Below are 72,089 nucleotides of genomic sequence, written 5' to 3'. Positions count from 1 at the left end.
ACGCTTTCTAAAACCCACACAGTGCTATTTATTCATGTATTTTATATAAATGATGCATTTGGTTTCAAAGTATGTTTTCATTGCAAGTCCATGGTTTTCTAAAGAAGGATGGTTTTTAGTTAAGGGCTATGGAATCTAAGAGATAATCATGGAGGAATTGACGGATACGAGAGGATGGCCACGCAGGATGAGCTCTGGTGGTCCGATGCTCTCAAAATGGCTGGAGGAATTGACGAAGGGATGCCCACCCTGGAGATTCAGCCTCTCCGGGCTAAGGACCCGAATATGTGCTCAGTATGCAACTATACATGATTGGCTAATGAGATACCCTTAAAAACCCTCATGGATGCAATGTCTTAAATGGTTTTCTTATAAATGCTTGCTGGGTTCGTAGACTCATTATGCTTGTGTGGTGTAGGAATCCAGCCAGCGGATTTTATGACGGGTGAAGGAAGAGTTGGAGCGGAAGCGTGGTGTTGGAGATGTGTGTGGAAGGAGGGACCGAGACCGTAGGACCGTATTTTCTATCAACCTTTTCAATGATTGGGTCAGATAGGCACCCTAGCGTTTCTGCATTTATGTTTGAAATCAGGCTGATTTAGGTGCATGAAAGTAGGAATTTAGAGCGTAACAACTTGGTATCAGAGCAACGGTTCCGAACCTTTGTACTTTCACACATATGCTCCTACGGATGCACCTCCAAGGCCTTCATGTCTGTAAATTGTTTTAAATGATGTTTTTGCATGACATTAAATCGTTTTTCATAATGGTTGGAAATAATGTTTTTCATGAAACCATTTTTCACAAACACACTATTTGTACTGCCTTTTATGATCGAATTTCGGGGACGAAATTCATTATAAGGGTGATAGTTTGTCACGTCCTAAAATCACGCGTTTCTTGACCGAGGAATCTACGGTCGTGACGGAGAGCTACGACTGTGGATGCTGGCACCCAGGGCCGAGTGGTCCGACCGATGATTCCGCAAACAAGGAATTATCAGGAAAGTACTTTTCTATACGCTTTTTTGAAAACCCACACAGTGTTATTTATTCATGTATTTTATATAAACGATGCAATTGGTTTCAAAGCATGTTTTCATTGCAAGTCCATGGTTTTCTAAAGAATGATGGTTTTGAGTTAAGGGCTATGGAATCTAAGAGATAATCATGGAGGAATTGACGGATACGAGAGGATGGCCACACAGGATGAGCTCTGGTGGTCCGATGCTCTCAAAATGGCTGGAGGAATTGACGAAGGGATGCCCACCCTGGAGATTCAGCCTCTCCGGGCTAAGGACCCGAATATGTGTTTAGTATGCAACTATACATGATTGGCTAATGAGATACCCTTAAAAACCCTCATGGATGCAATGGCTTAAATGGTTTTCTTATAAATGTTTGTTGGGTCCGTAGACTCACTATGCTTGTGTGGTGTAGGAATCCAGCCAGCGGATTTTATGACAGATGAAGGAAGCGTGGTGTTGGAGATGTGTGTGGAAGGAGGGACCGAGATCGTAGGACCGTATTTTCTATCAACCTTTTTAATGATTGGGTCAGATAAGCACCCTAGCGTTTTCGCATTTATGTTCGAAATCAGGCTGATTTAGGTGCATGAAAGTAGGAATTTAGGGCGTAACAGATAGGGGTGAGCATAATATGGGTTTACCCAAACCCAACCCTAACCCAAACCCAAAATATTAATTTGGGTTGGTTAATATGGGTTGGGTTTAGTATGGGTTGAGTTTAATTTGGGTTGGGTTAGGGTTACCCAAATTACCCAAATTATATAAATTTAGTTTAATTCTCTATTATTAATCCAATATAAATTAATCATCTTCCAACTTTAAGTCGAACACGTTTTTAACATGTTTAACATATTTTCCATACGTTTAACACGTTTTGCACACATCTAACACGTTTTTAATATTTTTAACACGTTTCACTTATAACATGTTTTTCACACGTTTAACACGTTTTTCACACGTTTAACACGTTTTTCACACCTTAACACGTTTTTATACGTTTAACTTGTTTTTCACACGTTTTCACATTTTTGACACGTTTTTACGTTTTTCACACGTTTAACAAGTTTTCACGTTTTTGACACGTTTAACACGTTTTTAACATGTTTAACACATTTTCACACTAATAACACGTTTTTCACGTTTTTGTCACGTTGAACACGTTTTTGACATGTTTAATACGTTTAACGCGTTTTTGACAAGTTCAACACGTTTTTTACGTTCTTGGCACGTTTAACACGTTTTAAACATATTTAACACGTTTTTGATAAGTTTAACACGATTTTCACGTTTTTGGCACGTTTAACACGCTTTTGACATTTCAACACGTTTTTGATATGTTTAACACGTTTTCACACGTTTAACACGTTTAACACGTTTTTAATATTTTTTATCACGTTTTCACACTTAAAACATGTTTTTCACACGTTTTTACGTTTTTGGCACGTTTAACAAGTTTTTGACATGTTTAACACGTTTTTGTCACGTTTAACACGTTTTGACATGTTTAATACGTTTAACGCGTTTTTTACAAATTTAACACGTTTTTTACGTTTTTGGCACGTTTAACACGTTTTTAACATAACTAACACGTTAACACGTTTTTGATAAGTTTAACACGGTTTTCACGTTTTTGGCACGTCTAACACATTTTTAACATTTTAACACGTTTTTGATATGTTTAACACGTTTTCACACGTTTTTCACACGTTTAACACGTGTTTCACACATTTAATATGTTTTTCACGTTTTTTGCATGTTAAACATGTTTTTGACATATTTGACACGTTTTTCACACATTAACACATTTTTCACATTTTGGTACGTTTAATACGTTTTTGACATGTTTAATACGTTTAACGCGTTTTTTACAAATTTAACACGTTTTTTACGTTTTTGGCACGTTTAACACGTTTCTTACGTTTTTGGCACATTTTTCACGTTTTTGGCACGTTTAACACGTTTTGACATTTTAACACGTTTTACACATTTAATATATTTTTCACATGTTTAACATATGTTTTTGCACGTTAACACGTTTTGATAAGTTTTAACACGTTCTTGTCACGTTCAACACGTTTTTGGCATTTTGACACGTTTAATATGTTTTTCACACGTTTGACATTAAACGTGTGAAAACTTATTAAACGTGTCAAAACTGTGAAAAACATGTTAAACGTGTTAAACGTATCAAAATGTGCCAATAATAAGAAAAACGTGTTAAACGTGCCAAAAACGTGGAATATTTGTCAAAACGTGTTAAAAGTGCCAAAAACGTGAAAAACGTGTTAAACATGTCAAAACGTGTTCAACGTGCCAAAAACGTGAAAAATGTGTCAAAATGTGTTTAATCTGTCGTAATCGTGAAAAATGTGTCAAACGTGTTAAAAACGTGTTAAACATGTCAAAACATGAAAATAGTGTTCAACGTGTCAAATGTGTTAAATGTGTTGAATGTGTGAAAAACGTATTTAATGTGTCGAAAACGTATTAAACGTGTCGAAAACGTGAAAAACGTGTCAAAATATGTTAAACATCTCAAAACGTGAAAAACGTGTTAAACATGTCAAAACGTGTTAAACGTGTCAAAACGTGTTAAACGTGCCAAAAATGTGAAAAACGTGTGAAACGTGTCAATAATGTGAAAAACGTATTAAACGTGTCGAAAACGTGTTAAACGTGTCAAAACATGTCAAAAACGTGTTAAACGTGAAAAACGTGTGAAACGTGTCAAAAATGTGAAAAATATGTTAAACGTGTCAAAACGTGTTAAACGTGTTAAAACGTGTTAAACGTGCCAAAAATGTGTCAAAATGTGTTAAATGTGTCAAAAACGTGAAAAAATGTGTCAAAACGTGTAAAAAACGTGTTAAACGTGTTAAACATGCCAAAAACATGAAAAACGTGTTTAACGTGTCAAAAATGTGTTAACTGTGCCAAAAACGTGTTAAACGTGTCAAAAACGTGTTAAACGTGTGAAAAACGTATTAAAAATGTCAAAAACGTGAAAACGTGTTAAATGAATAAAAATGTGTTAAATTAGTCAAATACATGTTAAATAAAAAAATAAAAATAAAAATAATTTGGGTTACCCAACCCATACCCAACCCATATTAATAAATAATATGGGTTGAATTATGGGTTGGGTAAATTTAATTTGAGTTGAATATGCGTTGGGTAATACGGGTTGAGTTTACCCGTTTGCTCACCCCTAGTAACAGAAGGTGCTGCAAAGAAGCATGGAAAAGGTTCAAACATATGGGATAATTTTACACATAAGTTTCCAGGTCTCTTTACATTTACATGTACTTTCTATAATTAATTTTTAATAAGTCATGATTATTTGTTGAAAATAATTGATTATATATAATTTATAATAATGAAGAAAAAATTCTGGATAGAAGCACCGGAGACATCGCTAATGATTTTTATCATCGCTAGAAGGTATATATCATCCATATATATATATTTGAAAATAAATTTTGGAGTTGGATATGAAGATTAGTATGAATTTAGATAAAAAAATATATATATTTCAATTTCTTTGTAAATATACTTTAAGGACTTGTTTGAAATACTGTCACTTGTAATATGTAAAATGGAATAGTCTAATGAATTTTTATTAAAACTTCATCTTCTTTAGAATAAAGACAGTTTTAAAGAAACCAAACACTAGTGTTTTTGTTTATTAAGCAAGACTATTGTAAAAATTAAAATAATTTGTAAATGTAATATGAATGTGATTGAATTCATTAATGAAGGGAGATGTGAGACTCATGAAGATCATTGGAATGGATGCTTTCAGATTTTCTATCTCATGGGCTAGAATATTACCTAGTAAGCTTAATTAAATTCATCAAATATCATATTTAATATATTTGATTAAACTATTAAAGCCTTTAAACAATATATTAATTTTATGACTAATAAAAATGTAAAAGATCGTAATTATTTAGAACATAATTTGAATAAAAATCTAAAAATAAATCAATAATGTTAATTTGGTCCAATTATTGTGGGTTTTAAAGAAAATTAAACATTTTTAATTGAACTAGCATTTAGTCTCTGCATTTGCACGATTAATAATATAAAAAATCGTGAAAAAAAATAATGGATAATATTGTTAATTTTATTTTTAACCGTTTTAAGTTTATGGGTGGGTCAACCCACAATCCGACCCAAGTATCCATTTATTCAACATCATTATATATATATATATATATATTAGTTAGTTAAAAAGTTGAACTTATATTAATATTAAAACGTCTCGCGTTTATCAAACTTGGTGTTTAACATAATTATATAAAGTCTTTGTAGTCTAGTTGGTTAAAGAGTTGTATTTGTTTTGTTAGGTTGCAAGTTCGAAACATACCTTTAGCATTTTTAATTTTATTTTTAACCGTTTTAAATTTAAAGGCGGGTCAACCCACAATCCGACCCAAGTATCCAAATTAACCACAGCTCTCGACTCGGCAATCCGGACACTTTAAAAATTAAGCAACATTATATATATATATATATATTAGTTAGTTAAAAAGTTGAACTTATATTAATATTAAAACGTCTCGCGTTTATCAAATTTGGCATTGATCTTCGAATACATCGTGTAGCTTCATCTTGCTTAGACAGTTTGATTCTCTCATGAATCTGAATTACCGCTTCCCATGTTTCCTTTGCGGTCTTGTAATCTCTGACCTTACAGAACGTGTTCCTGTCCAAGCCGTTAGTAATGCGGTTTCTGGCATGGTTATCCAGATTATTTCTTCTCCTATCTTCAGCTGTCCAATCTTTTTTATCTTTATCGATCTTTATCGGTCCTTCAGTCAGAATGAACTGTACCTCATCGTCCATGGTGATTAAGTGCAGGTACATACGTGTCTTCCAGTTGGCAAAGTCGTCACCTTCTAGCATTGGGGGCCGATCAAAAGACATGCTTGCTTGAGTATTGAAACTAACTGCTCTGATACCAATTGTTAGGATCTAGGTCGCGGCTGGCGGACCGGAGTCTGGCCGGTTAGCGCGTTTTACTCAAAGGTTTGTGATTAATCCGGGTTAGAGATTAACACTGGGGTTTCAATACTACACAAATTGTCACAAACCCTTGAACCGAGTTCAAGTGCGGAAGTGGTTTGTTTCAGGTTAAAGCAGCACGCACACACAAGATGGACAGAACCGGATTTGGATAGGATAGGTTTGGAGTATGGTGAGTCGGTTTGGAGTTCAGTAAGTCAGGTTAGATTGATATAGGTCGGTTAGAGTGGTATGAATCGGTTAAAGTATAAGGCAGGCAGAAAGTAAATAACAACACAAGTTTTTTATGGATGTTCGGAGATAAACTCCTACGTCACCCCTTCCTCTCAAAACCGTGAGAAGGATATTCACTAAGGAATACACAAACACAATCCGATCGAGACTTATTTTCTGCTCGATAACACTCGTACAATTTTAACCGAAATTGTAATCACTCTTCAAATGAAGACTTAAGCTCTAAAACTTGTGGAGAAATATACTTGCAATAAATCTTAAAGCTTGTAGGGGTAGTAACCACTTATGACTTGTAACTTCAGAACTGGTAACTGCATTTACTTCTCTTCAACTCCTTCTTTTATAGGTGAAATGTGCCAACGGTTACATTTCATTTCCTTGAATCTGGTTGGTTGAGCATAGGTTCATTGATTCAGACCTGGCGGTCTAGGCTTCAGTGTATAGGTCAAACCGGCTAGGTTTGTCTTTTACTCAATATGGCAACTGTCGGTTGGACAGTTGCCTATACCTGAAGGATTGCGCCTCTGATTTATCCCAGAATGGAAAGATCTTCTTCAGACGGTTTTCTGCAGCTTGCAGAGTATCCTCAAACTTGTATGGATAGGGCAATGTTAGAGTCTGTCTCTTTGGTATCATCTTCCACAGATACTCAAAGTGTTTGTTTACACCGATTTGTAGATTGTACTTAGTTTGATGTTCTTGGCTTCTTTCTCTAAATAGCTTCATCGGTTTTCTGGATTGATGTATTTCGGTTTAGAGTGTCTACCAGTTGTTTGGTTTAACCGGATGGCTTCAGATTTTTCATAGCTTCAGGTTAACCGGATGTTCAATGATTTTGGCATTCTGATTTGACCGGTCTAGTCTTCTTATTCGGTCAGGTTTTTGGTCGGTTGGGTTGCTTGACCGGTTGAGTTTCTTAACCGGTTGATTAACTTGACCGGTCAAATACTTTAACTGTTCCTGCACAAAAGTGTTTTTGTTAAGTTTTATTTAACCGATCTAATTTTATCTAACAATTTCTCCCTTTTTAATTATTTTATTTAAAATATTTAAAATCATATAAGAAATGCAAATGTAGACCGGTTGTTTTTAAGAGTTTATTTGGCCGGATTTTCTGAAACTGACTTAGGAGAATTTTTCGAAAAATTTTGGAAAAATTTTATATTTTATCTTTTTTATTTTATCTTATCAATTTCTCCCTTTTTGATTATTTTATTTAAAATATTCAAAACAATGTAAGAGTGCAAATGTAAGCCGGTTTCAAAAATATTTGATATATATAGGAAATATACTAAGGTAAAAATACTTTATATATAAAGTTAAACTAAAGTAAACATAAGAAATATAAGGAAAGAAAACTCCTGTAAGGCAAGGTTCGCATCTTTCTCCGTCGATATCTCCTGGTGCTCGGGCTATGTTTCTAGCTGTGCCATCTCCTCGGTCAGTTCCCTTTCCTTGACCGCTAGCAACTCCAACACCAGGGGCTTAAGTTGAGAGTACACTGTCCCTGGGAAATGCTTTTTGTTAGAATCTAGGTCGCGGTTAGAGGATCGGGGTTGGGCCGGTTAGCGCGTCTCACTCAAAGGGTGGTGATTAATCCGGTTAGAGATTAACACTGGGGTTTCAATACTACACAAACTGTCACAAACCCTTGAACTAGGTTCAAGCGCGGAAGAGGTTTGCTTTCAGGTTGAAGCAGCACACTTGTATGATAGGCAGAACCGGATTCGGATAATGAAGGTTTAAAAATTGATGGGTCGGTTTCGTTAACCTGGTGATTCGGCTTGGATAGAGTTAAGTAGGTTAGAGCGGTACGGATCGGTTAGATAATGAAACCGGAAGAAAGTAAATGACAAGACAAATTTTATGGATGTTCGGAGATAAAACTCCTACGTCACCCCTTCCTCTCAAAACCGCGAGAAGGATATTCACTAAGGTATACAAGTACAATCCGATCGAGACTTATTTTCTGCTCGATAACACTCTTACAATTTACACCGAAATTGTAAAATACACACTTCAACTTTAGCACTTAGTCTTTCTCTAGAGATAGAACACACTGTTTGTAAATTAAATGCTCTTAGAATTTTTTGTTGTCCCGCATTTACTCTTCTTCAACTGCCCCTTTTATATGTGAAATATGCCAACGGTCATATTTGACTTCCTTGAATCTGATTGGCTGAGCTGATGTTCAGTGATTCAGTGATTCAGTGATTCAGACCCTGCGATCATCTTTTCAGACTTGGCAGTCTGTTCTTCCGGTGTATAAGACTAGGGATGGCAACGGGTACCCTACCCGTCGGGTAGTGAAGTACCCATCCCCGAACCCGATTTTCATTTTACTACCCGACCCCAAACCCGACCCCGACGGGTATATGTAATGTTATCCCCATCCCCGATTCAACGGATACCCGATCCCCGACGGGTACCCCATTACCCGATTAAAAACTTAAAAAATGTAGAAGTTGAAGAAAGAGAAACATAATAACTGTAATAAATAATAAAATTATTAATAACGAAATGTTAAAAATATAAACAAAAACATTACTTAACTAAGTATTTATGTTATAGATCTTGAAAAAAAATAAAAACTTTGTTTGTTATTGTTAAAGCGAAGAAAAGTTAGAATAAATGTAAAAAAAAATATTGACTTATGTTGAAGATCTTGAAAGAAATAATAACTTTGTTGTTGCTAAAGTGAAGAAAAGTTAGAATGAATGTTAAAAAAATAAACAAAAACATTACTTACCTATGTATTTATGCTGAAGATCTTGAAAAAATAAGAACTTGGTTGTGTTAGAGTGAAGAAAATATAATGAATATTAAAAAAAAAGTTAAAGATTGAATATGAAGAGTGTTGAGATTGAAATACATCTTATTATTAAAAGAAAATTTGAAGATGATGAGAGAAATAACTTTTTTGGGGAATATAAAGAAATAATGTCTTGTTGGGGAATATAAAAAAATAATGTTTGAGTGGAGTATGGATAAGAGCAAAATATTAATGATGATATTTGTAATAATGAGATATTTGAAATGTCACATTAAACTATAATAAAAAATATATTTTATTTTTCATATTAATATAATCGGGTATCGGGTATCGGGTTTGGGTATCACACACTCCCCATCCCCGACCCCGTACCCGATCGGGTATCTTCTCTCATACCCCATGCCCGACCCCGACCCCATACCCGATTTAAAATACCCGAACCCGACTATCGGGTACCCACGGGTATCGGGCATACGGGTACCCATTGCCATCCCTATATAAGACAAATCTGCTAGGTTTGTCTTTTACTCGATGTGGTGACTGTCTGTTAGACAATTGTCTGTACTTGGAAGATTTCCTTTCTGACTTATCCCGAAGTAGAAAGATCTTATAAGACTGTCTTCTGCAGCCTGCAGACTTTCTCAGACTTGTATGGATATGGAAGTGTTTAGTCTGTTCCTTTGGTATCATTCTCAATAGATACCCGAATTGTCTTTTTGTACTGGTCGATCATTCGACTTAACCGGATGGCTTCCGGTGTGAGTAGTTTAACCGGACATCTTCCGGTTATTCCTCTGCCTTGTGGCTGATCGGCTGTTTGATGTTTCCGGTTTTAAGCTTTGGTCGATCCTTTCTTTGTGCGGTCATGTTCCTAGTGTTCTGTTCGGTACAATAGCTTGACCGGCTAGTCTTCTTAGCCGGTTTAATTGTTTGACCGGTCCGGTTCCTTGTTCCTGCATAGAAGGTTTATTTATGTTAAGTTCTGTGAACCGGTCTAATTTTATCTAACAATTTCTCCCTTTTTAATTATTTTATTTAAAATTATCAAAACAATGTAAGTTTGCAAACGTAGGCCGGTTCTTTCTTTGACCGGATTTTTGAAACTGATTTGGAAGAATTTTTGAAAAATTTTGAGAAAATTTTTGGAAAAGTCTTATTTTTATCTTATCAATTTCTTCCTTTTTGATTATTTTATTTAAAATTATCAAAACCATGTAAAAATGCAAGTATAGGCCGGTTTCAAAAATAACTTTGTATGTATAGAAAAATAACCGAAAAGGGGAAAATGTTATATATAAACACTAAGATAAACATAGTTAAAAGAAAAGGAACCCCTCGTCTAAGTCGGAGAAGTTGTAGCTGGCCATTATATCCTTGGTCCGCTTTTTCTTAACCGGTTGCGGTTGTCTGGCCGATTCGGAGACTCGGTGTCTTGTGGGCCGCCGCTCTAGGTGCTCTTCATCTTCTTCTTCTGTGTGAGTAGCCTAATCCGGTTGACTTTCTATAACCGTGTCAGTGACCACGTTCAGCAGCCCGGCTACTTGGTCCTTCTTAGATGGTTTTCTTTTCCGTTTTGCCAGTATCGAAGAGGAAGGGGCCGCCTTTTGCTTCTTCTTGTGGGCGGTCGCAAATTCTTCGAACCCTTGTTTTTGTGCATTTAGCCACTCTGCATCTTCCCGTTGCTGAGCCCGTTGCTGAGCGGCTACGGACTCTTCAAGTCCCGGAAACTTAGCCTTTGACCTTCGTTCGCGCTCGGCTCTTTCTTCCTCGGTAAGTTGCGGAAGCTCCTTCTCTCTTCTCGCTTCTTCGTCCATCGCATCATGGACTTCCTGAGCCGCTCGGGCATTCGCTTCTACAACCGCACTCATCTTTGCCTTGAGTAATTCATCTACTTGTGCGGTCAGCGCCTTGTGGTCGGCCTCGAGTTTGTCGTTGCGGTCTTCAAGACCCGCATTTTTCTTTTCCAGTTCCGAGACCTTGCTGAGTGTCGTGCCGACTAGATCCTCAGTGACCTCTCTTAATCTTTGTTCGGTCTCTCTTTTAAACCGATCGAAGTCATTCTTTATTCCTGAGTTGTCTTCTTCCAAGGCCTCAGTTCGCTTAAGATGGTTGTCGCGCAAAACCGCTTCTTCCCGATAGTCAGCGTCGATTTGTGAGAACCGGTTATCTGTCATTACGAGTTTATTCCTCGTATTGTTGGCAAACCGGAGTGCCATGTTCAGGGTTCTCTGCATCTTCTCCTTTAGCGGGTGAACCGTTGAGTCTGCAAACTCTTGGAGGAGGCTCTTAACTCATTCTTTTGTAATGCCCAGTTCGGAGACTCCCGATTGTTCATGTTGAAGTTGCCCGGTGAGAAGAGGCTCCGCCCTTTCATCGGTTTCGTTTATCACCGGGTTCCCCCGAGGAGGTGTAGCACCATGAATTTGACCCTTGTCGATCTGAGGAGCTGGAGAGTGCGGTATTTCGCGTTGTTTGCACATCACTTCCAGCCGATCAATTTCTTCAACGAGTTCCCATCTCGCTTTCTCAAGTCTTTCTAACACTAAAGGCGCTAAGGTATCCTCCGGTGTTTCCTCTTCGTACCTTTCCTTAATCTTCCGGATATGTACGGTTAGCTTCTGTAGCCGGGCTCGCGGTCTGATGATGGAGGTTCAGCCCAAGGCGTCGTGAATGGTTTCCGCGTTTGTGAGGCTCATGACCGTGTCCTCAATCTCCTTCATTCTTTTGAAGCATTCTTCGTCGGTGAAGCTCGGTAAAATATGTTTAAAAAGTTTGCTGAACCGGTACTCGTGCCATTCCCGGTATATATCGACAACCTTTTCAGCTCGCCGTGTAATGACTTCCAGGATTCGGCGCGTTATAGTATCGGCCTTCGTCTGGTCGTCCTCCTCCTCCTCCTCACCGGTGGACTCACCGGTGGACTTAATCAACCTTGTGATGTTTTCACCCTTTCTTTTAACTTATCACACAGTACTAGACTTTCATCAACGCCCTTTCTAGCCAAATGATCTACATAAAAAGAAAAGATACTCTGAATTTGAAATTATAATCTAGAAACTTGTTTAAGATTATTGAAAAGAATTACAAAACTTTTAGGATAAAAGACATTATTACCCTCTTGCCATTTTATAATCTTATTGAAAAATGAATCATTTTCAAATAACTAAACATTACAGAAACATACACCACCAACCTTGAGTCTTTATTTGACATTCATCACATTTCCATTCCTTTGGTACTTCCATTATGACTTTCTCCATGCAATACCTAAAAGAAATGCAAGAACAATGATTTTGTAATGTATAACTAACCAAGTAGAAATTTTCATTCAACTCTAGTCTTTATCTTACATATGTTCATAAACACCACAGGAAGGGCAATGAACTAGCAATTCCTTATAGCCTTCAACCCCACACATCTGACATACATTATCCTGCAAATTAATCAGGAAGAAAATAAGTCTAACATCTTCAATCATCTAACATGCATGTCCTTATAGTTACAGATAATGTAGGCACTTCTAATGGCAGCTGCATAATACTTAGATAAATCAGAATGATGAAAGTCTGATTTCGTTTTGTTAATAACGATTCAATCAACAGATATAGATAATCTTTAATCGGGGCTAATCATGCATATATATGAATCGCAAAGAAAGAACCATTACAATGTAAATAGGCTTGCATATGCGAAGGATTTTAGAGCTTTTTGTGAAGAAGGTTTAGAGGGTTTAGGGTTTAATCTATGAAATCTTGAATGAAACCAACAAACCCTAAGTAATAGGCTTGCAAATGCGAAGGATTTTAGAGTTTTTTGTGGAGAAGGTTTAGAGGGTTTTACCTGGTTGATACTCTGCGCCATTTGCGGGTGGATTGTCGTCGATTCGTTGATGGAAAAAGAGCAGAAAACGAGAAGAGAAAGAAAGAAGAAAAGGAGACCTGGTCTGGGACTACTGCATTGTTGGGATGTACTCAAAATCAGGTTTTTTGTTTTTGTTTTTCAATCCTCCACTGTCATGATCATAAGGATATTTATCTCAAGCTGAAAGCTCCCCATGAATATCTATAGACAAAATCTCATATCTGCTATATCTTTTTTCTATTCCTTTGAAAAAGAAAAAAGAAATTATCCATCTTACAAATTTGATTGACAAGTGACCACCGACTACACGAATTAAAATACTTATTACATTTTCTCTCTCTACTGTATTATATTTCTTTCTCTCTCCCATTTATCTAAACAAAACTATAAATATCAGGGTAAGGATCTGCTGTCCCAAAATATGTTGCACTTGCTGTCTCATTCATCAAAACAACATAATTTTGATAAATTTGACAAATAAAAAATTATATATAAAAAATAAACCTTAAATCCTAAACTTTAAATCCTAAATTCTAAACCCTAAACCCTAAATCTTAAATCCTAAATTTTAAACCCTAAAAAATTATATACATATGACATTTTATTTTAATATTTAATTTTCTTTTTCCTCTTTCCACACTCTTCTCTCTCCTATGAGACAGCAAGTGGAACATTATTTTGGGACAGCAGATCCGAAGCCTAAATATCAATATACCCAAACAAAAATAAAATAAAAAATAAGTGTACTGTTTAGTTACTAATATTAGGTCTTGTTTTCTTTTGAATTTTTTAAAAATTCATCTAAAATTAATTTTTTGATTAATCATTCCTTAACAATATATTATTAATTTTATTAATTAAAATATTAAAATATTCTTTATTTTAAATTATTAATTTTTATTTTATTCATATATATTTGGTAACATACTTTTTTACCAAATATAATTATCACATTCTCAAAATCATCACCAATCATTACTTTTTTTCATCTCTAAATTTTTTAAAAACTCCAAACAAGATCTTAATTAATTTTAGGTTTTAATTTATAAAAAAAAATTATAAATATTATTTTATAATTAAAACTAGTAATGATATGTTACTTGTATTTTGTATTATATTTTTAAAATATTTAAATGTGTCATAATTTTATAAAATATAACATATTTATTAATAATATATATAAATATTATAAAATTAAATAATATTTTTAATAATAAATTTTAATAAAATTAATATTTAGTGCAATTATTTATAATGAAAATAAAAAATTACTAAAAAAATATGACACAAAATAACAAATTTGATAAACATACATTCATTTAGTTCACTATTTTACCTTCAAGAAATCTTCGATCAACTAAAATTATATTTTCTTCCAGAATACACATCTCATAATACTAATCTAGTAACCTCATTTTTGCACTCTATCATTTTTTAAATAATAAACATCTCATATTACTAATCTCGTAACTCATTTTTACACTCAACTAGCTCAATATTATCAATTATTTATTATCAGTCACTTATCCCTTGATAAATCAACCATCAATCTCTCTCGATCCGGCAATCCGGACATTTTTCAAAAATTAAGCATCATATTATATATATATATATATATATCACGCGTTTATCAAATTTGGTGTTGGTTAAAATTTGTACTTGTTTGATTATGTTGAAAGTTAGAAAAATACATATAGTATTTTTTATTATTTTTAACCGTTTAAAGTTTATGGGCGGATCAATCCACAATCCGACCCAATTATCCATTTGATCTCACATATATATTCAAATTAACCTCAACTCGGCAATCCAGACACTTTAAAAATTAAGGATATATATATATATATATATATATATATATATATATATATATATATATATATATATATATATATATATATATTAGTTAAAAATTTGAATTTATATTTTTAAAATGTCTCGCGTTTATAAAATTTGATGTTAAATTTAAAATATAAAGATTTATTAGTTTAGTTGGTTAGAAAGTTATACTTTTTTGTTTTTACTCGGTTGTAAATTCGAAACATTCGTATAACATTTTTTATTTTATTTTTAACCATTTATTTTTATTTTATTTTTATTCATATATATATATATAGATATTTCATATTTATTTTATTTAATATTTTTGAATAATTATTTTTATATAAAATTATTTATTTATTTTTATAATAAAAATATATATATTTATAAAGAAATGATTATAAGAGAATTTAAGAGATACAATGATACGGTACAAATTAAAAACAAAATAATAATAATAATAATAATAACAAAATTTTTATTTTCTCTCTTTAATTTATTATGGGAGGTGCTTTTCCCACCCCTCCCATATTCTCACTCCCCTCTCTCACTCCTTAATTAACTCCAAAATGACATATTTATCCCTACCACCTTTATATATTTACATTTCTTATTTTATTTATTTATTTTATTTATTTTATTTTATTTAATTATTAAGTTTTTTTATTAAATATAATTAATTAATTAATTTTTAATATTTTTTTTAACTTTATTTATTTAATTAAAAATACAAAATATTATTATTTTTATATTATAATTATTTAAAATATATTAAATATAATATTATTAAGTAAATATTATGATTAGATTAATTATTAATTATTATTTAATAGATAATTTTATTTATAAAAATATTAATAATTATTAATATTATGTTTGAATAATTATTAATATATAATATTATTAATTAAAATTAAAAATAATTATTAATATATAATATTATTAATTAAAATTAAAAATATTATGTTTGACTAATTATTAATATATAATATTATTAATTAAAGTATTATGATTAGACTAATTATTAATTATTATTTAATAAATAATTTCTTTCTTTTCTCTCTTTCCTCCTACTTTTACCTTTTTCAACCAATGAAGGTGATGCCATGTCATTCCCTCACCAAATTCCCTTATTAAATTCCCTTACTCTATCACTCCTCTTTTAAAATAAATGATATAAATATATTAATTTTTATAAATATATAATTTTAAATATATTTAATATAAATATAATATAAATATAATATAAAATATATATAAATATTTAATAATATTAAAATTAATTTCTTCATTCATATTATAAATTAATTAAATTAAAAATTAGTTTATTTTAAAATAAATAATATAAATATATTATTTTTTATAAATTTTTATTAATATATATTTTTAAAATTTAATTAAATGTGAGTGTTTTGTCAATATTCATAAACACATTATATTTTTTTGTCTTTATTTTTATTTTTTGTTTTTTTAAAATATTTAGATGGTTCATTATAATTATTATTAGATGATCATAGTTAATAAAAAAAATTAATTTATTATTATAATTATATATATTTTTACATTTCTACCTACACTCTACCCTACACTGACATAATTTTTTAATTATTCATTTTTACTCTTAATTGATTATCTTAATTGTAATTTGGTATTTTTAGTTAGATAATTAATTAAATCTAGTTTAATTTTCAAAACTATAATTATAAATTAAATAAATTAAAATTTATTTATATTTTAAGTTTTACTTAATCATTTTATATATTAAGATATATATTATAGATAAAAAAAATTGAATGTATGTTTGATTATTAAAATATTTTTTTATAAAAATATTAAAATAAATAAAATAGATGAGAAAAATAAAATAATTAGAAAGAGATTAAATAGATTAGAAAATAAATAAAATAATTAAAAAATAATGATATAGAAAAACGCTGAGATTATAAATTTTAAATGCTAAGAAAAAAAGTAGAGAGAAAATTGAGTTTAAACACAAAAATATGTTTGATTATAATTTTTATGAGTTTATTACACAAGATTACTGTATCAACTTATTAAGCTATAAAAGCCAAATCAAACTAGGCTCGTATCTTTTGTATTATAAGGCCTCTTTCTCTTTCTGCTTGGGTTATTTAAAAAATTCAAACCAAATCAATTTTTCAATTTATCACTTCTCAACAATCACATTATTCATTTCATTAACCAAAATATTAAAATACTCTTTATTTTATATTTTATTTATATATATTAATACTTTTTAAGTCTTTTTACCAAAATTAATTATTACATTTTCAACATCATCACTATCAATTAATTTTTATTGTCTTACTTTTTAAAATAACCCATAACCTATAAGACCTAACTATTTGAGGTTTACAAATTGTGTATATATATTTATATATATTAAAAATATAGATATAAATAAATAATATTTGAAAAGAAATGAAAGATATGTCAGTTGATATTAACCACGCTGGTCAATTTCCAATTTTCCACTTACCCACGCCAACTGACAAGTTTACTTACCTTGCACACAGTCTATAACCTATCTCTGAATCCTGGTAGACCATCTAATCAATTTATTCTCAGTTTTTCACTTAACGCCTTGTTTGAATTTTTTTAAATATAAATGAGAAAAAAATAATAATTGATAATTTTACGGAAGTGATAATTATTTTTGGTAAAAAGATTTAATATATATATATATAATATATATATATATATAATAAAAAATAATAATTTAAAATAAAGAGTATTTTAGTTAATGAAATGAGTGATTGATGGTTGAAGAGTGATTGATTAAAAAATTGATTTGAATTCGATTTTTTTAAAATTTGAAGGAGAAGAAGTCTAAGTTTAGGTATATTTATGCAGTTTATTTATTTTTTAAATTTATAATATTATTTATTAACTAATATTATATATATTTATTAATTTAATTTTAAATATTAATAAATGATTTAAATTAAAAAATAATATATTTGAAAATAAATTATATTAATATAATATTTTTATAAATTTTTATTAATATATAATTTTAAATATTAATAAATAACTTAAATTAAAAAATAATATAATTTAAAATAAATAATATAAATATATTAATTTATATAATAATTTTAAATATATTTAATATAAATATGATATAAAAATATTTCATAATATTTAAAAAAAAATGTCTCTCCTCTCTCATTTAAAAACCACCCTTTTATTTTCATTTTTATTTTCAATTTTTTAAAAAATATTTAGATGATTAAATAAATAAAAGTAATTTATTATTAATATTATTATATATTTTTCATCTTTCACGTTTCTTCGACCCAATCTTTTCGTTGTTAATTCATTTTTTAGATCCCTTTTTATTTATCTTAATTATAATAGATATTTTTAAATAATAATTAAGGCTAGTGTATTTATATTTTATTTAATTATTTTATATATTAATATATATATTATAAATAATAAATAAAAATATATTTAAATATATATTTTGTTATTATAATAATTTTATATAAATTAAATAAATGAGAGAAAATAAATAAAATAATTAAAAAATTTAAATATATGAGAGATAATAAATAAAATAATTATAAATAAAAATAAGAAAGAACCGAAGGAATAAAAATGTATTTAAAAGTGATGAAAGAGAAATATACAGTGATATTATTAACTTAAACCTTAAGGAATATGGTGAAGAGTTTAAACACAAAATGTGTTTGATTATAATTTTTTTTGAGATTATTAACTTAAACTTGGAATGGGGTGAAGAGTTTAAACGCAAAATGTGTTTGATTATAATTTTTTTTTTAACTTATTACACACAAAATTATTTTAACAAATTATTACACAAAATTATTTTAGTAACTTATTACCCAACACATAAAAGCAATTTATAAACGCCCATCAAAAGAGGCCAATATATATTTTGGGCTAGTTTGATCAGCTTATTCTTAATTTATTGAAATTATTTAGTAATTAAGTTTGAATAGGTTTTTTTGATTTAGCTTATAATCCACTTTATTTGTTTTTTATATTTATAATATTATTTAATAATTAATAATATATATAATGTTATATATATTTTTAATTTAATTTTAAATATTAATAAACAATATAAATTAAAAAAATATTATATTTGAAAATAAATTATAATAATATATTAATTTATATATTTTTTATGTTAATATATTATTTAAATATTAATAAATAACTTAGATTAAAAAAATAATATATTTAAAAATAAATGATATAAATATATTAATTTTAAATACATTTAATATAAATATACAATATTTATATATATATATATATATATATATTAATAATATTTTAAAATTCTTAATCATCTCCCTCCCTTCAAAATCCTCTTTTTCTTTATTTTTATTTTCAATTTTTTCAAAAATATTTAAATATTCATGATCATATAAGTTGATTATAGTTAAAGAAAAATAATTTTTTATTATATATATTTTTATCATTTTCACATTTCTCCTCTCTTTAATCCAATCTTTCAATTATCAATTATTTTTGGGTTCTCTAACCATCTTCATATCATCATTCATTTTGGTTGGTCACGTTTGATTCGAGTTGGTAAATACGAATCGACGCGATCCAACACGATATTTGTACGAAACGACATGATACGATATAATATTATCTCACTTGAGTCTTGAGTTGATACGATACAAGCACGAGACGACACGGTCATCACACGATTATGAGTTTATACGATCGAAACACAGTTACGAGTCAACACGCAACACAAACAGTGACAGACCCAAAAATGTTTTCTCGGGGACCAAATATACATAGTAACGTAGCATTTTTTGGCGATCAAATAAATGCATTTTCTAATTAAAATTTTACTCGGTAATTACATAAAAATACTAACAAGCACAATTACTAAATTATTCTTTTCCATGAGTCGATACAAAAACAAAACAAATTTATTCTACGAGATTCCATTTGTTGAAAATATTGCAATATTGACTCATTTTCAATTGTTAAGAAAATATCTTTATCAACATATATAACTAAACTATCATTCATCCATTCATCTCCCATTCGATTACGCAAATCAGTCTTCACGGTCTTCATTACAGAAAAAATTCTTTCAACGGATGCAGTTACAACTAGTAAAACTAAAGACAATTTTATCAATCGATAAACCAATGAAAATACTATATGTTTTTCTGTTGCAACCAATTTATGAGCAAGAATTTCCAAGTCTTCAATGGAAGACTATTGAGGATCATCTCGCAAATAAAATAAGTAAGCCCGAAATTGTTGTTCAAAAATAAATAATCACAACCTGTGAAATCTTCAGGATAAAGTTTGGCAATAAAGTTTGGCAAGACGAATGAGTTTACGAATATCAAATTGGGAGAATGAATTTTTAGGATGAAGACATGTTATAATTACCATTACTATTACCATTGATAGTGTTTGGTTTGGGTGGAGGAATCACGATAATATTATTTGTAATAATTAATAAATTTTATATATTTATAAACTTTATTAATTTTTTTATTTTTTTTCTATTATTACTCATTTAAAAACATATAAATAAATCAATTAATTCAATATATATATATATATATTATATATAAATAAATAATTAAATAAAAAGAAATAATTAATCAAAATAAAAAATATTAATAAGTTTTATATTTAATACTATATTCTCTGTAATTTAATATAGTTCTAAACTTTATTATTTTTTTTTTATTCTTTTTCTATTATTACTCATTTAAAAAAATTAATATATAAATAAATCAATTAATTCAATATATATATATATAAATAAATAAAAAGAAATAATTAGTCAAAATAAATAAAATATTAATAAATTTTTTATTTAATTTTTTATTCTCTTTATATATATATATATTTATTAATTATTATCTAATGAAGAGGGCTTGTCACCTGGTCATAAGCATGAGTTTGATAAAAAAAGGTTGGTCACCTGCTTGTCATAGCATGAGATTAATAAAAGGTGATGAAGAGGGCTGGTCACCTAATGGTGTTATTCTAGCGGGAACGCTAATGGTCTTGAACAACTCATGTCTATCTTCTATCATGAGTAAAAGGGGATTCCCTTAATCCTTTACATTAGGCTTCTTGACAAGTTTAAGCGCTCACTGTCTATTATGCCTGATAACATCATGTCCTCTTCTATCCAATATCGAAGAATGAAGGAAGCCTGGCTTGGACCTCCGATACAAAGCAATGACAAAATCTAGGACATTCTCCCATGGTATCCCATCAAGAAAATGACTTTAATGATGGATGACAAACCGTTAATCATGTTTATGGGTCTAGAATGGGTTACTTACTATTATACCCACCACATTTACTTTGTTGATGGGTTGTTTTATTAGAAAAAACATCGGCACTAAACACACAATCATCACCCACCAAGTATCCATTCGAAGAATCATTAAAGACTTCAAGTTCAACAAATCTCGTGATACCCCATTCCAGTTTTACAATAGAAAAGCGCACTACCGAATAATCTATAATGAAATAAGTACTCAAATCAATTCAACAAAAATGTTAATAAAGTTAAATTAATGTATCATTGATCATAAGGGGTTAGGTTATATGTACCTAGGATAGTATAATACTTATCACGAATTTGATCAAACACAAACAAATTGACAAAAGGTTACTGTCCAATTGGTGGGGAGGGATGAGGTATCCATCAACTCTATATAAATGGAAATATAACCCTCCACTCCTTTCTTCGTGCTTCCATTAGGATAGATGTGCAATTTCCTAAACCGCCCAAATAAAACTATGAATAATTTGTATCATAATGAATAATTTTTTATAAAAGTAATAATAATCTAGCTCATAAAAATGAAACTAACCATCAGATATTTTCAAATAATTATAGTATCAATGTATATTAAAAAATTACATAACGTTATTCACACATGAATTGAGACAAAAGGGCAACAATCTACATCAAAAGGATTGGATAAATGTTTTAGTGAATCGTGACTCGGATCGTAATCAAAGACAATAGAAACATTACCCAACCAAATAAATAACCAGGGAAATATATCTATAACTATAAAGTGCATATAATCAAAGACAATTGAACAACCATCCTACCCAATACAAACATGCAATAAAAATGTACACATATTGTTAGTATCAAATTTCCAACATGAGGTGAACTTAGCTTCCTTTAATTGTGTAATTACCTTAATTATAGCCACATATGAAATCGTTTGTTTCTTTGAGTTAGGGTTTAGAATCAAAGATAAAGAAAAGAGGATCTTGAAGATTGAGAGTAAAAATCACCGACTCTTTCATTAGAAAACTTCCAATTTATAAAGGGGATAAAGTTACAATAGTCCTTGAACTTTTATTAATACATAAAAAACACATCAAACTTTCTAAGCACTTATTTTATAATTCTTACATCCCATCCTTAAGATGAATGTCTCTAAGATTCATCTTGTCTCTAAGAGTATAAAATGTTGTACAATCCAATGGCTTTGTAAAAATATCAGCTTGCTGAATTTTTGTAGAGACATATTTTGGTATGATAAAACCTTGATTGAAATTATCTCGAACAAGGTGGCAGTCGATGTCTAGGTGTTTTGTCCTTTCGTGAAAGACGGGGTTCTCCGTGATATGGATAGCAGCTTGATTATCGCACTTTAAAAAATAGGCAATTTAACATCAATATGTAGATCTTTGAGCAAATAGCTGATCCACTTTAGTTCACAAACTGTTGTCGCCATACTGCGATATTCAGCTTCCGCTGAAGAACGAGATATCGTCGTTTGCTTCTTCGTTTTCCATGATACAAGTGCATCTCCAATTTTGACACAATAACCAGTTACTGATCTGCGTGTATCTGTACAGGTTGCCCAGTCTGCGTCTGAAAAACTCTCAAGCAATAAATCAGATTTACAAGGATAAAATAACCCCAAAGAAGTTGTGCCTTTCAGATATCTAACGATCTGTAAAGCTGCTTCCCAATGATCATTTAGGGGGTTATGCATAAACTGACTTAATTGTTGTACACTAAAGCTAATATCAGGTCGAGAAAAATTCAAATATAATAATCTGCCTATTAGCCTTCTGAATTTTTCAGGATCTGTAAAAACAGGTCTATTGGAATTATTTAACTTTGTCCCTTTAGTCATAGGAACTTGAACTGGTTTAAAGCCGGATAAACCTGTGTCATTTAAAATATCTAACACATATTTTCGTTGATTCATATATATGCCTTCACAGTTTTGATACACTTCTAATCCTAGAAAGTATCTAGCTTTTCCTAAATCTTTTATGGAAAAACAATTATGTAAATAATCCTTAGTGGATTTAATCATATCCATATCATTACCACTTATTAGTATGTCGTCCATATACACTAATAAAGCAGTAAAAGAATCATCTTTTTTTAAAATAAAAAGACAATTGTCATTTACAGATTAAAAAAATCAAATTCAACCATTTTTTTAAATTCTTTGTTCCACTGCCGAGAATATTGTTTTAAACCATACAATGTTTTATTTAAACGACATACCTTGTTATCAGCTTTTTCATTATACCCCTCAGGTACTTTCATATAAACATCTTCCTCCAATTCACCATGAAGGAAGGCATTGTTTATGTCAACCTGCTCTAAAAACCAATTATTAGCAGCAGTCAATGCAATTAAAACTCTTACCGTTACAGTTTTAGCGACCGGCGAGAAACTGTCGTGGAAGTCGATACCATCTTTTTGATTGTACCCTTTAGCTACCAGTCTCGCCTTATACTTTGTTATTGAACCGTTTGGGTTAAGTTTGGTCTTGTAGATCCACCTGCAACCGATTGGTTTCTTCCCATTTGGGAGTGCAACTAAATTCCAAGTATTATTAGTTTTAAGAGCTGTTAACTCTTCATTCATAGCCTTCTTCCAGTGTTCAATCTGTGAGGCTTCAAAAAAACTTTTTGGTTTTTTAATTGTAGAGATGTTCCCCAAAAAATCTAAGTGTTTAACATCTCTACATTTTGTAACATAAGGAAAAGTGTTGGGCGTATAAGAGTTTTTATTTTTTAAAATAGTGTTTGTGTTGACAATGTAATTGTCATGCCAAGCAAGTGTCTTTCTTTCCCTTACACTTTTTCTTTGTTCTGTTTCTTGAAAAATTTGATGTTGAGTTTCTGAAAAATCCGACTGTGATGAAAAATTTTGTTCAACATTTTGATTTAACTGATCATCAGAAATATTAGTTTCATTTATGTCAAAAGAAGATGAATCATCATCAGAATCTGAAAATAAGTAATCTGTATCTACAAAAATATTTTGTTTGTTTATTTGGTCATGTTCCTTTTGACATGGAAACTTATTTTCATAAAAAATTAGATCTCTAGAGACAAAAATGCTTTCATTTAAAATGTCAAATACTATAAAAAAAAAATTTCCCTGCTAAAAAGAAATTTATAAATTTAAAAATATAGTTGAAAAAAAAATATGTTAAGCGAACGTGAGAAGTTAAATTATTTAGACTTTAAATTAAAAAAACTAACTATATAAATAAATAAATATAAAAGTCTAATTGAGTGAATTTTAGCCTAGTTTGGTGAGAATATAGAAAATAAAAAACAAAACATGAAAATAAGAACAAAAATACAAAATTGTGACAAAAAGAGATTATCAAGTAAAATACCCATTGGAGAGGACGATAATATAATATTAATGTCTATAAATTGTTTTAGAAGAATAAATAATATCTCAATTTATTTATTTAAATAACTAACCAAATCAATATAACTGTTTAATATTAATTTATATTTTTTTACAAAATTTTGAAATAATTTAATATTGATTTAAAATTAAGAAATATAAAAAACTATTTTAATTTTATATTAAATTATTATTTTAATCTTTATCTTATAATAAGTTGTATTATTAATTATATTAAAATTAATAATAAAAATATAATATATAATTATTATATAATATAGTTTTAAATAAATAATATTATTATATATAATGATTTACATGTAATTCTTGTAATTCTTTTGTACTTCAACATATATAAATAAATTTCATTACATATAAAATTTCAGTTTTAAATTAATTATTTTTTATTATAGAATAATTAGTTTTTATATAAATACTTTCAAAATAATTTTAAATAACTCTAAATTATTTAAAAATTATATTTTGAAGGATAAAAAATAAACGATGGTAAATAATTTATCTATATTACTCTTAACTTTTTCTTACTTTATTTTAAAGAATATATATATATATTAACTTGATTGTTTGTCATTGTACACCTCATAACCTTATTAAGAGATATTTTGCCGACCACCTCTTCCGCTTATTGTATTCTGAAACTCTAGAAATGTCTTTAGAGTTTGTAGAGCTTCTCAATATTACGTAAATTCAAGAACTTTATTCTAAAACAAGTGAATAATTTTCTCTCTCAAATGTTAGTTTTCGTAATTGTTAATTGATCGGTCATTGTCCCTGTTCATTTGCTCTTTGAACATACATATGATCCTATATTAATAATATCATACCAATCCCAAATATTAACTGTAAATAGAATTTTAAGTATTTCTTTTTATTTTGTAAGTAAATGAGAAAATTTAAGTATTTGAATGAATAGTGATGAGTATTCCCATTTTTGAAAGAATAAATGATAATATTTTATAATTTAAATTATGAGTTATAACATATAACAGTTGTTTATTTTGTTGTAACATATAATATGCCATATTTGATAATTTAAATTATGAGTTATAACATATAATTTAGATATTTATAAGTTATAATTTTAATATTTTTTATTTATTTTGTTGGCAAATAAATATTTCCTAAACTGTACAAATTCGGGGTAGTATTCATACTCTTATAGTTCAAGGGTGAATATTTGAATAAATTTCATAAGTTGGAGGATATATGTGGAAATAATCTCACCCCTACTAATCTGTAGAAAATAGGAAGCCCCGATCTCTCTCTCTCTATTATCATTTTGCCTCTCTACAGCAATTAGGGTTCCTGAGCCACCTTTGATTTTACAAGGTTACGTTTCTCATTTCTCATATTCCTTCGATTTTCAGCTTCTCTTGGCGCTTTGTAATTTTGTATTACTACTAGATTATGATTTCGATTCAATGTCTTTTTGAGATCCTAACTGAACCCTATGTGTCATTTTGAGATCTCAGAACAACAGTACAAGAGGATCGTGCAAATCTTGCAATGGCAACGGCTTTATTGAGACGTGAAGGAAGGCGTTTCGCCACTCTTATGGCTCCTAATCCTATGAATACTCTCCGATCGTCTCTCATCGCTTCATCTGAGTATGTCATATATCCGTCCTTCTAAAGCATGTGTGATTTTTATTTTTTGATGGTGTGAATGAATCAATTTGTTAGATTATGTCTTAATAGAGTTTATGGATTTTGTTCGTAAATTGGATCTTACTTCTAGATGTCTGGTTTCAGAGCGATGATTTGCGGAAGCAATTGTGTTGGTTTATAGAACCTGCTGATTAGATGAATACATTCAAATATGTTGTTTATGTACATATAGATGAAGTCATTACTTGCAATCTCTTGCAATATTTGAAGTTCTTTTTCTTTAAAGATCTATGTATGGTGTTGACTTTTTCTTTCATGAGCTGATTAATGAAGTGGTGTGATAGTCAATGCTATAAGTGCAATATTTTTTCATTGAATTTTCGCGTTTCTTCTTTCCTGTGGAAAAACATAAATGACCTATCTTTTATATGAGATTGTGAAATGAACTAGAAAATAACATTCTGTTGGCCAAAGAAAACTAGAAAGGTTTTCGTTAATCTTAAGAAATTTTCACAAGGTAATGGAAGCAATAAATTTGTATCAGCAGTCCCTGTATTGGAAGGAATCTAGTGTAAGATGTACAAGCCTTCTAACTTACCTATACCATTCTAAGTTGTATATAATGCCTTTCTCCATAGGGTCAATTATTACATGTTTCAATTTGGTAATTATTGTGTAATTTGAGTTCTAAAAGATTTGTCATTCTAGTTGCAAGTTTTGTAATCTTGTAACAAATTCGCTTGGATATGTAGGGATCAGACTGCTTTTGGTGTTCGTTCAATCTCAACTCAAATTGGTAGGCATTTGCAATTGACTATATTTTGTACTTCTATTGTTGGATTTATTTATTATTTAAGGTTGTAATTGCTAAAAATAATGCTAATGCAGTGAGAACCCGCATGAAGAGTGTGAAGAACATCCAGAAAATCACAAAGGCAATGAAGATGGTTGCTGCTTCTAAGCTGCGAGCTATTCAAGTTAGGGCTGAGAATTCTCGTGGCCTGTGGCAGCCATTTACTGCACTTCTTGGCGACATTCCAAGTATATTAACTACTCAACTATAACCACTGTTGTCTAATTGTCTATTTATTTGAGTTACCTCTAATGGTGCTATAGGATCTAACTGATTTTAAGTTCAATCACTTTCAACTTGAATTTCATTATGGGGTACTTTTTATAATCGATATAACTACTAATTGATTTGATTTTGCTTATTGAATATGAATATCAGATGGCCTATCAACCTGTTTTCAGTTGGTTTTGAATAACATTAAAACCTGCAACATCCCTATCCTGCTAATTTAGAAGTGATTTTTATATTTTATTTGATACAGTTTTTTCTAGCAATAATTTGTGCATGATGTTCCCTTTGAGTTGTCTTTCATCAGTTCAACCTTGTTATTGGCAAATGGCAATCCAGCACACAGTGAATGAGATCTCTTATGTTAATGTAGTCATTGAAGATATTTAGTTTTTTCATAGCTTCTCATATGTAATTTTTCCTTACACAAATCTTTGCTTTTCTGTGTTTTTTGGTAGGTATTGATGTCAAGAGAAACATCATCGTCACTGTTTCTTCAGACAAAGGTCTTTGTGGTGGTATTAACTCAACATCAGTCAAGATAAGCAGAGCTGTTGCCAAGTTGAACCAAGGTATTCTTCTTAGTAATGGCTAGGTGGTCTCCTCCTTTTTTGTATGCTACACATTTACTTATTTTGGAACCATTTCTGTTTGGATTCTGCTCTTTTGTAGGTCCTGAAAAAGAAACTAAATTTGTAATCTTGGGAGAGAAGGGAAAAGCTCAACTTGTTCGGGACTCTAAGAAGAAAATCGAACTATCTGCAACCGAGCTTCAGAAATTTCCTCTGAATTACACTCAGGTTAGTCACATTTTGGTAAATTCACGCCAAAATATGATGTTTTTTTTTGTTCTTAGTATTTATTGCTTTATTAGATCTAAGAATGTCATCATTAGGAGATTTTTCCAATCAGACTCTGAATCACCTCATCTATGAATATGTTCTTATAAATAGTGTCCTTGATGGTTGTTGGGTAATAGACTCATATCAATGTCTAGATTGTTGATAATTGGCTACTTTCTTTTCTTCTTTCGAGTCGGTCATTCTACAGCATAATACGAATCCTATCCACCTCTGGCTAGCGTGATTCCGTGCCGACAAAAATATCCGATGAGTACAACAAATTCATCATTCAAATTGGGGATTCTATTAATTTTTTAATACTTCGAAGTACTCCCCCACCTTCCTGCTATTTTATCTCAAGTTTTGTCATCAAACTCAAACTTGTTTTTTTTTTTCCTTAGTCAATCAAGTGAATAATATTAGTAGATTGGATATTAGTTTATTCTCACTCTTTTCCTATATGCTCAGTTTATCACACAATTTATCACTTAATAAGCATTAATTATGTAAGCTATCAGTGATTTATCACTTAGATATTTTCATTTGGTTTATTGATCTATTTATTTTGACTTAACTCACTTGACAATTAAAAACACTTGTTTATCTTGACTCGTTTGTTGCCTTTTCAGGTGTCTGTTCTTGCAGATGACATCTTAAAGAACGTGGAGTTTGATGCGCTGAGAATTGTATTTAACAAATTCCAGTCGGTTGTGTCCTTCTTACCTACAGTTGCAACTGTACTATCTCCAGAGGTGAATACTCTTCGTAAGTTAAAGATTTGATGGTTATCTCATCTCTATTAATAAAGATATTCTTCTGATTTATAGATTATCGAAAAGGAAGCTGAAGCAGGTGGAAAGCTTAGTGAGCTAGACTTTTATGAAATTGAAGGTGGCGAGACCAAATCTGAAATACTTCAGAATCTGTCTGAGTTTCAGTTCTCCTGTGTAAGTTAACCGAGTCTTTTTTCAGTTCTTGGCGCGTATTGAAGGATAAATCTGTGTTATATTTGATTTTTAATTGTATTATGTCAGCTTTTGTTCAATGCGGTTTTGGAGAATGCTTGTAGTGAACAAGGTGCAAGAATGTCTGCTATGGACAGTTCCAGCAAAAATGCTGGAGAGATGCTTGATCGTCTCACAATTACTTACAACAGGTAGAATGTTATTACTTGTAATAGGAAAAAAGAACGTTGTTTTGGTGTGGATAGTTTATGTAATACGAATATTTGTTTGTTTTTGCAGAACCCGTCAAGCAGCTATCACCACAGAGCTTAGCGAGATTATTTCTGGAGCAGCAGCACTCGAAAAGTAGTTTACTCTTGTTGGGATAAACAATAATAACTGCTGTTGAGAAAGCACAAATTGTGTGCTTTTACTACTCCACTTTTTTCATTTGGTTTTGGGAGTGGATTTTTTAATTATGTATTTGAAACTCATCTGTAATAATCTACATGATTGTTCAACCCTTTTCCTTTTGCTGCTCGAAATATAATCTACATTGTTTCTGGGCAAAGATAAGTGAATAATTCTTGCTCATATTATAACATTGTTACAATTTATTTTTAAAATCAGAGTTTTGTTCAAAATTCAGAGTTTATTTAATTTTTTTTATAAACAGTTATTTTTTTATTAATTCAAAGAGTACAAATGTAAAATTATCTATGTAAAAATTAAAATTACATAATTCAATAAGTGGGGTGGTAAGTAATACTTGAAAATGTCTAATTAAGTATAAATTTAATAATAAGTGAATCATTATTAATAAATTATATTTACATAATTAATTACATTTTTTAATTTATGAACATAATTACTTTATCTATATAAAATAGTAAAATCCAAATTTTTTATAAATTCTTAAATTTTATTAATGTAAACTTTATATGATATATATGCTTAATTTTTAAAGTGTCCGGATTGCCGGGTCGAGAGCTGTGGTTAATTTGGATACTTGGGTCGGATTGTGGGTTGACCCGCCTTTAAATTTAAAACGGTTAAAAATAAAATTAAAAATGCTAGAGATATGTTTCGAACTTGCAACCTAACAAAACAAGTACAACTCTTTAACCAACTAGGCTACAAAGACTTTATATTTTAAATTCAACACCAAATTTGATAAACACGGGACGTTTTAATATTAATATAAGTTCAACTTTTTAACTAACTAATCTATATATATATATATATATATATAATGATGCTTAATTTTTAAAGTGTCCGAATTGTCGGATCGAGAGCTGTGATTAATTTGGATACTTGGGTCGGATTGTGGGTTGACCCACCCATAAACTTAAAACGATTAAAAATAAAATTAAAAATGTTATCCGTAATTTTTTTCAAGGTTTTTTATATTATTAATAAAGGTTAAAGGTTAGTTGTAAGAGTAACACCTAAATTATTTTTTTTTTAAAATAAATTTAAAATTTATAGCTAATATATATAATCAGAATGTAGAAATGAATAGACTTAGAGATTTACTCTAAAAATTATTGGCTGTATATTGTTCAAGGTTTTCAGCATATCATAGCTAGTACATTCTTGACACAAAATATCAAAATCTCCCTTTACTCTTCATGTAGATTTTGCAATTATTTATTTATTATCATTATGCAATTTCAAGTACTCGCAAACAATAACAATAAAATCGTTAATGAAGAAAGATTTGTCGACGAAATCTACCAGCAACAACAGCTTCTTCACCGCGCACAATTTCATCAACCAAATCTTTGAACAACATTCTTTCAACATCCAAAACCGCATCCGAAATCTCACTCGAAAAATCCATCCATGTCCCCTTTCCATCTAACACATCCTCCCAAACAATACTTTTCAAACTATCATCCTCTTCTTCAATCTGCTTGTGCTGTTTATCAATCTCACAACACAATTCTTTCAAAAGCTTTTGCCCATTCAAACAACTCTTCGCGGGCCTCAACCTTGTCTCCGAATAAGGCCTAACCGACGACGACAACAACAACTTCACAGATAAAATCTCATTAACCAAATCAAACACAAGCTTCCTATGCACCTTTTCATTACCTTTTTCTTCCTTATACTTACTGGCCTTTGTCTGCTCCAATACTAAATACAGCTCAGGGTTAATTGGATAACCTGATGGGTGAAATCGAAATGCTTCTTCTGATGTCGAGTTATTAAGGTCTCTAAGGATGAGACCCGAGGCCAATAGTATCTCCGAAATGTACCTGTGGTCTGGATTAGTGTCCTCACATAGAGACGCGATGTAATCTGTTTGGGACTCGTTGTGCCCTGAATTCAGTTTCTTTAGCTTTTCAACTAAGAGCTCGACGTTTTCCAGCTTTTTGCGGTTTCTTACATAATTCCCATTCGTTGAATCATCCTCGTTATCGCTGTATATCGAATTATCCAGAACAGAAACAGGACTTGGTTGTTGTTGTTGCTCTGCTGTGATTGGAACAAGTTCTTCAAAATCCAGTTTCTGAAAAACAATAATAAGTTATTTTCAAATAATCTCATATAGAGCGGGAATTTGGTGTCATGAATGTTGTCGGGAATGAACTGTAAATTTCAAGTTCACTCTTATGTTGACACATAGTTTCCGACACCATTCATGACACTAAATTCCCGTCCTCTATCATTTCACATATTCAAATTATTCAAATTTCTTATTACCTCAGCGGGTCGAAATGAACTGGTTACTTCGATTTCAGTAGCCGAATCTGATACAATATAACCGTCTGAACTATGATTTGATTTCTCCTCCTTTTTCAATTTAGCCAGAGGTTTCGCCCTGCGTTTTCCTCCAGGGGAGCTATTTGATTCAATCGACGGCGATGGCTGGATACTATTGGATTGTCTTCTCGACTTGTTCGAATCAGAAGGAGGAGTTGGCGGCCGCGATTTCTTCTGTAACTCAAGCTTCTTCTGATGCAATCTCGGGCTTATAGAAGAAGTTTTTGCCGAATTCAACGATTTTTCCTCATCTTTTGGTGGCAGCTGATTATTAGACGACGATCTCCTTGAAGAAGATTGAGGCGGCTTTGGAGTTCTAACATTCGTTTTAGAACTTTTTTTAATCTGATCTTTAGTAGTACGATCAATTTGAATCACCGATGAAGTCGGAATACTAGATTTCTCAACAAGTTTCGCCGGTTTCATGATAACGATTGGAGATTCCGAGTTAACTATCTGTCTCGATTTCATAACAGGTTTTCTATCATCTTCAATTTCAGTCTCTAATAATCCTTTCGTTTGCATCGCATCTAGAATTTGTTTAAGAGCTCTAAGATCCTTACCTGCCTGCGTGAATTCAATATCCTTCATTCGTTTCTCAATCTCGCCATAAACGGAAGGAAACGTGTCCGTAGCTCTTACAGTAGTTTTTGATCTTTGAGATTGAGAACGTTTACCACCATCGATCTGCTTCCACGGTGCCGGTTCAATCGGAAACCTAGACGTCGTAATCGGTTTCATTACTACGAAATCGTTGTTTCTCCTCCGCGGCGAAGTCGGTTCCTTCCTCGAACTTCCTTGTTTCGATGATTTCGGTTCTTCAATGACCACGGAAGTTTTCATCGACGGCATTGTTTGAGTTTCGTTAGCCGGAAGTGCTTCCAACCCCATTAGCTTCGCTACAACACTTGGAAGACGTTTATGAATAGTAGACGTTTGTTGCAGACTTGAATCTAGATCATTCAAACAATTGCTACCTTCTCTTTGAGATTTGGAGTTTCTTAATAAACGTGGTTTTGATTCCTTCGAACTACTATCCAGTGAAAGTCGGGGTGCAGTCGACTTGAAATTCTCCCCCAAATCGTATGAAAACCGAGGACAATCCTTTGGGAAAGCGAAGATATTGGTAGTACTAGTAGAGTTACATGATTTTCTATGAACATCTCCACTTTGATTCAACGACCAGTCAGTAAGTTCTACTTCTCTATACAACATGGAATCTTTGACCACATCTCGGAGATCAATCGATTGATGAGATGAGAACTGTGGAGATGCGTTTGATTGGTTTATGGGTGCTATCCTGGAAGGAGTATCAGGAAAAATGACTCGTTCGAATGAGAAACCAGTTTCTGGTTGAGCTGTTGTTGTTGTTCTGCTGCAATCGATTGATGAGAATGAAGATGAACGTGAGGAAGAAGAAAAAGAGGTTTGTGAAGACTCCATTGAAATGATTCTTTGTTTCTCATTTGCTGCATTGTTGTTGAAAATCTTCTTCCCCTGAGATGAAACATGAATCAAATTGAGATGGGTAAGGAATGGTAAAGCAAAAAGATGATTAATTTACCTTATGGGATTCAATTGGGTCATGGGTGTTGAAGTGTGAAGTAGTTTGTTGAAGTTTCTTGGGATTAATATGACGGCCACCGGTGAGGACATGATGACGATCAAAGATTTGGAAGATTCCTGTCATACAACCAATCTGTCTTTGTAAATCTGTGTTTTCATTATCAGTCAAGGAATGCAAGAGCTTTGAAGCCATTTTTCTTCTTCAATCAGTCAATGAATGCAGATTCTTATCTCCTTGATTCTATCAAGCATTTTTCATTATGGGTGCAAGAGGGTGTTGTTGGGTTGTGAATTGTGATCTTAAAATGACCATAAAGAGGAAGAGCAAGGATGCAGATCCATAATAATCAGGAAAGAATAGGAAGAGATTGGTGATATTGGGAGATGTGCAATAATAATAATATTATTGAAAAGAGTAAATAAATGAGGAATTGTTTGTGGGTCAGATCAGATTGGTGTTGTCACTCTTTTTCTTCCTTCCATGTGGGATGATGGATGGGGGATGTGGTGGGTCTGGTTAGTACATGTGATTTGTCAGCTAAGAGTTCAGAGAGAAAGAGATGGAGGAGGAAGAAGAAGGTAAGCTACAGTAAAGTGTGGATTCATGATTTAGGGAAGAAGAAGATGAAGATGAAATGATGATGATGATGAAGAAGAAAAATGGTGTTCCCACTGTGAGAGAGAGAGATTTGGTCCTCCTTCTTCCTCCTCTGTCCAGTCCAAATGCCTTCTTTGAAGACTTGTCAGGTGTGCATTTACTTCTATCTCCTTATCTCTATCTGCCACTTTTATTTATTTATTATTTGGGTATCACTTATTTGAAAATATTGTATACTTATCTAAAAAGTTATTTTCAATTTTATTTTAACTATTTTTAAAAAATAATTAAGAAAATACTAATTTCTAAAAATGATTAATATTTTCAAATAATTTTTAATTAAATTATGTTTGGTTAAAGGTATAGTATAATATATGTAAACATAAGATTACTTTGAATTTTAACATGGGAATCCATGATCAAACATTTAATGTACTTATATTTTTATATTATTAGTTATTTATTATTGTAAAATTAATTTAATATAAATGTTAAAAATATTACAAAAAATTAAAAGATTTAAATCTAATTTAACCCGTAAGTGATAATAAGCTTAAAAGATCAAAATATCACGTTTTAATTACGTCTGAAAACGATTTAAGTTATACTAACCAAAAAGAGAATTTAGGAGCTTCAACTGCTGTATAAGTAAAAGGAGATGGTACGAATAAAACAAAAATCATTCCCCAGTTGATTAACTAATTGCGCGATCTGGGTTGTTTCCCTCTTAGTTAGGATCGACAAAAAGAGTGAGAAGTCTTAGCCTTCAATTTTTAACCTTCTATCGGTGTCTCAACCTTTATAACCTATTGTTTTAAAAGAATCAATGTTAAAATAGTATTACGATATCGGGTTACATGTTAGTTTTTCTTAATTTAAAAAGTAAAAATATTTCTAATTTAATAAGTTAAATAATCATATGTGATATTTTAAAATGTTAAATTTAAATAAAGTTTTAATTAATTAATTAATTCATATAAGCTATTCTTGATCAAGTAGATGTAATTTAGAATAAAAATAACTCATGTTAAAAATATTATTTACTTAGAGCTTGTTTGATCTTGAATTTTTCTAGTTTTTTTTAGTTTCTTTTTTAAATATTGTTGGATAAAAATTAAATTATTTGAATTGTTTAAAATTAATTACTAAAATGTTTATTTAAAAATTAATAAAAGTAATGTGGTTTGATATTTTCTTACAAGGTATAAGTAATAACTAGATATCTCTCTTTTCGCTATTATTCCTTAAATATTTCTGCATTCATTTAGGGTTGTTAATGTTTTAGAATTAGTAAAGAATTTGAATGTTATAATTATAGAATTCAAAAGAAATGAAAACTAAGATTAAATATTGAAGATTATATGTTGAATTAATTGAAATATAAAAATTAATATTTAAAGAATTAGAATGGTAGAGTACCACAAATCAGTTAATAAATAATAAGTCATTAAAATTTACAGTGAAAAAATTTAAGAATGAAATTCAATTATTTTATACTAACAATCATTTTTTAAAGATGATTTTTATCAAATTTATAATATATTTTTTCATGTATTTCTTTTAGAATTAAGTTATTCATCAATTATTTTCAAAATATTAAATACAATAAAATTTTCTTTTATGTATTATTTTTATATTATTAAATAATTAAGAATTTTTTTGTTATATTTAATATTCTTAAATATTAAATAATGAAGTTATTTTATTAATTAATGTAACGTGTTATATTAGCTTTTACATTTAAAGAAATGATTTATGTTATTTTAAATATTTAAATCATTGATTTAATATGTTTGTTTTTTGTTTTTTTACAAAAAGAAACAACAAATTACTTAACTAATAGTGTGAAATATAAAAACATTTATAACACAATTTATAAATTTTACTAATTTTCATATAATTTACACTAAATTCTTTGTAATCATATTTTTCATAAGAAATACAAATAAACTTAATTTTACCCTTTCAATTCACTTAAAAGGTGATTTTGATAAAAAAAATAAAAAAAATAAAAAATAATATTCATATTATTGTCACTCTATTTTTTATGTTAATTTATATTTTTTTTGTTTACCCACTATCTTAAATTTATGAGTAATGATAGGGGGAGCGAAAAATTTGTAGCAAATGTGCAGCGAATCTATGTGGAAGGCTGACTAGGCATGATGACTCAACATTTCAAATTTTATTACCTCTCTCCGGGTCATTAATAATTTCTCTCTCTTCTCTTTATTAATTATTTATTTTTTATATCTTGTTTAATTTATATTAATAATTTATATTAATAATTAATTTTTATAGTTAATTTGTAAATATATATTTATATATTTTATTATTTAACTTATTTATAAAATTCAAAATAATAGAGAAAATAATAAATTAAATAAAAAATAATAAAATATATATTTTCAAATATATATTACATTTGATAAATATATATTTAAAAGAATAAAAATTTAAATATAAAAATTCTTAATGTTTTAATTAATTATTTCTCTCATCTATTAATATATATATATATATATATATATATATATATATATATATATATATATATATATATATATATATATATATATATATATATAGAAGAGTGGTAGAGGGAGGGAATTTAGTGAGGGAATTTGGTGAGGGAATGACGTGACATCACCTGAGAGGGAGGAAAGAGAGAAAAGAGAGAAATTATTTGATTTTTTCAGCGAATAAGATTATGCCACGTCATTCTCTTACCAAATTCTTTCACCTAATCATTTCTCATATATATATATATATATATATATATAATAATTTATTTAATAGTTTTTAAAATGAGTTATAATAAAAAATAAAAATTTGTCAAGATGAACTAACTCAAATCAAATATACTAATATTCAAAATAAATATAACTCAAACTATGATATATTAATATTCAATTGTAAATACAATTTTTTTTATAAGAATTAACCATAATATAAGAAGAGAATATATAACATTTTGAGTTAATTAATTAAGTTTATAATATAATTTACAAGAAAATAAAATATATAAAAAAAAGTAAAGAGAGAAAAAAGGAAAAACAATTATTAAAGAGTTTAAGTAAAAAACAATATATATAATTTTAAAATTTATTTATTTATATATTTTATTTATTTATTTTCCATATTATAACTCGTTTTAAAAAATAAATAAATATATAAATTATATATAGGGAGAGGAGAGAAATAATTAATTTTAAAAAATTAAGAATTTTTATATTTAATTTTTTATTATCTTAATTTATCAAATATAATATATATATTTTTATTTATTTTGTTATTGTCCCTATTATTATTATTCTAAATTTCTTGTAAATAAATAAGTTTAATAATAAAATATATAAATATATATTTACAAATTAACTATAAAAATAAATTATTAATAAAGTTGAAGAGGAGGATAAAAAAATAAATTATTAATAAAAAGAAGAGAGAAAATTTATTAATGACACTGAGAAGAAGAGGAGTAAATAAAATTTGAAATGTTGAGTCATCATGCTTAGTCAGACTTCCACATATATTCGCTGCACATTAGCTGTAAATCTTTCGCTCCCTTATTATTACTCAAAATTTTATATGATTCATTGTTAGACAAATTAATCACCTCTTTTTGTTCACTTTATCACATTTTTGTTTTTTAGTCTTATCTAGTTAGTGATTACTATGGACGCTAATTTAACATTTGTTATATTTTGGAATAGCTAGGGTTGTGATTTTCTTTTGATGTTTGAAATTTTTTCTTCAAATGGATTATTATGTGCGTAGTGATTCTCGAAATTGATCTATGTGACCGCATGTATCTATCTACCTTGAAACCGAGAGTAAATTGAAATGTCGTTACAAAATATTTATTTTTTGTTTTTGAGAATTTCTTTTAAAGTTAATAAATGATTGAAGACCAGTATCCCTCGTCGTTAAGATTCATTTTTTATTAACGTAAGATGAATGATGAACACAATGTTTAATAAAATATAATTATAAAAAATTATAATTTCAAAACTTTTGAAAAACATAAACACCTACTTTAAATTGTCATGTTTAAAGTAACTCTTTACACATTTTTATATAGTTATGTGAGTGGGCCAAATTATTATATATTTATAATTTTCCCATACTATATATTTTAATCTTTTTGGATTTTCTTGTCTTTTATTAGATTTTTTTAAATAAAATAAAAAATAAAAGACAGTCCTATTAAGACAAAACTTTAAAGGTAATTTTATTTGTGTGCATTTTTTAAAGATTAAAAAAGTAAAAGTTTTGGACTTTATTCTGGCATTTTCCATTATAATTGAAAAAATAATTGACAAGCATTATAATGTATTTTACCCAATTATTCTCTCTCTTCTTTCCATAGGTATTAGGTACTAGGCACATGCCTATTGTGGACTTTTATGATATTTTTTTATCAAACAAATAATTATATTTCATTGAATTGTTAATCTAAGCATATCATATATATATTTATATATATTCCAAATAATTCATAAATAATTAAGAAAACAGATTAATATTACAAACATAAGATATCAAACAATAAAGCATGGCAACCATGTTTTTTACTCTTGTTATGAATAGGCATCCTTAGAAGGTATTGTGTGGATGTTAAAATTATGTAGTCTAAATCTATCATTAAAATAATTAACTTAAATAGTAAAATATTTTTTATTTTATTATTATATATTAATATCATTTAAGTTTTTTATAAAAAAATAAAAATTAAGTTACTTTTTAAATAATCCAGGTTCAAATTTGAATCCAACAAGCCTCAGCAAATGAGCTTACATATCTGGAAAGATATAAGCTAAATGACTAATTTGATGAACGTACGAATAAATAAAATAAAATGCATTTGATGTTTTAACAAATAAGAATTCTAAATTTGAGTGATTAACGTATTAAACACACCCAACATTAACTACCGCGTTCAATGAATACGTGCTCAACGTTAACAATTTAAATAAATAAAATACAATATAAATTTAAATTTCATATTTTTACAATTATGGTTAATTTCATTCATCTTTATTCTTAATCGCTCCACAAAAGTCAAAATTGCTTAACAATAAAAAAAAAAAAAAATTCATTAGACTTGGAAATATACATGTACAAAACATCGTAACAATTGGGAAGAACCTTTAGTCCCACTAGCATTTAGCCCGTGCATTTGCACGAGTAATAATATAAAAAACCGTGAAAAAAATTACGGATAACATTTTTAATTTTATTTTTAACCGTTTTAAGTTTATGGTGAGTAAACCCACAATCCGACCCAAGTATTCATTTATTTAACATCATTATATATTAGTTAGTTAAAAAGTTAAACTTATATTAATATTAAAACGTCCCGCGTTTATCAAATTTGGTGTTGAATTTAAAATATAAAGTCTTTGTAGCCTAGTTGGTTAAAGAGTTGTATTTGTTTTGTTAGGTTGCAAGTTCGAAACATACCTTTAGCATTTTTAATTTTATTTTTAACCGTTTTAAATTTAAAAACGGGTCAACCCACAATCCGACCCAAGTATCCAAATTAACCACATCTCTCGACCCGACAATCCGGACACTTTAAAAATTAAGCATCATTATATATATATAGATTTGAAAAAGTAAAAATAAAATTTCATTTTGAACTTTGAATAGTAAAAAAAAATGTAGTATAAAATGGTGGTTAGAGTATCTATTTTTTAAATCGGAAGATTGTGATTTCAACCAATAATTAAAGAATTTTAGATCTTAACCGTGACAATGGAACACTAAAAAAAACCCATAAACAAACCAAAAAAAAAAGAAAAAAGAAAAAAGATTACACTAACCTTGATGGGAAGAGATGGCATGACCAAGGAAAAAAATCTTTACTAAATAATATTAAAATTAATTATATTTATCCAAGTAATTTATAAATAATTTAGGTCTTGTATTTTGAACACTTCTAAAAAAAGTTAACAAAAAAAACTACAAAATCATAAGATTTAATTAACTCTTAATACTACAAAATATAAAAAATTATCATAATCTAAAAAATACATAATTTAGAAAATTAAGCATTCTTTTAAAATTAGGTAAAGCAGAGTTTTTTTTTGTTATTAACATGTCAAACAATAATTTTTAGTAGAAAAAGTCTTCTAGACTTTTTTTTTTTCAAAATAAAAACTAGACAATTAAATGAAGTTTAGTTTTTACCTCAAAATTCCAAAGAGATGGTCATACAAAAAAATAAAATCTAACATTGATATAATATAAATTAATAGAGAAAATTGTATGCCAATCTTCCAATAAATTGACAAATGAGTTTTTTTGTCACATCTTTGTCCTATCTTATTGCTCTTGTTTGGAATTACACATGTGAAGCTTCATGACATTATTTGGGAAATTGTCCTTACCACCTTCTTAATATTGCAAATGAATATGATCAAACATTATCACCATATTTATGTATTAGATTATTCTAAAAAATAATATGATACATTTATAAGTTAAATTTATATAGATAAATACAAAAGTTAATCCGCGTTAAAAATTGTTACTCAATATCTCGTGTGTAGGCAATTTTGTTTTTTTTCCAAATTGGACGGAAAATTGAAAATGAATCAAATGATTATTTATGAAAAAAATTAGACTAATCATAATTTGTAAGAGCTACTCACCCCATGTTTCTACTATTATTTGTTTGATGTGGGTTATTATGTTTATTTATTTTGATGCAACTTATTTTGTTTGTTATTTAAACTATAAAATTAATTATTTTTAAATTAAAGAAAATGATATTTTTCTTCAAATGTACTCTTTATCATTACTTTTCACAAGCATCTCATTGCTTTCCTACCTATAAATCTAATTTAATGTCAACTATCAACCTACTTAATAATAGGCATTGAATGCTTTCAAACATGCAATATGATCCCCACTCTACAAATCTTCTTAATGTATATATATCACCAACCTACTCTTTTATGCATTTAATGTTCAATAAACATTTTTAGATTACTATCTCAATAGCGCAAACATATATCAATATCGAAGCATTGATTATTGGCCAACTTCTATATAAGTACCACCAAGCCCGACTCGATTTAGGTCACACCACAACTTGATCAATGCATACACAATCATGTAACATTGTATCACATCCTCTACAAGACTTGTCATATCAATTGAACCCACATCCATTTCAATGGACAATAAATCTAGATTCAATTCTTACTTAAAAATATTTCATTAGATTGAAAAAATGAGTTAGAGAACATATTGGTCCATACTTATTTTGTACACATATATGATGTGACAAGTTTGAGGGAAAGAAAGAAGAAAGGAGATGATGGATACATAGATACAAAGTTGAGAAGGATAGGGTTAAGAGATGCCAAATCATCACATGCATAAAGTTGTAAAGGGAAAGACTAGAGAGGGGAGGGTATACATGTGCAATGCTTTGAAGTTGCCTACTAGGCAAGGCCAACTAACCCATCTCAATCATCATAGCCCATGTTCTTTTGAGAGGCCAACAATCCAATACCAATCCAAATCCAAATCCCATTATTGTTCATTCATTAACCACCACCACCACCTCATTATATATAACATTATTATTGTTACAATTATTCAATTCTATCCTATATTCAATATCCCCCACATTCATTTCCACAATTCCAATCATACTACCATTACCATAAGTTTGATACATATAATGAATTTCAAATAATCCATAACAATTATTTATTTCACCCAAACTACATTACATTCACTATTTATGAAGAGGTAATGTCATAATACAAACTACGGGCCAATTTGAAAACACTTTCTCGTGTTCGAGCAGAGTTTAGACGAGAAAACGTTTAATTAAGTTATAAGAAAATTTATCAGACATTTTATCATTCAAAACCAGCTCCTCAAGAGAGTATCTGTCAATGGGCCCTGTATCTTATATAGCAAACATCAACTCACAAACTAATTATTAATTAACATCAAAAAGCAAATTAACAACAAAAAAAAACAAAGCTAACTAATCACAATCTTGTCTAACATTTGTATAACTACAATTATAGATGTTGTTAATGACAAAATTTATATATTAGTAGCTCCATTAATAATATTGAGGCAATTATCAGCTACAAAACAATTGATGATGACAACAGATTCTATTTGCCAGATCAGATTATTCCTTTACCACATCTATAGCACATGCCACTTTATCATATTACAAGTCTGGAGAAAATTTTTGTGAGATAGAAAAACCTGTTATCCTCCTAATACATACACATTTCGACGAATCCAACCCTAAAAATCCATGATCCTTGTCACCAGATCAAACCAGATGACCATAGGTTAGTCAAATAACACAACCAATCCCACTTGAAAACACTTTCTAGAGTTTGATCTGAGTCTGAGTTTTGTTTCAGAATATTATCTCATCTAAATCAACATTTGGATGAGATACTTGTAAATACAAAGTGTTTCCAATCCAAATCCAGCTCCATCAAGTGTTTCCAAATGGACCAATTTCTATATCAATGTATACTCCTGAACATTGTTCATTATCAACCATCAAAGCATAACAAACCTATTAGGCATAAGTTTTTAATAATAATCAACAAATAAGAAATCATTTGTGTGCATATCAAATCACATCAAATAAAATCAAACAAACTCTCATATACCTTGTCCAGTAAGACCTCAGTTATCCATATAATTATGTGTGTGAGAGATAAAATGTGCATAAAGTTCTTGGCCCATTATTTTGCACAAAAACAAAGAGCATTGATGCTGACTGATGGAGGTTGGCAAGCTACCTTGTCACCATTCTTACAGGATTTGGCTGGTGGGCATCAACACATTTATGTTTCATCATCAGCCTCTTGTCCCACAACTATAACCAGTCATTGATATCATAATGACACTATTGCAAAAAAATAAATCTCAATAAAAACCACTAGAACTAACATATGAATCAACATGGATCTCACCCAAATAATAATAATAATAGCAAACACTGTTTCATTTCTACAAATTAAATATTCACAAGACATAAATTGGGAAGACTGTCAAAATTCTAAGTTACATGATCAATTTGCATCATTGAAAACCCCGCGTCATGAGAATAGATCAATCAAGAAGAGTACCTGAATTTACTCTTTGAGGCCATTGTGTAATCAACATGTATTAATGCCATAAAGGTTGAATAGGCAAAACAGATGATGAGCCATATAGAGTCCAGCTGAGTAATTCATATAGTTCAAAACTACAAAATATTTCTTGTTCAAACATGACTTCTTATTCTCGGACTTAACACTCTTTCATTTCAAACATATCTTGTTTTGTATCTAAAAGTTCAATGGCAGTTCTCAACCTGATCCAAATCCATATTCAAATACAAAAGTGTTCCCAAATGAAATTAATGGAGATTCAGTCTAGAGTCCTCCTCATGAGTCTATTGTATATATCCAGCATAAGCAATATCTTCTGGGAGATTCATTCTACACATACAGCTGATCTTCTGAAACAGTTAAAAAGACAATCCAGTCAAAAAGACGCCTGATCTTCTGCGGAAACTCAATTTTACAAACTAAAAATATTCAATATTGGAGAATTGTATCTAACACACGCCAATAATGTAAATTCGGTAGGAATTACTAAATCACAAATGACACAGGCAATGGTAAAAAGCCCACTTCATTTGAAACCACATCCATTGCAGGCTTTCCATATTCAAGCTATGGCATGCATAAAGGATTTTATGTTCTTGAGGTCTTCATTGGTTTTGGGGAACTGTTTCGGTCTGAGAAGCTTCCATAACCCAACTGGATGCTTATTTTTGGAAACCACATCAACCGTAAATCTTCCATAGATTTTTTCACACTCTGGATACGGTTTCACATAGAAATTATAGAACTTCAACCTTGTAAGCCCAATTAACCTCTTCAATCCAACATCATCTCCAAGTCCTCCTCTAAATCTCAAATATTCGATCACCTTGTATCTTGGAACAATCTGTTTCTCAAAATTAACTCCAAGATATTCAGGAACATCAACCAGACACTGAACGTCAAATTTCATAGTTTGCACTAGAAAATCTATCTTTCTATCAACGTCCTTTACACTATAAACTATTGCCCTTGGCTCTTTCCACAGCACATTGAAGGCATCTCGATATGTCAATCCACGACTGCATAAGCAATCAACCCTTTGTTTTACTTCAACTCCAGCCCTAAAAGTTCCTTTACTAAAGATCTTCTCTTTGATAGGGATTCTGCAGTTTAAACTCTTGAGAAATTCTAGACATTTAGAGAACTCCCCTAGTTCAAATCCAAGGACTCTGGGTTCCATGAGAATTTCATTCTTCACTGCATCAAGGCAAAAACCCAATTCGTGAAATTCATTAAACAAAGGCTGAAGCTTATTTTCCACGCTGAAAAGTAAAATCCCTGGAAAAATGTTCAGAATCCAGTCGATTTCTGCTCCATGTAAGTTCATTTTCGTTAAGAAATGTATTATTTCACAAATCTTATTTTCTCTCATCACAATCACCATCGGAGACTCCTCTAGAACTCTAACCAAAGTACGATCGCTCAACCCCAAAGACTTTAAACGCTTTAAAGACTTTGAAACATTATCAGGAGACAAACAGAACTTTCTAGAAATCTGTATCACATTCTGAGTCATCAAATCCGTGGGATTTGATACCCCCAATTCTGATAAACCCAATTCCCATTTTTTCAAAAAAACAAGTTCTAGAACAGCAGGGCAATTAGAAACCAAGGAAATGAGAAATTGACGAGAAGGTCTCATAGCAAGAAGGATTTTGAACGAATTCTCGAGGTCGAAAGGCTTTGTATCCCGTAAAAAGGGATTCTTTGAGAGGAAATTGTGTAAATCAGATGTTGGAAAGCCATACCTTTGAAGAACGTTGAGAGTGGAAGTGGGTTTATATTGTTGTTTGATTTGAGGCGTATTTGGGCTACGGATGAGTCGTTCGGTATTTGATGAAACTGAATGAAGATGTTTATGGGTTGAAAATGAAATTCTAGCTGGTTTGCGAGCAGATAACAATAGGATACGGAAGAGATCGATTTGCCTCTTTGCCATCGATACTCGCCGTTCCCGCTGCTTGTATTGGGTCGAGAGGAGAAAGACTAAAAATACTTAAAAGTGTGTTGGTAACTTAGAATTTACTGTCAATTTGGAATTGAGAGTCCAATTTCAATTCTTATATTTAGACACTTTAATATTAAAAATTGAAATTAAAATTCCAATGAAATTTAATATATTATAATTTGATAGTTCTCAATTTCAATCTTTTTAGTTAAGAATTTAATTTCAAATTAACACGTTTTTCACGTTTTTGACATATTTAACACATTTTTTACACATTAAACACGTTTAACACGTATTTAATACGTTTAACACGTTTTTCACACGTTTAACATGTTTTTGACACATTTAACACGTTTTTGGCATGTTTAACACGTTTTGACACATTTAACACGTTTTTCACGTCCTTGAAATGTTTAACACGTTTTTGACACGTTTAACACAATTTTGACAGGTTTAACTCGTTTTCACATTTTGACATATTTTACACGTTTTGGCACGTTTAACAAGTTTTTCACATATTTGACACGTTTAACACGTTTTTTTACGTTTTTGACACGTTTACCACATTTTTGACATGCTTAACATGTTTAACACGTTTTTCACGTTTTGAAACATTTAACAAGTTTTTCATATATTTGACACGTTTAACACGTTTTTGACAAGTTTTTATGTTTTTAACACGTTTAAAACGTTTTTAACACATTAAACACGTTTAACACGTTATTGACACGTTTCACATGTTTTTTTTATATGTTTTTGATACGTTTGACACATTTTTAATACATTTAACACGATTTTGACATGTTTAACACGTTTTAAACATGTTTTTCACGTTTTAGTACGTTTAACAAGTTTTTCACTTATTTGACATGTTTAACACATTTTTGATACATTTAACACATTTTTACGTTTTTGACACGTTTAACACGTTTTAACACATTAAACACGTTTATCATGTTTTTGCCACATTAAACACGTGTTTGACACGTGTAACACGTTTTTCATTATCTTGGCACGTTAACACGTTTTGGTATATTTAACATATTTTTGGCAAGTATAACATGTTTGATAAATTTTGGCACATTTACCACATTTTGACATGTTTAATACATTTTGGTCCGTTTAACACACTTGTGACATGAAATGTTTAAAACGTGTTAAATATGCCAAAAATGTGTTAAAAATACCAAAAATGTGAAAAACGTGCAAAAAATGTGTTAAACTTGTCAAAATGTGTTAAACGTACCAAAAATGTGTTAAACATGTTAAAAACGTGTTAAACGTGCTAAAAATGTATAAAACGTGCCAAAAACGTGTTAAACGTGTGAAAACATGTTAAACGTGTTAAACATATCAAAAACGTGTTAAACGTGCCAAAAACGTAAAAAATGTGTTGAACTTATCAAAACGTGTAAAAACATGTTAAACGTATTAAAAATGTCAAAAACGTGTTAAATGTGCCAAAAACGTGAAAAATGTGTGAAAAACGTGTTAAACGTGAATAATGTGTGAAAAACGTGTTAAACGTGCCAAAACGTGAAAAACGTATTAAACGTGTCAAAAATGTGTAAAATATGTTAAATATGCCAAAAACGTGTTTAATGTGCCAAAACGTGAAAAATGTGTTAAACATGTTAAACATGTCAAAAACGTGCCAAAAACATGAAAAACGTGAAAAACGTGTTAAACTTATCAAAACGTGTGAAAAACATGTTAAACGTATTAAAAATGTCAAAAACGTAAAAAACATGTTAAACGTGTGAAAATGTGTTTTAAGTGTAAAAGCGTGTTAAACATGTAAAAAACGTGTTAAACGTGTAAAAAACGTGTTAAACATGTCAAAAACGTGTTAAATGTGTTAAACATGTCAAAAACGTATTAAACGTGCCAAAAACGTGAAAACATATTTAAGAAGTTAACATTTTGAACCAATATTTTATTTTACAAACATAGGAATTGGAATTGAATTACAATTCTATCATTTTCTTAAACATAGGAATTGGAATTGAATTCCAATTCTATAATTTTTCTAAACATAGGAATTGAATTGTAATTCAATGCCAATTCTCATAGAATTGGAATTAGAATTCCAATTCCCCCATCAAACACACCGAGAATTTGTTTAATGAGAAAGTATAATATGATTATATTTTGAAAAAAAGAAAGAAATAATTTTGTGATTCTTTCGTTTATCACATCATGTTCAATGCACTACATAAGAAAGAAATGTGTACCTTTTCTTTTTATATTTGTTATGATTTTTACTCTTACTATGAACATATTGTTGTGACAGGAGTGATGAATACGATATTGGTCAAAGTGAAGTGCTTCCCATTGGACAAGTGAAAAGTTTGCGCAACAAGATGGAGTAGTTGATGATGCAAACGATGATAATCATGATGACATGAAGATGCAAAAGATGATAACCATGAACATACGTACATATGCACCTGAAGATGAATTAGGCCAAGGACCAGTGTTTTTATGCATCTCGACCGAGAGCACCCCAAGGCCAAGGATCGAGTTTCCAAGGTCTAGGACCGAGAGGTTTATGCACCTCGACCAAGCAACCTAGCCCCAGGTTTGACTAAGGCCTCATTTGTAATTTATTTTTAAATTCTAATACATCCCCGATAATTTTTGAGTTATTACTCGATCCTTTATCAACGTAATCGAAGCTATGCACTTTTAAATAATTTTGTACAATCATTTACGTAATATAAACTCATCATTATTTAAGACCCCGGACTACTAATTAAAATAAATAAATATTATAAATAAATGATTTGATAGCCAGACTTTTAAAAAATAAAACCGTATTCAACGGGCGCGGAGAACATAGCATAGAAGTCCTTTCCCGAGCGTAACTAACTAAACAACGAACCCCTTATGGAAACTCTAGTATAAAGTACGTTTATACACGTGCATTTTACTGATTTTTCTAAAATTATTTGGCGACATTATTTCAAATAAATAATTTTAAATTAATTATGTCTAATTAATTTAAAACCGAATTTCAAATCAAATTTTCAATGGTTACCAATAATTCCCAGATTATTAATATTTGAATAAAATTAATTATTTATACATAATTAATTTAAAAAGTTACCAGGTATTATAAAAAAATTTAAAAATAATCTTTTTAAATTAAAAGGACGTCTGACACGCAAACCAATGTTGAAATCATCAAACATCGAGCAACTCCGGGTCCTCTCTCCCCATATTGTCAAATGTCATCCAAAATACGTGTTAAGTTATGGGGACAAAATGAGGGGACTTCCCGATGGTCACAATATTAAATAGATCAAAAAGCGTACAATAATGTCAAAGTAATATTAGACGAAGCAAAAATCAAATTAAACGGACCGAAAATGTTAAATATGTCACAAGTGTGTTAAACGAGTCAAAACATGTTAAACATGTCAAAAATGTGTTAAACGCGCCAAAATGTGTCAAACGTGTCAAAACATGTTAAAGGTGTCAAAGACGTGTTAAACATGCCAAAAACGTGCCAAAAATGTGTTAAACTTGTAAACAACGTGTTAAACGTGCTAAAACGTGTGGACATGCCAAAAATGTATTAATTTTGTCAAAAACGTATTTAACGTACCAAAATGTGTTAAACATGCCAAAACGTGTTAAACATTCCAAAACGTGTTAAATATGTCAAAACATGTTAAACGTACCAAAACATTTTAAACGTGTCAAAAACGTGTTAAACGTGCAAAAACGTGTCAAAAACGTGTTAAATGTTCTAAAAATGTGTTACATGTGTTAACATGTCAAAACGTGTTAAACGTGCCAAAAACGTGTTAAACATGTCAAAATCGTGTTAAACGTGCCAAAACACGTTAAAACATGTCAAAAATATGTGAAAAAAATTAAAACGAGTTCCATATTTGTTAAAATAAAAACGTATTAAGGGAGTCAAAACAGGTCAAACGAATCTAATATTAGTTAAACGAGTTAAAAACATGTTGAATAAGTCAAAATCGTATTAAATTAGGTAAAACGAATCAAATAATTAATAAACGGATCAAAATGTGTTAACCAAGACAAATACATGTTAAATATTAAACGAATAAAAAACGTAACAAATGTGTTAAAAATTAAATTTTAGTTTGGGTTACACAACCCAACACATATTATTCATTAATATGGGTTAGATAATGGATTGAACAAATTTAATTTGGGTTGAATATGGGTTAGGTTTACCTATTCGTACACCCCTAAAGAGAAGAACACGTACAAACATCTTATTCGACAATTTTTTATAATTTAAATTTATAAAAATAAAATAAGTGTTTTAGAATTTTAATTGTCCAAAAAATTTTGATAGTTAAAAAAAATACAAAATGACATGTCAATTAAATATTTGATAATGACATGATTTATAAAAAACAAACAAGTCCTTAATTTGAAAAGATTATACTAACAAATTTTAGATTTCATTTGGCCTATATATATATATATACAAGGAAAGTCCTAACTTGCATCATAATCCATTAGTTTACAAGATTTTAGAAGATTTGAAGAATGGGAAGATCGAAAGTAAAGATGGAGCTTATAAAGAACAGAAAGAGTCGTTAAATAAGTTTCAAGAGAATGAAGGCAAATCTGATGAAGAAGGCTTCCGAACTTCATACCTTATGTGACGTGGACGTGTCAATTATTACCTTTCCACAGAGCACCGACGACGTAGACGAGGAGCAATTACAACCTGAGATCTGGCCGGCGGAGGGATCTAACAAGTTCCTTTCTCAAATCGAAGAATTCAAGAAACAATCGCAGGAGGAGAAGATGAAGAGGACAGTCGAAGTCGATAGTTACTTGGAGGAGAGGTGCAAGAAACTCGAAGATGAGATTATTAAACTAAGGAAGAAGAACTACGGCGCCGTTTATCCAAGTTGGAATCATCCTCACTACAATGACTTGCCGGAAGAGAAACTTGTTCAAATTGCATCTGATATTGAATATAAACTTCATCAATCCACCAATATTTTCAAGCTTTGATCGTAGCAAGCTGATTATCATCATCAACATCAGTCTGAATTCATTCCTAACATCAGATCAAATTTCCATAACAACATTGTTGATAATCAATATCTGTTGATGGATCAACAACAACCGGATAATCTGTATGATAACTTGATCTACGACTACGACTATTACGCCTCAATGATTCCGCCTAATTTGATGAATATCGGCGGAGACGACGGATTCAGAACGATCGACATCAATAATAATATGATTCATATGCGGCAGAATGGTTACGAAGAACAACAAATTGGATATTACTCTAGAATGATGTAGTCTAGAACAATAATAATACAATGCAATATCAATCTTCGATGGATACGACAGGATCTATGATGCACTATCAATATGTACCTCCGTCGTTATCGTCATCATCATCGTCATCTTCATCGTCGATCTTCAATAGTGGTTATTCTGACACCTATGGTGAATCTCAATTACTGCATCCTCCTCCTCTTCTTCTTCCGTAGAATCATATGGATGTTAATTGGAACCAATACTACTGCGCTTGAGATTTTTCTTTTAAACTTTATGGAATTAATTTTGAAGCTAGGGTTTGACATTATATGTGTTCTTCTATGTTATTATTCAAATATTTTTGAGACGTTAACTATTGCAATTCTACTATACTGCATATCATCTCATATCTCTTCTTTAGTTCAAAATTTAAATACTATTATTCTGTTGTGATTTTTATTTAGTTGGTATAAATCATAAAAAAACATTGATATCTATATATATAATGATGCATAATTTTTAAAGTGTCCGGATTGCCGGATCGAGAGCTGTGATTAATTTGGATATTTATGTGAGAGTAAATTGATACTTGGGTTGGATTGTGGGTTGACCCGCCCATAAACTTAAAACGGTTAAAAATAAATTTAAAAATGTTATTTATAGGTTTCGAACTTGCAACCTAACAAAGCAAGTACACCCTTTTAACCAACTAGGCTAACAACATTTTATATTTAAGATTCAACAACAAATTTGATGAACGCTAGACATTTTAACAATAAAAGTTCAAATTTTTAACAAAATAATCTATCTTTATATATATATATATAATGATGCTTAATTTTTAAAGTGTTCGGATTGCCGAGTCGAGAGCTGTGGTTAATTTGGATATTTATGTGAGAGTAAATGGATACTTGGGTTGGATTGTGGGTTGACCCGCCCATAAACTTAAAACGGTTAAAAATAAATTTAAAAATGTTATTTGTAGGTTTCGAACTTGCAACATAACAAAACAAGTACAACCCTTTAACCAACTAGGCTAACAATACTTTATATTTAAGATTCAACACCAAATTTGATGAACGCGAGACATTTTAACAATAAAAGTTCAAATTTTTAACTAACTAATATATATATATATATATATATATATAATGATGCTTAATTTTTAAAGTGTCCGGATTGCCGGTTCGAGAGTTGTGGTTAATTTGGATATTTATGCGAAAGTAAATGGATACTTGGGTCGGATTATGGGTTGACCCACCCATAAATTTAAAACGGTTAAAAATAAATTTAAAAATGTTATTTGTAGGTTTCGAACTTGCAACATAACAAAACAAGTACAACCTTAACCAAATGTGATTGAGATGTGGTTTGTCGAGGGATAATAGACCGGTATCATTTGAAAGTGGTTAAAGAAATATGCATCAAATATTTAATTGACCAAAGTGTGAAGTCACGATGCTAATTATTAAAAAATATGAATCAAATATTTAATTGACAAAATGAAAGTGTAAAGTCACAAAATGAGAGATTCATTCGAAAAAAAATATGTGATGAAACATGTGAGAAAATAAGTTGTTTTATCGAAGTGAATAAAATGTGAAATGAGAGCATTATATTTTTTATTTTAATAATTTTAAACATTGAATAAATATTATTAGAATTTTTATCCTTATCCGTGTGCATCGCACGGAAATTTTCATAGTTATTAAAAATAAAAGATGAAAAAAGTTGTTTTCTAATTCTCTCTAAGAGAAAACCCTAAAAGAGTGGTGAAATTCGTGATTGAAACGATCAGCACAATCGGCACGTTTGGCACGATCGTCTCGATCGGCACAATCGGCACGATCGTCTCGATCGGCACAACAATGTTCGACACGTTAGTAGCGCGGAATTCGGTCGGTTGATTCAGAGCTAGCCCCAAGTTTTGGGCTGCCCTAGCCCCCGGTAGAAATAATTTTTTTATTGCCCTAGGTCTTGTATTAAAAATTGATATAAAAATTGATAAAAAAATTGTTCTTGGTGAGATTTGAACTCATAACCAAATGAACATTTTAAGTTTCAATGTTGAGCAACTAAGATACAACATTTTATATTCAAAACATTCATAAATATATTTAAATATTTATATATATTATTAAATGGACTGCCCTGGGGAGTGGGCTGACATAGCCCGAGGGCTTGCCGGGCTTACCCCAGGGCCGACCATGGGTTGATTTGGTAGCCGGTTACAAAAAATGTGGTTGGAGTCCGTACTACGGCATTTGAGATTTTTGAATTTTAATCTCAATGAAATTTATTTTGAATTTAGGGTTTGATATTATCATATATCACATATTTTGTGTTATAATTCAAAATAACTTTCTTTGCTAATTATCAATTGCATTTATATTGGAATACAACTTATATTTATTATTTTGTTGTAATTTTATATTTATTTATCAAAAGTTAATTATATTTTTATTTGATTTTCAAAAATTAAATTTTTATAATCAAATTAAAATTAAATCTATTTAGAGAATCGATAAAAAAAAATAACTTTTAGATTTAAGCTTAAAATTTGTTGATGATAATCTAAGTTGATTTGGTTAAAGATTGCGTTTGATTGAGTGAATCTTTTCAAATATTTTAATTTAATTAATATAATATATTATATATAAAAAAATATTTTTTATTAAAAAAATAAAATCTTATTTTCTTTTATTTTTATTTATAAATAAAGTCCATCATATATATTCTTCTAAATTCTTCACCGCCACCATTTTTGTTCCCATTTGATATTTCTTCTTCTTCTAGAATTATATATGGTTATGAAATTAATCTTGTTGTTGTTCGTCGACATTTCTAGATTGAGCCCCCCAAATTTTAAATCTCTCATGGCTTCCTTCTTCAAATTAACAAACATATATTATAAACATTTATCAAATAAACTTATTTAAACTAGGTAGCAAAATCTTAATGTCTATTTTTATTATTAATATTGTTGACAAACTTTAAAATAAATAAAATGCATTGAAATGTAAGATTTTTCATAAACATATTATAAAATCAAGAATTTGTCAAAATACCTGCCAAATAAAAACAAAGGAAAAAGTAAGGGGACAAAACTGAAAATGGGGTTATAATTAAACTTTTGAGCACATATTTAATAAAATAGCTTAAAAACGTAATCAAACTACTTTATATATCATTAAAAAATTACCTTTATAAAATACATCAGTAATTAATTATTATAATTAATTAGACTACTGACTGTTTATTTTTAATCAAATAAAAAACTAATTAATTATTATAAGTATTATTAATTTCATCAATTTGTCTAATTCTTAATTAATTAGATGACTTTTAACCAAAAGACACATAGTTTAAATATGTCAAAAATATGTTAAACGTGAAAAGGTGTCAAATGTGCTAAAATATGTTAAACGTGTTAGACGTGCCAAAACGTGTTAAACTTTTCAAAAACGTGTTAAACATTCCGAATCGTGTTAAATATGCCAAAAATGTGTTAAACATGTCAAAACATGTTAAACGTTCCAAAAACGTGTTAAACATGTAAAAACATGTTAAACGTGCATGATATACGTGCAAAATATGTTAAACAGGCAAAAAAAGTGTTAAACGTAACAAAACATGTTAAACATGTCAAAAATGTGTTAAACATGCCAAAAACATATTCAAATACATAAAACGAATTAAACTGTCAAAAACGTGTTAAACGTGCCAAAAAAGTGTTAAACATGTCAAAACGTTTAAACGTGTCAAAAACGTGTTGAACGTATTAAATGTGCCAAAAATGTATTAAATATGTCAAAAATGTGTTACACTTGCCAAAATGTGTTAAACGTGCCAAAAATGTCTTAAAAATGTCAAAAATGTGTTAAATATGTCAAAAATGTGTTACACGTGCCAAAATTTGTTAAACGTGCCAAAATGTGTTAAACGTGCCAAAAATGTCTTAAATATGTCAAAAATGTGTTACACGTGCCAAAATGTGATAAACGTGTCAAAATATGTTAAACGTGTGAAAAACGTGTTAAACATATAAAAAATGTGTTAAACATGTTAACATGTGAGAAAACGTGTTAAACATGTGAAAAACGTATTAAACATATGAAAATCGTATTAAATATGTTAGAATGTCAAAAACGTATTAAACGTGTCAAAAATGTGTTAAACATGTTAAAAACGTATTAAACATGCCAAAATGTGTCAAATGTGCCAAAATGTGTTAAACATGATAAAAACATGTTAAACGTAACAAAAACGTGTTTAATTAATTAAAAGCGTGGTAAACGTGCCAAAAACGTGTTGAACTTGTCAAAACATGTTTGATGTGCTAAAACGTGTTAAACGTGAGAAAACATGTTAAACGTGTCAAAAATATGTTAAACGTGCCAAAAATATGTTAAATATGCCAAAAACGTGTTTAATGTGCCAAAACGTGAAAAATGTGTTAAACATGTTAAACATGTTAAACATGTCAAAAACGTGCCAAAAACGTGTTAAACTTATCAAAACGTGTGAAAAACATGTTAAACGTATTAAAAATGTCAAAAACGTAAAAAATATGTTAAACGTGTGAAAATGTGTTTTAAGTGTAAAAGCGTGTTAAATATGTAAAAAACGTGTTTAGACGTGTTAAACGTGTAAAAAACGTGTTAAACATGTCAAAAACGTGTTAAATGTGTTAAAATGTCAAAAACGTATTAAACGTGCCAAAAACGTGAAAACATATTTAAGAAGTTAACATTTTGAACCAATATTTTATTTTACAAACATAGGAATTGGAATTGAATTACAATTCTATCATAATTTCTTAAACATAGGAATTGGAATTGAATTCCAATTCTATAATTTTTCTAAATATAGGAATTGAATTGTAATTCAATGCCAATTCTCATAGAATTGGAATTAGAATTCCAATGCCAATTTCAATTCCAATTCCCCCATCAAACACACCGAGAATTTGTTTAATGAGAAAGTATAATATGATTATATTTTGAAAAAAAGAAAGAAATAATTTTGTGATTCTTTCGTTTATCACATCATGTTCAATGCACTACATAAGAAAGAAATGTGTACCCTTTCTTTTTATATTTGTTATGATTTTTACTCTTACTATGAACATATTGTTGTGACAGGAGTGATGAATACGATATTGGTGAAGTGAAGTGCTTCCCATTTGACAAGTGAAAAGTTTGCGCAACAAGATGGAGTAGTTGATGATGCAAACGATGATTATCATGATGACATGAAGATGCAAAAGATGATAACCATGAACATACGTACATATGCACCTGAAGATGAATTAGGCCAAGGACCAGTGTTTTTATGCATCTCGACCGAGAGCACCCCAAGGCCAAGGATCGAGTTTCCAAGGTCTAGGACCGAGAGGTTTATGCACCTCGACCAAGCAACCTAGCCCCAGGTTTGACTAAGGCCTCATTTGTAATTTATTTTTAAATTCTAATACATCCCCGATAATTTTTGAGTTATTACTCGATCCTTTATCAACGTAATCGAAGCTATGCACTTTTAAATAATTTTGTACAATCATTTACGTAATATAAACTCATCATTATTTAAGACCCCGAACTACTAATTAAAATAAATAAATATTATAAATAAATGATTTGATAGCCAGACTTTTAAAAAATAAAACCGTATTCAACGGGCGCGAAGAACATAGCGTAGAAGTCCTTTCCCGAGCGTAACTAACTAAACAACGAACCCCTTATGGAAACTCTAGTATAAAGTACGTTTATACACGTGCATTTTACTGATTTTTCTAAAATTATTTGGCGACATTATTTCAAATAAATAATTTTAAATTAATTATGTCTAATTAATTTAAAACCGAATTTCAAATCAAATTGTCAATGGTTACCAATAATTCCCAGATTATTAATATTTGAATAAAATTAATTATTTATACATAATTAATTTAAAAAGTTACCAGGTATTATAAAAAAATTTAAAAATAATCTTTTTAAATTAAAAGGACGTCTGACACGCAAACCAATGTTGAAATCATCAAACATCGAGCAACTCCGGGTCCTCTCTCCCCATATTGTCAAATGTCATCCAAAATACGTGTTAAGTTATGGGGACAAAATGAGGGGACTTCCCGAGGGTCACAATATTAAATAGATCAAAAAGCGTACAATAATGTCAAAGTAATATTAGACGAAGCAAAAATCAAATTAAATGGACCGAAAATTTTAAATATGTCACAAGTGTGTTAAACGAGTCAAAACATGTTAAACATGTCAAAAAAGTGTTAAACGCGCCAAAATGTGTCAAACGTGTCAAAACATGTTAAAGGTGTCAAAGATGTGTTAAACATGCCAAAAACGTGCCAAAAATGTGTTAGACTTGTAAACAACGTGTTAAACGTGCTAAAACGTGTGGACATGCCAAAAATGTATTAATTTTGTCAAAAACGTATTTAACGTACAAAAATGTGTTAAACATGCCAAAACGTGTTAAACATTCCAAAACGTGTTAAATATGTCAAAACATGTTAAACGTACTAAAACATTTTAAACGTGTCAAAAACGTGTTAAACGTGCAAAAACGTGTCAAAAACGTGTTAAACGTTCTAAAAATGTGTTACATGTGTTAACATGTCAAAACGTGTTAAACGTGCCAAAAACGTGTTAAACATGTCAAAATCGTGTTAAACGTGCCAAAACACGTTAAACATGTCAAAAATGTGTGAAAAAAATTAAAACGAGTTCCATATTTGTTAAAATAAAAACGTATTAAGGGAGTCAAAACAGGTCAAACGAATCTAATATTAGTTAAACGCGTTAAAAACATGTTGAATAAGTCAAAATCGTATTGAATTAGGTAAATCGAATCAAATAATTAATAAACAGATCAAAATGTGTTAACCAAGACAAATACGTGTTAAATATTAAACGAGTAAAAAACGTAATAAATGTGTTAAAAATTAAATTTTAGTTTGGGTTACACAACCCAACACATATTATTCATTAATATGGGTTAGATAATGGATTGAACAAATTTAATTTGGGTTGAATATGGGTTGGGTTTACCCATTTGTACACCCCTAAAGAGAAGAACACGTACAAACATCTTATTCGACAATTTTTTATAATTTAAATTTATAAAAATAAAATAAGTGTTTTAGAATTTTAATTGTCCAAAAAATTTTGATAGTTAAAAAAATACAAAATGACATGTCAATTAAATATTTGATAATGACATGATTTATAAAAAACAAACAAGGCCTTAATTTGAAAAGATTATACTAACAAATTTTAGATTTCATTTGGCCTATATATATATATATACAAGGAAAGTCCTAACTTGCATCATAATCCATTAGTTTACAAGATTTTAGAAGATTTGAAGAATGGGAAGATCGAAAGTAAAGATGGAACTTATAAAGAACAGAAAGAGTCGTCAAATAAGTTTCAAGAGAATGAAGGCAAATCTGATGAAGAAGGCTTCCAAACTTCATACGACGTGGACGTGTCAATTATTACCTTTCCACAGAGCACCGACGACGTAGACGAGGAGCAATTACAACCTGAGATCTGGCCGGCAGAGGGATCTAACAAGTTCCTTTCTCAAATCGAAGAATTCAACAAACAATCGCAGGAGGAGAAGATGAAGAGGACAGTCGAAGTCGATAGTTACTTGGAGGAGAGGTGCAAGAAACTCGAAGATGAGACTATTAAACTAAGGAAGAAGAACTACGGCGCCGTTTATCCAAGTTGGAATCATCCTCACTACAATGACTTGCCGGAAGAGAAACTTGTTCAAATTGCATCTGATATTGAATATAAACTTCATCAATCCACCAATGTTTTCAAGCTTTGATCGTAGCAAGCTGATTATCATCATCAACATCAGTCTGAATTCATTCCTAACATCAGATCAAATTTCCATAACAACATTGTTGATAATCAATATCTATTGATGGATCAACAACAACCGGATAATCTGTATGATAAATTGATCTACGACTACGACTATTACGCCTCAATGATTCCGCCTAATTTGATGAATATCGGCGGAGACGACGGATTCAGAACGATCGACATCAATAATAATATGATTCATATGCGGCAGAATGGTTACGAAGAACAACAAATTGGATATTACTCTAGAATGATGTAGTCTAGAACAATAATAATACAATGCAATATCAATCTTCGATGGATACGACAGGATCTATGATGCACTATCAATATGTACCTCCGTCGTTATCGTCATCATCATCGTCATCTTCATCGTCGATCTTCAATAGTGGTTATTCTGACACCTATGGTGAATCTCAATTACTGCATCCTCCTCCTCTTCTTCTTCCGTAGAATCGTATGGATGTTAATTGGAACCAATACTACTGCGCTTGAGATTTTTCTTTTAAACTTTATGGAATTAATTTTGAAGCTAGGGTTTGACATTATATGTGTTCTTCTATGTTATTATTCAAATATTTTTGAGACGTTAACTATTGCAATTCTACTATACTGCATATCATCTCATATCTCTTCTTTAGTTCAAAATTTAAATACTATTATTCTGTTGTGATTTTTATTTAGTTGGTATAAATCATAAAAAAACATTGATATCTATATATATAATGATGCATAATTTTTAAAGTGTCCGGATTGCCGGGTCGAGAGCTGTGGTTAATTTGGATATTTATGTGAGAGTAAATGGATACTTGGGTTAGATTGTGGGTTGACCCGCCCATAAACTTAAAACGGTTAAAAATAAATTTAAAAATGTTATTTATAGGTTTCAAACTTGCAACCTAACAAAGAAAGTACACCCTTTTAACCAACTAGGCTAACAACATTTTATATTTAAGATTCAATACCAAATTTGATGAACGCTAGACATTTTAACAATAAAAGTTCAAATTTTTAACTAAATAATCTATCTTTATATATATATATAATGATGCTTAATTTTTAAAGTGTCCGGATTGCCGGGCCGAGAGCTGTGGTTAATTTGGATATTTATGTGAGAGTAAATGGATACTTGGGTTGGATTGTGGGTTGACCCGCCCATAAACTTAAAACGGTTAAAAATAAATTTAAAAATGTTATTTGTAGGTTTCGAAGTTGCAACATAACAAAACAAGTACAACCCTTTAACCAACTAGGCTAACAATACTTTATATTTAAGATTCAACACCAAATTTGATGAACGCGAGACATTTTAACAATAAAAGTTCAAATTTTTAACTAACTAATATATATATATATATATATAATGATGCTTAATTTTTAAAGTGTCCGGATTGTCGGTTCGAGAGTTGTGGTTAATTTGAATATTTATGTGAAAGTAAATGGATACTTGGGTCGGATTATGGGTTGACCCACCCATAAATTTAAAACGGTTAAAAATAAATTTAAAAATGTTATTTGTAGGTTTCGAACTTGCAACCTAACAAAACAAGTACAACCTTAACCAAATGCGATTGAGATGTGGTTTGTCGAGGGATAATATACCGGTATCATTTGAAAGTGGTTAAAGAGATATGAATCAAATATTTAATTGACCAAAGTGTGAAGTCACGATGCTAATTATTAAAAAATATGAATCAAATATTTAATTGACAAAGTGAAAGTGTAAAGTCACAAAATGAGAGATTCATTCGGAAAAAAATATGTGATGAAACATGTGAGAAAATAAGTTGTTTTATCGAAGTGAATAAAATGTGAAATGAGAGCATTATATTTTTTATTTTAATAATTTTAAACATTGAATAAATATTATTATAATTTTTTTAATTTATTTTATTTTTATCCTTATTCGTGTGTATCGCACGGAAATTTTCATAGTTATTAAAAATAAAAGATGAAAAAAGTTGTTTTCTAATTCTCTTTAAGAGAAAACCCTAAAAGAGTGGTGAAATTCGTGATTGAAACGATCAGCACAATCGGCACGTTTGGCACGATCGTCTCGATCGGCAAAATAATGTTCGACACGTTAGTAGCGCGGAATTCGGTCGGTTGATTCAGAGCTAGCCCCAAGTTTTGGGCTGCCCTAGCCCCCGATAGAAATAATTTTTTTTATTGCCCTAGGTCTTGTATTAAAAATTGATTAAAAAAATTGTTTTTGGTGAGGTTTGAACTCATAACCAAATGAACATTTTAAGTTTCAATGTTTAGCAACTAAGCTACAACATTTTATGTTCAAAACATTCATAAATATATTTAAATATTTATATATATTATTAAATGGACTGCCCGGGGGAGTGGGCTGACCTAGCCCGAGGGCTTGCCGGGCTTACCCCAAGGCCGTCCCTGGGTTGATTTGGTAGCCGGTTACAAAAAATGTGGTTGGAGTCCGTACTACGGCATTTGAGATTTTCGAATTTTAAACTCAATGAAATTTATTTTGAATTTAGGGTTTGACATTATCATATATAACATATTTTGTGTTATAATTCAAAATAACTTTATTTGCTAATTATCAATTGCATTTATATTGGAATACAACTTATATTTATTATTTTGTTGTAATTTTATATTTATTTATCAAAAGTTAATTATATTTTTATTTGATTTTCAAAAATTAAATTTTTATAATCAAATTAAAATTAAATCTATTTAGAGAATCGATAAAAAAAAAATAACTTTTAGATTTAAGCTTAAAATTTGTTGACGATAATCTAAGTTGATTTGGTTAAAGATTGCGTTTGATTGAGTGAATCTTTTCAAATATTTTAATTTAATTAATATAATATATTATATATAAAAAAAATACTTTTTATTAAAAAAATAAAATCTTATTTTCTTTTATTTTTATTTATAAATAAAGTCCATCATATATATTCTTCTTGATTATAATTAACGTAAATTCTTCACCGCCACCGTTTTTGTTCCCATTTGATATTTCTTCTTCTTTTAGAATTATATATGTTCATGAAATTAATCTTGTTGTTGTTGGTCGACATTTCTAGATTGGGCTCTCCAAATTCCAAATCTCTCATAGCTTCCTTCTTCAAATTAACAAACATATATTATAAACATTTAAAAAATAAACTTATTTAAACTAGGTAGCAGAATCTTAATGTCTATTTTTATTATTAATATTGTTGACAAACTTTAAAATAAATAAAATACATTGAAATGTAAGATTTTTCATAAAAATATTATAAAATAAAGAAATTGTCAAAATACTTGCCAAATAAAAACAAAGGAAAAAGTAAGGGGACAAAATTGAATATGGGGTTATAATTAAACTTTTGAAGCACATATTTAATAAAATAGCTTAGAAACATAATTAAACTACTTTATATATCATCAAATAATTACTTTTATAAAATACATCATTAAACTACTTTATATATCATTAAATAATTACCTTTATAAAATACATAATTAATTATAATATAATTAATTAGACTACTGACAATTTATTTTTAATCAAATAAAAAACTAATTAATTATTATAAATATTATTAATTTCAAAAATATGTCTAATTCTTAATTAATTAGATGACTTTTAACTAAAAGACACATAGTTTAACATGTCAAAAATATGTTAAACGTGTAAAATGTGTCAAATGCGCTAAAATATGTTAAACGTGTTAGACGTGCCAAAACATGTTCAACTTTTAAAAAACGTATTAAACATGTCGAATCGTGTTAAATATGCCAAAAATGTGTTAAACATGTCAAAACATGTTAAACGTGCCAAAAACGTGTTAAACATGTCAAAACATGTTAAACATGCAAAAACATGATATACGTGCAAAAATATGTTAAACATGCCAAAAAAATGTTAAACGTAACAAAACATGTTAAACATGTCAAAAATGTGTTAAACATGCCAAAAACATGTTAAAATACATAAAATGAGTTAAACTTGCCAAAAAAGTGTTAAAATGTAAAAATGTGTTAAACACGTCAAAACGATTAAACGTGTCAGAAACGTGTTGAACGTATTAAGTGTTCCAAAAATGTGTTAAATATGTCAAAAATGTGTTACACGTGCAAAAATTTGTTAAACGTGCCAAAATGTGTTAAACGTGCCAAAAATGTCTTAAATAATTCAAAAATGTGTTACACGTGCCAAAATGTGTTAAACGTGCAAAAATATGTTAAACGTGTCAAAATATGTTAAACGTATAAAAAATGTGTTAAACATGTTAGCATGTGAGAAAAACGTGTTAAACATATAAAAAATGTGTTACACATATAAAAAAATGTGTTTAACATGTTAAAAACGTATTAAACGTGACAAAACGTGTTAAAAATGCCAAAACGTGTTAAAATACATAAAGCAAGTTAAACTTGTCAAAAACATGTTAAACGTGCCAAAAAGTGTTAAACATGTCAAAACGTGTTAAACGTGTTAAACATGCCAAAACGATTAAACGTGTCAAAAACGTGTTAAATGTGCCGAAAACATGTTAAAAATGTCAAAAATGTGTTAAACGTGCCAAAATGTGTTAAACGTGTTGAATATAAAAAACATGTTAAACCTATTAGCATTTAAAAAAACGTGTTAAACGTAACATGTTAAATTAAACATGCTAAATATGTCTAATGTACCAATTTTTTTAAAACTTGACAAAAACGTGTTAAACATGCCAAAAATGTGTTAAACTTATCAAGAACTTGTTAAACGTGTTATATGTGCTAATAACATGTCAAATGTGTGAACAAATGTGTTAAACATGCTAAACATGCCAAAACGTGTTAAACATGTTAAACGTGCGAAAAATGTGTTAAGCTAGTGAAAAATGTGTTAAGCAACTGAAAAACGTGTTAAACATGTGAAAAACGTGTTAAACATATGAAAATCGTATTAAATATGTTAGAATGTCAAAAACGTATTAAACGTGTCAAAAATGTGTTAAACAAGTTAAAAACGTATTAAACGTGCCAAAATGTTTCAAATGTGCCAAATGTGTAAAACATGATAAAAACATGTTAAACGTACCAAAAACGTCTTTAATTTGTTAAAAGCGTGGTAAACGTGCCAAAAACGTGTTGAACTTGTCAAAACGTGTTTGATGTGCTAAAACGTGTTAAACGTGGGAAAACATGTTAAACGTGTCAAAAATATGTTAAGCGTGCCAAAAATATGTTAAACGCGTGAAAACGTGTTAAACATGTCAAAACGTATTAAACGTGCCAAAAATATATTTGCATGTCAAAAACATGTTAAATGTGTCAAAAACGTGTTAAACGTGCCAAAAACGTGTTAAAATGTCAAAATGTGTTAAAATGTCAAAATATGTTAAACGTGCCAAAACGTGTTACACGTGTCAAAAATGTGTTAAACGTGCCAAAACGTGTTAAATGTGTCAAAACGTGTTAAACATGTCAAAAACGTGTTAAACGTGCCAAAACATGTAAAAAACGTGTTAAACGTGCTAAAATGTGTTAAATATGTCAAAACGTGTTAAACATATGAAAAATGTGTTAAACATTTTAGAATGTCAAAAACGTGTTAAACATGTGAAAAATTTGTTTAACATGTATTAAACGTGCCAAAATAGATTAAGCGTGCAAAAACGTGTCAAAACGTGTTAAATAGACTAAAACGAGTTAGATAATTGTTAAAACTAAAAATGTATTAAGCCAGTCAAAACAGGTCAAACGAATCAAATATTAGTTAATTGAGTTAAAAGCGTGTTGTATAAGCCAAAACCTAATAAATTGGGTAAAACGAATCAAATAATTGTTAAACGAATTAAAATATATTAATCAGGAAAAAAAAGTTTTAAATATTAAACGAGTAAAAAACGTAATAAATGTGTTACAAACTAAAATTTAGTTTGAGTTTCCCAACCCAACCATTCATTAATATAGGCTGGATAATGGGTTGACCAAATTTAATTTGGGTTGAATATGAATTAGGTTTACCCATTTGTACATCCTTAAAGAGAAGAACAAGTACACAAAATCTTATTCTACATGCTTTTTATAATTTAAATTTATAAAAATAAAATAAGTGTTTTAGAATTTTAATTGTCCAAAAACTTTTGATAGTTAAAAAAAAATACAAAATGACATTTAAATTAAATATTTGATAATGACATGATTTTAAAAATCAAACAAGGCCTTAATTTGAAAAGATTCTACTAACAAACTTTAGATTTCATTTGGTATATATATATATATATATATATATATATATATATATATAAGAAAAGCCCTAACTTGCATCATAATTCATTAGTTTACAAGATTTTAGAAGATTTGAAGAATGGGAAGATCGAAAGTAAAGATGGAGCTTATAAAGAACAGAAAGAGTCGCCAAATAAGTTTCAAGAGAATGAAGGAAAATCTGATGAAAAAGGCTTCCGAACTTCATACCTTATGTGACGTGGACGTGTGAATTATTACCTTTCCCCCGAACACCGACGGTGAAGACGATGAGCAATTACAGCCTGTGATCTGGCCGGCGGAGGGATCTAACAAGTTTCTTTCTCAAATCGAAGAATTCAAGAAACAATCGCAGGAGGAGAAGATGAAGAGGACAGTCAAAGTCGATAGTTACTTGGAGGAGAGGTGCAAGAAACTCGAAGATGAGATTATTAAGCAAATGAAGAAGAACTCCGACACCGTTTATCCAAGTTGGAATCATCCTTACTACAATGACTTGCCTGAAGAGAAACTTGTTCAAATTGCATCTGATCTTGAATATAAACTTAATCAATCCACCAATGTTTTCAAGCTTGGATCGCAGCAAGATGATTATCATCATCATCCGTCTGAATTCATTCCTAATATCACATCGAATTTCTATAACAACATTGTTGATAATCAATATCTGTTGTTGGATCAACAACAACCGGATAATCTGTATGATAATTTGATCTACGACTACGACTACTACGCCTCAACGATTCCGCCTAAGTTGATGAATATATGCGGAGACGACGGATTCAGAACGATCGACATCAATAATAATATGATTCATATGCGGAAAATGGTTACGAAGAACAACAAATTCAATATTACTCTGGAATGATGCAGAACAATAATAATACAATGCAATATCAATCTCCGATGGATACGACGGGATCTATGATGCACTATCAATATGTACCTCCGTCGTTATCGTCATCATCATCGTCATCTTCATCGTCGATCTTCAATAGTGGTTATTCTGACACCTGTGGTTAATCTCAATTACTGCATCCTCCTCCTCTTCTTCTTCCGCAGAATCGTATGGATGTTAATTGGAACCAATACTACTGCGTTTGAGATTTTTCTTTTAAACTTTATGGAATTAATTTTGAAGCTAGGGTTTGACATTATATGTGTTCTTCTATGTTATTATTCAAATATTTTTGAGACGTTAATTATTGCAATTCTACTATACTGCATATCATCTCATATCTCTTTTTTAGTTCAAAATTTAAATATTATTATTCTGTTGTGATATTTATTTATCTGGTATAAATAATAAAAAAACATTGATATTATTAAAAATAAAAGATGAAAAAAGTTGTTTTCTAATTCTCTATAAGAGAAAACCCTAAAAGAGCGGTAAAATTCGTGATTGAAACAATCAGCACAATCGGCACGTTTGGCACGATCGTCTCGATCGGCACAATCGGCACGTTTCGCACGATCGGCACAACAATGTTCGGCTCGTTAGTAGCGCATAATTCGGTCTGTTGATTTGGTAGTCAATTACAAAAAACGTGGTTGGAGTCCGTACTACTGCATTTGAGATTTTCGAATTTTAAACTCAATGAAATTTATTTTGAATTTAGGGTTTGACATGATCATATATAACATATTTTGTGTTATAATTCAAAATAATATTTTTTTTTTGCTAATTATCAATTGCATTTATATTGGAATACAACTTATATTTATTATTTTGTTGTAATTTTATATTTATTTATTTATCAAAAGTTAATTATATATTTATTTGATTTTCAAAATTAAATTTTTATAATCAAATTAAAATTAAATCTATTTAGAGAATCGATAAAAAAAATTACTTTTAGATTTAAGCTTAAAATTTGTTGATGATAATCTAAGTTGATTTGGTTAAAGATTGTGTTTGATTGAGTGAATCTTTTCAAATATTTTATTCACCGCCACCGGTTTTGTTCCCATTTGATATTTCTTCTTCTTTTAAAATTATATATGGTCATGAAATTAATCTTGTTGTTGTTCGTCGACATTTCTAGATTGGGCTCTCCAAATTCCAAATCTCTCATAGCTTCTTTCTTCAAATTAACAAACATATATTATAAACATTTAAAAAAATAAACTTATTTAAACTAGGTAGCAGAATCTTAATGTCTATTTTTATTATTAATATTGTTGACAAACTTTAAAATAAATAAAATACATTGAAATGTAAGATTTTTCATAAAAATATTATAAAATCAAGAAATTGTCAAAATACTTGACAAATAAAAACAAAGGAAAAAGTAAAGGGACAAAATTGAATATGGGGTTATAATTAAACTTTTGAAGCACATATTTAATAAAATAGCTTAGAAACATAATTAAACTACTTTATATATCATTAAATAATTACTTTATAAAATACATCATTAAACTACTTTATATATCATTAAATAATTACCTTTATAAAATACATCAATAATTATAATATAATTTATTAGACTACTGACAGTTTATTTTTAATCAAATAAAAAACTAATTAATTATTATAAATATTATTAATTTCATCAATTTGTCTAATTCTTAATTAATTATATGACTTTTAACCAAAAGACACATAGTTTAACATGTCAAAAATATGTTAAACGTGCAAAATGTGTCAAATATGCTAAAATATGTTAAATATGCCAAAACGTGTGAAACTTTTAAAAAACGTATTAAACATGCCGAATCGTGTTAAATATGCCAAAAATGTGTTAAACATGTCAAAACATGTTAAACGTGCCAAAAACGTGTTAAACATGTCAAAACATGTTAAACGTGCAAAAGCATGATATATGTGCAAAAATATGTTAAACATGCCAAAAAAATGTTAAACGTAACAAAACATGTTAAACATGTCAAAAATATGTTAAACATGCCAAAAACATGTTAAAATACATAGATTGAGTTTAAATTTTCAAAAACGTGTTAAACGTGCCAAAAAAGTATTAAACATGTCAAAACATGTTAAACGTGTTAAACACGTCAAAACGATTAAACGTATTAAACGTATTAAATGTTCCCAAAATGTGTTAAATATGTCAAAAATGTGTTACACGTGCCAAAATTTGTTAAACGTGCCAAAATGTGTTAAACGTGTCAAAAATGTCTTAAATATGTCAAAAATGTGTTACACGTGCCAAAATGTGTTAAACGTGCCAAAATATGTTAAACGTGTGAAAAAACGTGTTAAACATATAAAAAATGTGTTAAACATGTTAGCATGTGAGAAAAACATGTTAAATATATAAAAAATGTGTTACACATATAAAAAATATGTTTAACATGTTAAAAACGTATTAAACGTGCCAAAACGTGTTAAAAATACCAAAACGTGTTAAAATACATAAAACGAGTTAAACTTGTCAAAAACATGTTAAACGTGCCAAAAAGTGTTAAACATGTCAAAACGTGTTAAACGTGTTAAACATGCCAAAATGATTAAACGTGTCAAAAACGTGTTAAATGTGCCGAAAACGTGTTAAAAATGTCAAAAATGTGTTAAACGTGCCAAAATGTGTTAAACGTGTAAAAACGTGTTGAATATAAAAAACGTGTGAAACCTGTTAGCATGTAAAAAACGTGTTAAACGTAACATGTTAAAATGTGTTAAGCATGCTAAATATGTCTAACGTACTAAATTTTTTAAACTTTACAAAAACGTGTTAAACATGCCAAAAATGTGTTAAATTTATCAAGAACTTGTTAAACGTGTTATACGTGCTAATAACATGTCAAACGTGTGAACAAACGTGTTAAACATGTTAAACGTGTGAAAAATGTGTTAAGCTAGTGAAAAACGTGTTAAGAAACTGAAAAACGTGTTAAACATGTGAAAAACGTATTAAACATATGAAAATCGTATTAAATATGTTTGAATGTCAAAAACGTATTAAACGTGTCAAAAATGTGTTAAACATGTTAAAAACGTATTAAACAAGCCAAAATGTGTCAAATGTGCCAAATGTGTTAAACATGATAAAAATATGTTAAACGTAACAAAAACGTGTTTAATTAATTAAAAGCGTGGTAAACGTGCCAAAAACGTGTTGAACTTGTCAAAACATGTTTGATGTGCTAAAACGTGTTAAACGTGAGAAAACATGTTAAACGTGTCAAAAATATGTTAAACGTGCCAAAAATGTGTTAAACGCGTGAAAACATGTTAAACATGTCAAAACGTATTAAACGTGCCAAAATTATATTTGCATGTCAAAAACATGTTAAATGTGTAAAATGTGTCAAAAACGTGTTAAACGTGCCAAAAACGTGTTAAAATGTCAAAATATGTTAAACATGCCAAAACGTGTTACACGTGTCAAAAATGTGTTTAACGTGCCAAAACGTGTTAAATGTGCCAAAACGTGTTAAACATGTCAAAAACGTGTTGAACGTGCCAAAACATGTTAAACATGTAAAAAAACGTGTTAAACGTGCTAAAATGTGTTAAACGTGTCAAAACGTGTGAAAAACGTGTTAAAAATGTAAAAAACGTGTTAAACATTTTAGCATGTCAAAAACGTGTTAAACGTATGAAAAATGTTTTTAACATGTTAAAAATGTATTAAACGTGCCAAAATGGATTAAGCGTGCAAAAACGTGTTAAACGTGTCAAAACGTGTGAAATAGATAAAAATGAGTTAGATAATTGTTAAAACTAAAAATGTATTAAGCCAGTCAAAACAGGTCAAACGAATCAAATATTAGTTAATCGAGTTAAAAACGTGTTGTATAAGCCAAAACCTAATAAATTGGGTAAAACGAATCTAATAATTGTTAAATGAATTAAAATATATTAATCAGGAAAAAAACGTGTTAAATATTAAACGAGTAAAAAACGTAATAAATATGTTACAAACTAAAATTTAGTTTGAGTTTCTCAACCCAACCCATATTATTCATTAATATGGGCTGGATAATGGGTTGACCAAATTTAATTTGGGTTGAATATGAATTAGGTTTACCCATTTGTACATCCTTAAAGAGAAGAACAAGTACACAAAATCTTATTCTACATGCTTTTTATAATTTAAATTTATAAAAATAAAATAAGTGTTTTAGAATTTTAATTGTCCAAAAACTTTTGATAGTTAAAAAAAATACAAAATGACATTTCAATTAAATATTTGATAATGACATGATTTTAAAAATCAAACAAGGCCTTAATTTGAAAAGATTCTACTAACAAACTTTAGATTTCATTTGGCCTATATATATATATATATATATATAAGAAAAGCCCTAACTTGCATCATAATCCATTAGTTTACAAGATTTTAGAAGATTTGAAGAATGGGAAGATCGAAAGTAAAGATGGAGCTTATAAAGAACAGAAAGAGTCGCCAAATAAGTTTCAAGAGAATGAAGGAAAATCTGATGAAAAAGGCTTCCGAACTTCATACCTTATGTGACGTGGACGTGTCAATTATTACCTTTCCCCCGAACACCGACGGCGAAGACGATGAGAAATTACAGCCTGAGATCTGGCCGGCGGAGGGATCTAACAAGTTTCTTTCTCAAATCGAAGAATTCAAGAAACAATCGCAGGAGGAGAAGATGAAGAGGACAGTCGAAGTCGATAGTTACTTGGAGGAGAGGTGCAAGAAACTCGAAGATGAGATTATTAAGCAAAGGAAGAAGAACTACGACGCCGTTTATCCAAGTTGGAATCATCCTTACTACAATGACTTGCCTGAAGAGAAACTTTTTCAAATTGCATCTGATCTTGAATATAAACTTCATCAATCCACCAATGTTTTCAAGCTTGGATCGCAGCAAGATGATTATCATCATCATCCGTCTGAATTCATTCCTAATATCACATCGAATTTCCATAACAACATTGTTGATAATCAATATCTGTTGTTGGATCAACAACAACCTGATAATCTGTATGATAATTTGATCTACGACTACGACTACTACGCCTCAACGATTCCGCCAAAGTTGATGAATATCGGCGGAGACGACGAATTCAGAACGATCGACATCAATAATAATATGATTCATATGCGGCAGAATGGTTACGAAGAACAACAAATTGGATATTACTCTGGAATGATGCAGAACAATAATAATACAATGCAATATCAATCTCCGATGGATACAACGGGATCTATGATGCACTATCAATATGTACCTCCGTCGTTATCGTCATCAACATCGTCATCTTCATCGTCGATCTTCAATAGTGGTTATTCTGACACCTGTGGTGAATCTCAATTACTGCATCCTCCTCCTCTTCTTCTTCCGCAGAATCGTATGGATGTTAATTGGAACCAATACTACTGCGTTTGAGATTTTTCTTTTAAACTTTATGGAATTAATTTTGAAGCTAGGGTTTGACATTATATGTGTTCTTCTATGTTATTATTCAAATATTTTTGAGACGTTAATTATTGCAATTCTACTATACTGCATATCATCTCATATCTCTTCTTTAGTTCAAAATTTAAATACTATTATTCTGTTGTGATATTTATTTATTTGGTATAAATAATAAAAAAACATTGATATTATTAAAAATAAAAGATGAAAAAAAGTTGTTTTTTCTAATTCTCTCTAAGAGAAAACCCTAAAAGGGCGGTAAAATTCGTGATTGAAACGATCAGCACAATCGGCACGTTTGGCACGATCGTCTCGATTGGCATGTTTGGCACGATCGTTTTGATCGGCACAATCGGCATGTTTGGCACGATTACCTCGATCGGCACAATCGACTCGTTTGGCACGATCGTCTCGATCGGCACAATCGGCATGTTTGGCACGATCGTCTCGATCGGCACAATCGGTACGTTTGGCACGATCGTCTCGATCGACACAATCGGCACGTTTGGCACGATCGTATCGATCGGCACAATCGGCACGTTTGGCACGATTGCCTCGATCGGCACAATCGGCACGTTCGTCTCGATCGGCAAAATCGGCACGTTTGGCACGAACGTCTCGATCGGCACAACAATGTTCGGCACGTTAGTAGCGCAGAATTCGGTCTGTTGATTTGGTAGTCGGTTACAAAAACGTGGTTGGAGTCCGTACTACTGCATTTGAGATTTTCAAATTTTAAACTCAATGAAATTTATTTTGAATTTAGGGTTTGACATGATCATATATCACATATTTTGTGTTATAATTCAAAATAATTTTTTTTTTGCTAATTATCAATTGCATTTATATTGGAATACAACTTATATTTATTATTTTGTTGTAATTTTATATTTATTTATTTATCAAAAGTTAATTATATATTTATTTGATTTTCAAAATTAAATTTTTATAATCAAATTAAAATTAAATCTATTTAAAGAATCGAGAAAAAAAATTACTTTTGGATTTAAGCTTAAAATTTGTTGATGATAATCTAAGTTGATTTGGTTAAAGATTGTGTTTGATTGAGTGAATCTTTTCAAATATTTTAATTTAATTAATATAATATATTATATATAAAAAAAATATTTTTTATTAAAAAAATATTTTTATTAAAAAAATAAAATCTTATTTTCTTTTATTTTTATTTATAAATAAAGTCCATCATATATATTCTTCTTGATTATAATTAACGTAAATTCTTCACCACCACAGTTTTTGTTCTCATTTGATATTTCTTCTTTTAGAATTATATATGTTCATGAAATTAATCTTGTTGTTGTTGGTCGACATTTCTAGATTGGGCTCTCCAAATTCCAAATCTCTCATAGCTTCC

At 29.6% G+C, this 72,089-nt stretch overlaps 5 protein-coding genes across 5 annotated transcripts; 3 read left to right on the top strand and 2 right to left on the bottom strand.

Moving 5' to 3' along the window:
- The first annotated feature begins 25,671 nt into the window (after positions 1-25,671).
- On the top strand, positions 25,672-29,572 carry LOC124932475 (ATP synthase subunit gamma, mitochondrial). Its single transcript, XM_047473110.1, has 10 exons — positions 25,672-25,788; positions 25,932-26,066; positions 26,819-26,862; positions 26,955-27,107; positions 27,606-27,719; positions 27,820-27,947; positions 28,619-28,741; positions 28,817-28,936; positions 29,024-29,145; positions 29,234-29,572. The coding sequence occupies exons 2-10, from the start codon at positions 25,966-25,968 to the stop codon at positions 29,301-29,303; spliced, it is 975 nt and encodes a 324-aa protein (XP_047329066.1). The 5' UTR covers positions 25,672-25,788; positions 25,932-25,965; the 3' UTR covers positions 29,304-29,572.
- Positions 29,573-30,489: 917 nt separating this feature from the next.
- Positions 30,490-34,007, bottom strand: LOC124931512 (protein LONGIFOLIA 1). The gene is made up of 3 exons (XM_047471994.1): positions 33,267-34,007; positions 31,643-33,199; positions 30,490-31,448 (listed from the first exon to the last, which is right to left on the bottom strand). Exons 1-3 carry the CDS (start codon positions 33,459-33,461, stop codon positions 30,639-30,641), a joined length of 2,562 nt encoding a protein of 853 aa, XP_047327950.1. The 5' UTR covers positions 33,462-34,007; the 3' UTR covers positions 30,490-30,638.
- An 8,839-nt stretch (positions 34,008-42,846) lies between these two features.
- Positions 42,847-44,992, bottom strand: LOC124929559 (transcription termination factor MTERF15, mitochondrial). The gene has a single exon (XM_047469954.1). It carries the CDS (start codon positions 44,958-44,960, stop codon positions 43,584-43,586), a length of 1,377 nt encoding a protein of 458 aa, XP_047325910.1. The 5' UTR covers positions 44,961-44,992; the 3' UTR covers positions 42,847-43,583.
- A 4,582-nt stretch (positions 44,993-49,574) lies between these two features.
- On the top strand, positions 49,575-50,282 carry LOC124930072. The gene is made up of 2 exons (XM_047470440.1): positions 49,575-49,919; positions 49,989-50,282. The coding sequence occupies exons 1-2, from the start codon at positions 49,575-49,577 to the stop codon at positions 50,280-50,282; spliced, it is 639 nt and encodes a 212-aa protein (XP_047326396.1).
- A 19,418-nt stretch (positions 50,283-69,700) lies between these two features.
- Positions 69,701-70,684, top strand: LOC124930071 (floral homeotic protein AGAMOUS-like). The gene has a single exon (XM_047470439.1). The coding sequence runs from the start codon at positions 69,701-69,703 to the stop codon at positions 70,682-70,684; it is 984 nt and encodes a 327-aa protein (XP_047326395.1).
- Positions 70,685-72,089: the final 1,405 nt, after the last annotated feature.

This window comes from Impatiens glandulifera, chromosome 3 (assembly GCF_907164915.1).
Source record: "Impatiens glandulifera chromosome 3, dImpGla2.1, whole genome shotgun sequence".
NCBI lineage: Eukaryota > Viridiplantae > Streptophyta > Magnoliopsida > Ericales > Balsaminaceae > Impatiens > Impatiens glandulifera.
This window is presented reverse-complemented; position numbering and strand designations above follow the sequence as displayed.

Coding starts and splice junctions, on each gene's coding strand:
- LOC124932475 (XM_047473110.1), top strand. CDS start 25,966: ATGGCAACGGCTTTATTGAGACGTGAAGGAAGGCGTTTCGCCACTCTT. Junction 26,067..26,818: donor TCTCTCATCGCTTCATCTGA/GTATGTCATATA, acceptor TTGGATATGTAG/GGATCAGACTGCTTTTGGTG. Junction 26,863..26,954: donor TTCAATCTCAACTCAAATTG/GTAGGCATTTGC, acceptor ATGCTAATGCAG/TGAGAACCCGCATGAAGAGT.
- LOC124931512 (XM_047471994.1), bottom strand. CDS start 33,461: ATGGCTTCAAAGCTCTTGCATTCCTTGACTGATAATGAAAACACAGAT. Junction 33,200..33,266: donor ACCCAATTGAATCCCATAAG/GTAAATTAATCA, acceptor GTTTCATCTCAG/GGGAAGAAGATTTTCAACAA. Junction 31,449..31,642: donor GTTCATTTCGACCCGCTGAG/GTAATAAGAAAT, acceptor ATTGTTTTTCAG/AAACTGGATTTTGAAGAACT.
- LOC124929559 (XM_047469954.1), bottom strand. CDS start 44,960: ATGGCAAAGAGGCAAATCGATCTCTTCCGTATCCTATTGTTATCTGCT.
- LOC124930072 (XM_047470440.1), top strand. CDS start 49,575: ATGAAGGCAAATCTGATGAAGAAGGCTTCCGAACTTCATACCTTATGT. Junction 49,920..49,988: donor ACTTGCCGGAAGAGAAACTT/GTTCAAATTGCA, acceptor CTTTGATCGTAG/CAAGCTGATTATCATCATCA.
- LOC124930071 (XM_047470439.1), top strand. CDS start 69,701: ATGGAGCTTATAAAGAACAGAAAGAGTCGCCAAATAAGTTTCAAGAGA.